Source organism: Natator depressus, chromosome 10, assembly GCF_965152275.1.
Source record: "Natator depressus isolate rNatDep1 chromosome 10, rNatDep2.hap1, whole genome shotgun sequence".
Taxonomy (NCBI): Eukaryota; Metazoa; Chordata; order Testudines; family Cheloniidae; genus Natator; species Natator depressus.
Window position 1 is genome coordinate 46813454 of NC_134243.1, and position 68419 is coordinate 46881872.

General features: G+C 50.2%; 5 protein-coding genes and 1 pseudogene across 5 annotated transcripts; all 6 read left to right on the plus strand.

Moving 5' to 3' along the window:
• Positions 1–16528: 16528 nt before the first annotated feature.
• Positions 16529–19809, plus strand: LOC141994494 (zona pellucida sperm-binding protein 3-like; annotated as a pseudogene).
• Positions 19810–27092: 7283 nt separating this feature from the next.
• Positions 27093–32985, plus strand: LOC141994495 (zona pellucida sperm-binding protein 3-like). The gene is made up of 9 exons (XM_074964728.1): positions 27093–27527; positions 28966–29084; positions 29175–29278; positions 29355–29532; positions 29610–29730; positions 29831–29922; positions 30011–30156; positions 30322–30447; positions 32852–32985. The coding sequence occupies exons 1-9, from the start codon at positions 27114–27116 to the stop codon at positions 32983–32985; spliced, it is 1434 nt and encodes a 477-aa protein (XP_074820829.1). The 5' UTR covers positions 27093–27113.
• A 4146-nt stretch (positions 32986–37131) lies between these two features.
• On the plus strand, positions 37132–40068 carry LOC141994496 (zona pellucida sperm-binding protein 3-like). Its single transcript, XM_074964729.1, has 9 exons — positions 37132–37332; positions 37981–38099; positions 38190–38293; positions 38370–38547; positions 38627–38747; positions 38848–38939; positions 39028–39173; positions 39318–39443; positions 39962–40068. The coding sequence occupies exons 1-9, from the start codon at positions 37147–37149 to the stop codon at positions 40066–40068; spliced, it is 1179 nt and encodes a 392-aa protein (XP_074820830.1). The 5' UTR covers positions 37132–37146.
• Positions 40069–45016: 4948 nt separating this feature from the next.
• Positions 45017–48281, plus strand: LOC141994497 (zona pellucida sperm-binding protein 3-like). The gene is made up of 9 exons (XM_074964730.1): positions 45017–45451; positions 46197–46315; positions 46406–46509; positions 46586–46763; positions 46841–46961; positions 47062–47153; positions 47242–47387; positions 47533–47658; positions 48175–48281. Exons 1-9 carry the CDS (start codon positions 45038–45040, stop codon positions 48279–48281), a joined length of 1407 nt encoding a protein of 468 aa, XP_074820831.1. The 5' UTR covers positions 45017–45037.
• Positions 48282–52354: 4073 nt separating this feature from the next.
• On the plus strand, positions 52355–55385 carry LOC141994499 (zona pellucida sperm-binding protein 3-like). Its single transcript, XM_074964731.1, has 9 exons — positions 52355–52555; positions 53301–53419; positions 53510–53613; positions 53690–53867; positions 53945–54065; positions 54166–54257; positions 54346–54491; positions 54637–54762; positions 55279–55385. Exons 1-9 carry the CDS (start codon positions 52370–52372, stop codon positions 55383–55385), a joined length of 1179 nt encoding a protein of 392 aa, XP_074820832.1. The 5' UTR covers positions 52355–52369.
• Positions 55386–62936: 7551 nt separating this feature from the next.
• On the plus strand, positions 62937–66201 carry LOC141994500 (zona pellucida sperm-binding protein 3-like). The gene is made up of 9 exons (XM_074964732.1): positions 62937–63371; positions 64117–64235; positions 64326–64429; positions 64506–64683; positions 64761–64881; positions 64982–65073; positions 65162–65307; positions 65453–65578; positions 66095–66201. The coding sequence occupies exons 1-9, from the start codon at positions 62958–62960 to the stop codon at positions 66199–66201; spliced, it is 1407 nt and encodes a 468-aa protein (XP_074820833.1). The 5' UTR covers positions 62937–62957.
• Positions 66202–68419: the final 2218 nt, after the last annotated feature.

Here is a 68419-nt window from a genome sequence, read left to right on the forward strand (position 1 = left end):
GTTTAACTTGTGCCCCTTTTTTATATGCATTTCTCAGCTGTGGCAGTCATTTCAGTGAATGTGTACTGTGTGTGATTCTGAATAAATGGTCTAAGAATATACCCTGTTGGCATGTGCTTATTGAGAGAGGCTGGGGAGGGGGTTAAAGGTAGCCCAGAGCTGACCATCTAACAGTCTTCCAGATTCAGCCCTTAGCTAAAGGAGGCTTTATTAGCAGTGCTGTCTCCTTCCACAGAATCCTCTGCTCCCCACCATGGCAATACACCCACCCCATACTACAGCAGAGGGGGCTGAAAGGAGCTTTGCAGCCAGTCAGTCTATATTCCTCCTTTAGCCAAGAATATCAAGCTCGGCAAAGCATTTGCTGTTTGGGCAAATCTTTAGCTGACCATGGCCCTTTGCAGGGAAAACTTGTGGCACTGGGAGTCTCCAGTATTCCTGCTGACAAGTAGTTTAAGATGTCAGCACTCGAACAGACAAGTTCCCTAAACCTTCTGGGGCACATCTAAGGCTTATTGTAGTTTCACAGAGGAAACCTCTAGCCAAGCAGCTCTAAAGATGTCACTTCAGCAGGAAGGGGATGGTGGACAATACACCCAACTTTCCTCAGAGCTAGAGGGAAATCTGGACCCTCCTAGACCTGGTTATGAATCACAACCATGGCTGGCTAGGTTCTGCCTGTTGCCCAGTAAAGCAGTGCTGCTCAGCTGGCCTTGTTTAAGGATGGCTGTCTAGTCTGAGCTGACACTTCCCTGGAACAGCTAGAGATCCAGGTGTGTTATACAGTGACTCCTCCTAAGATCAGCATGGAACTACATTCTTGCAGTATGTACAGGGAGCAAGATTGGAGGGCACCAGCTATAGCTGACCTCTGCAAGTGCAGTCAGCTGGGGCATTGAGGGGGGTGGAAAGAGTCAGTGCCACCAGTGGGGCTGGATGGGGAAATCTGGCACTGTTCAGGGCAGGCAGCAGGGGGCACCCAGTGCCACACAGGGAGGCAGCTGGGAGCTGACAGCAGCAAGGGGAGCCTGGTGCCATGAATGAAGCCTGCTGGGTGGCTGTGGCCTGCAAGGGAGTACTCTAGCCTGGGTCCCAGAGTCCATTCCTGCTGTCTCTGGAGCAGGTCCAGTTTGCAGAGGGGAAATATTGGGATGTTGCAGGGCTGGGGAAATGGAGAGCTCCCTGGAACAGAGAAATCTATCGCCCATCTTTGCTTAGATCATCATTCTCTCTGCCAGGCGCATGCTTTCTCAGGCTCTACTGGGCTTAGCATGGCTGTATAATGTTACTGGCATGTGCCTACCTATGTTGTCCTTACCAGAGCTTATGGCCAAGGGCACACAGTCTTGCTCTTGCTTCATCCTCCTGAGCAGTAGCAGTATCTTCAGAGCACGAGGCAAGCCTGGAGGGTATTCTGTCGCCAAACTGCTCTGGCGCCAAGGCCACAAACCTTCCCAAAGGGGAAGGTTGTCTCAATGCCAAGATGCCTCCTCCCTCCATCTCTCCCTTCCCTGTGCTGCATAGTAACCTGGGTGTTGCCTCCCACACCCTGTGAAAGTGCCCCGGCCCTTCCCACCCAGCCACAGGCAGGCCCCGCTGGATGTGCTTCTGACACGCAGGCAGGGCCGGATTTATACCTTATGCATCCCTAGGCACGGCATCTTCCGTGCCCCCAGCGTGGGCGGTGGGTATAACAGGCCAGAGAAGGCTAAGCCTTCCTTGGTGCAGCTGCTGCCAACCCACTGCCATGACACCTGGGCTGCGTTGCCCCTGCCCCTTCCCCAAGGCCTCCACTGCTACCTGCTCCTGCTGCTGCCTGCCGATAAGTCCACCACTCCCCTCCAGAAATCCCCACTGCTCACCGTGTCTCTCCCCCTCTTGGGATGGGGAGTGAGGAGGGACGTGGCAAGCCAGTGGTGGGCGGGAGGGGCTACCTGGCAGGGGAGTAGGGGGCTTGGCCAGGTGCTGGGGCCGGCCTGGTGCTGGGGAGGCGGGTGGCATCAAATAAGGGTTTTCTTAGTTTAATAAACTATGTGCTGAGATGGCTTATGAGCTCTTTGCATGCCCCCCTCCAGCTGCTGGTGTCCTGCAGGGAAGAGTGCCCAGTCAGAGAAGGCGAGACAGCTAATGGGATCAAAGGGGAGAGCAGCTGCTGACAGGAAGCGAGACTGCAGGGCACCAGCTATAGCTGGCTGCTGCACAGGGAGCCAGCCGGGGTGAGGGGAAGAGTCTGATGCTACCAGTGGGGCTGGCTGGGGGAATCGGGACCTGGTTGCAGGGGGAGCCCAATGCTACACATGGAGGCAGCTGGGGGATCCTGGTGCTGTGTGTGAAGCCTGCTGCGGGGCTTTGCTTAGGTTGTCATCCTCTCTCCCAGCCACACGCTTTCTCAGGCTCTCCTGCTTTAATGGTTCTGTCCAACAGGCCATGCTGGGCCAGATTGGCACCTCAACCAAAGCTCCCCAGCTGGCCTTGGCCTCACTATGCCTAGTAGAGAAATGGTGGATAGGGTGCTAGAAGCCCAAGGGAATCAATGTGTGATGTAAGCACAGATGCTCAGGGTAACCTTGGTAGGCCTAATACACCTTCAGAGAGAATTCCAGGTCAGCCTCTGGGTGTCCTTGGTTTTACCTGCCCTGAGCCCATGAGGCTGTGGGAGGTTCCAAGTGGGGCAGAGACCCCATGAATAGGCCTCGTACACTTCCTCCAGTGTAGCTAACTGGGGCATGCTTGGCTCCCAGGGCTTGTGCTGCTTCTGTGCACCTGTCTCTACACCTTCCCTTGGAGATTCGCAGAAAAACCTCTCTTTTTCTCTGCCTGTCTCCTCTTCACTACCCTGAGTAGTATCTGCTGGAGGAGAGGCAGGGCTGGCTGCTAGCTTGCTGGCCTGAGGTGCTCCAGCAGCCCAGGCCATAAAACCTTTCAAAACAGGGGAAAGCCATCTCAGTATGGAAATATCTTCCTGCATCAGCTCTCTCTCCTTCCTCTCTAGGCATGTGTCCAACGATCCCATTTTAGGAACGGCCTTCTTTTTAAGCCCCATCTCTGGGGCCTGATTTCTGCTCTTCCACCACAGTAAAGCAAAACACAACATGGTTGTGAAGCCATTTCTGTACCATTAATTCTCCAGTAAAGGCAGGGAAACCCCACCTGGCCTCTCTGCCCTGCCCCCAGCTCTGTTATGTACAGATCACTGGGATGCTCCATGCTATCCTCAAACCTTGTGCCAACAAGTTAGTTTTGAAACTCCCATAGGGACTTGCAGGTGTAACAGGAACAGAGGAGAAGCTGGATTTCCTTCTCCTCTCACTTCTCTGCAGTCACTGCATAAGGAAACCACCTGAGCATAACTTGTTCCCCAGCAGCTCCTGGAGCTGGGAGGCCCTGGGGTTTCCCCTGAGAACAGAAGAGAGAAAAACCCTGTCAGGCTCTGAGTCTGGACAACTCCTTTGCATTCACCTCTGAGCTCTAACTGTCCCTCGACAACAAGCTGTGTCCTTGCAGTGGGCAGGAAACGGAGCCGAGAGCTGATCCCCACCCCAACCTCGGGGCAGAAGCCTCTCACTACAGAAAGATTAAGAGCAGGTGGACAAAAGACTGGGACTCACCTCTGTTTACCCTTGCTGCACCTGCTGGCCAAGGGCAACCTGCCTTCCTCCGGAATCATACTCACTACTCCAACTAATGTCTGCAGGAGGAGAAGCAGGTCTGGCCCATGGGCTGCTGGGCTGAGGTTGTGCAGTAGCCAAGGCCATAAAACCTGCAGAGCAGAGGAAAGCCATCTAAGTATGGAAATATCCTCTTCCTGCACCAGCTTTCTGTTTCCTACACTAGACAGGACACCTGGCCTCGCCACCGCCAGCCAGAACGCTCAGTCCCACCAGCAAAGGGTCAGGGATTCTACTGTAGTTTCCATAGTCATTACTTTGTACCTTGGGGATTGGTAAGGATTTTTGCTGGGTTTTGAAGGAATTACATTGGACTACAGCTGTTCCAGCAGGGCGAGAGCCCTCCTCCCCCATCTGAGTCTGTGATCTGCTCCTGCAGCATGATAACCCTTTACCTTCTGCATGTCCTGCAAGTGCACCTTCCAGGATCCCCCTGAAAGGTCCCAGGCAGCCTCCCCCATCTGGTTTAGGAGATCTGCTGTACCCACATGGATGGAGGCACTCAGCACCTGGGGAAACAAACAGGCAGCCATGGCTGCTGTCCTCCCTTCCAGGGTTAATGGTGTAGCGAGAGAGGGGGTTTGGGGCCCAGCTAGATGAGCAGCCCTTGCTCGAGGTGGGTAAGGGACCCGGCTCAGTGCTCACTCACCAGAAGCCGAGGCAGTAGTTCCTCAGGGAAAGTCATTGCGTTCGTTTGATCTATTTACTGCCAGTCTCTCTGTTTGGAAGTGTCCTGGCATTGCCACCTATTACCTCAGTGACTGGCTGTCATTCCAGGGGGGAGACCCCAGAGCTGAGCCCACCCCTCCTCCCAGAGCCACAGTTCTCTCCAGCCAGAAGGGCTTAGCATGGCTGTGTAACGTTACTGGCACGTGCCTACCTCTGTTGTCCTTGCCAGAGCTTATGGCCAAGGGCACCCAGCCTCGCTCTTGCTGCATCCTCCTGAGCAGTAGCAGTATCTTCAGAGCACGAGGCAAACCTGAAGGGTATTCTGCTGCCAAACTGCTCTGGCGCGGGGCTACAAACTTTCCCAAAGGGGAAACTTGTCTCCGTGCTGAGACGCCTCCTCCCTTGGTCATCTCTCCCTTCCCTGTGCTGTATAGTAACCCAAGTGTCGCCTCCCGCACCCTGTGAGAATGCCCCGGCCCTTCCCACCCATCGACCCTGTCCCAGCTGCAGGCAGGCAGGGCTGGTTGAAGGATATTTTGTGCCCTAGGCGAAACTTCCACCTTGCACCCCCCCACCTCCCCTCCCCCCGGAGCATTGCTTATTATAAACGTTCAAAAATGAATACTGCATAATGTGGCATTGTTCATTAGAATTAATATACGTTCAGCTTGAAAATTTATTAATTTCATTATTTAGTCTTCATATTTAATGAAAATAAATGAATAACCTTACAGGGTTGACATTGTTATTGTTTTCACTTTGCACAACATAGCATGGATCTTAAAATAAATCACATATATTATACACAATACACTGTCACAGAGTAACACATTATAATTTAGAATTTATTTTTCCACGCTTTCAGTTTAGCAAATTTAGAAACAAGTTCCTCCAAGTCAATGCTGCGAGTAATATCACGTTCTATTGACAAGGTAGATAGCCCAACAAGTCTTTGTTGCAACATTGATGTTCGCATGTATGTTTTTATCAACTTGAGCTTCGAGAAGCTTTGCTCACCACTGGCCACAGAAACTGGGAGAGTCAAGAGGATGCGAAGAGCAAAAACTGTGTTGGGGACACTATCTGTCAGCTTATTTTTCCATATGAAGTTCAATACATCTTGCGGTGATGCACTCTTTTGGACTTGTCTTGCAATAGCTTGCAATTCACAAGTCAAAGGCATCAACATCTGGATTCACCATGTTGCAAAGCTTGCTCCAGATTCAAGGAATGTTCCATAATTTGCTTTGGTGTTGTATTTTGCAAACTGTAAACATCATATAGGAAGCCAAATACTGAACTAATTTGCTGCATCAATGTGAATCTTTCTTCAACTGAATGTATTGCTGTGTCGATGGCTGCAAAGTAAAAGTTCACTTTGCATTTTTCTTTCGGATTATAAATAGGTTTGTCATTTGCTTCATATGTGAACTGCTTCCTCTTTTTTCTAATACGGATTGGATCTGGTTCAAAAAGTGCCAGTACATCCAACTCCTCTGCAAGTTCACCTGCATCTACCAATGTTTTCTCAAAGTCTGCATCACTTCTGCGGCCCACAAGAAACTTCTTGGTTTCTCCAAGTTGATTAATGGCGTCACGTATGTCGAATTCTTTTGACTGAAGTTGTTTACTAGTCATGTTGATCTCAAACAATATGTCATACCACACAACAAGAGAAACAAGAAACTTGAAACTAGAAATGGCTTTTGCAAAATCCTTTGCATCAACTTGTGACACATTGCCAGATGATCCTGTTAGAGTAGTGTCATCATAGATCTCTATCAGAGCATCATAGATGTCACCAAGCTGATAGCGAAGAGGTTTCAAGGCATCGATTGGACTTTCCCATCTTGTTTCACTCCATGGCTTACCTGTGAGATTAGATACGTGGTGTGTTAGAACTTCCCAGCCACGTGTAGAAGCTGAAAAATACACATAAACACGCTGAACTAAATCAAAGAAGGCTGTTGTCTCCAAGCAACACTTTGCAGCATCATTAACAACCAAATTCAATGTGTCTGTATTCGCACTGTCAGTCTTGGCAGGACCATCCTGGGATGGATGGAGAGACTCAGCTAGGAAGTACTGCAGGTCCCTGCTTGCCCTACACTCCTCTCCCTCTCCAATACCGCATAGTTGGAGCCAATCAGTCGCTATTTGCATTTGAAGCATTAGTGCAGCTCTACATTTCCCATTAGCCCTGATCTCTCTTTGGGGTACAGTGTCTCTCTGGCTTTCTCCCTCTTCTCCCGCCTGGGTCCCGGTTTGCAGAAAGCCCCAGCCCAGGGCAGCTCCGACCATTCCCCCACTGACAGAGACTGGGGCAGGGAGAGGGGCACCAGGGCAGCTCAGCTCTGCGGGCTGCCGTCCTCTGCAGCCGCCCGCACATGTGGGAAGCACAGACCAGCAGGCACCCAAGCTGTGGGGAAACACTTACCTTGGCCAACACACCGGCGTCCTCTTCCTCTGTTGGGCTGCCGCGCGAGGCTCTTTTGTTCGGGGGGGGGGGGGGCAGGATTTTGAACGCGTTCTCCGTGCACCCCGCTGGGGCTGAGCGTGGAGGCTGAGCCGAGGCAGCCGCCTGTTTCCTCGCCAAGCCCCGCTGCCGCCGGGCTTGCTTTTTGGCGCCTCCAAAACTTGGCGCCCTAGGCGACCGCCTAGTCCGCCTAGTGGTTATTCTGGCCCTGCAGGCAGGCTCCACTGGACATGCTTCTGATACACAGGCAGGGCTGGATTGATACCTTATGCACCCCTAGGCACAGCATCTTCAGTCCCCCCCGCCCACACACCCCACACTGCCCCGCATCCCCCCACAGCCCAGCACCCCACACCCCCTCACTGCCCAGAGCCCCCTCCCAAACCTCCCAGAGCCCACTCTCCGACCACACGCACTTCACCTTCCCTGCTGGCAGGAGCCGATCCGCCAGCCCTGCCCCCTGCTGGACCAGAGCGGCAAATGGAATTTCTTTTAGCTCATTGTGCCAACTGGGCCGCGTGCAGCCCCGTGGGTTGAGACCTACCTGCGTATGTATTAACTTTTAACCCACTTTTAGGCTCCCCTAGAATGCCGGCACCCCTAGGCACGTGCCTAATTGGAAATCCTGCCCCACACACACAGGGGCTAATGGAAAGTACCCTGTCTGTGTGAGTGGCGCCCACTGTCCTCTTTTGGTTTACCCAGTAGCCCAGCTAATTGCTCCGGTGCTCATCCTACCCCCAGGGGCCAGCCTCTTCTGGCCTGTTGGGAATGTCCTTCCGGAGGCTTATTGCCCCAAAAGTGGTTGTATGGGGTGGGGAACAAACTCCTCCCTCATCCCATTCTCCCCACCATCCTGAGGCTCTGCACTCACCACATCCTGCCCCTCTTGCTTCTGTTCCCCCCCGCCAAGATCCACCCCTGCTGTGCCCCTCTCCACGGTCCCATCCCTGCCTGACCAGACTGCTTCAGGGCTGCACCTGGGGCCATGTGGGCTGGGGAGAGGGGCCCTGGGAGGAAGCTGCTCTGGATCCAGACAAGTCACTGCTACACCCTCTTGCCAGCCCAGTCGGGAACGGAGTGGCCCTTAGGGGCTGGCGGGCGCACTGAGCCAATCAGCTGTGGCTGGTGCAGGGAGGAGAGTTTGGCTGAGAGCTGCTAATCAAAGCAGGCGCATATACCCCCCTGTGCTCCCCATGATAACACCTCCTGGCCAAGTGTGGTGGACGGATGGGGAAAAAGTGGTGCTTAATTTGTGTAGGGCTGAGCCCCAGCATCTCTAAGCTTGGCAGTTCATAGTCCCAGCACCTCTGGGCCTGCTGTGTCAGAAATGAAAATCAAAATATTGCTTGCACCCCAGAACTTAACGGGTTGAGCCCCAGCACTTCTTGCACTACAAATTGAGCATTGGGAGAAAGGTCCTCACCATCCACCCCTATAATTACCCCTATTTATTCCTGAATACAGGGAATTAACCGGAGAGCCAGGCAGCCCCAGGAATATCTGCAAAGCCCCGTGCTACTACCTGGAGCATAGAATTATAGGGCTGGAAGGGACCTCGAGAGGTCATCTAGTCCAGTCCCCTGCACTTATGGCAGGACTAAGTATTATCTAAACTATCCCTGACAGGCGTTTGTCCAACCTGCTCTCAAAAATCTCCAATGGTAGAGATTCCACAACCTCCCTGGGTAATTTATTCCAGTGCTTAACCACCCTGACAGTTAGGAAATTTTTCCTAATGTCCAACCTAAACCTCCCTTGCTGCAGTTTAAGCCCATTGGATCTTGTCCTATCCTAAGAGGTTAAGAAGAACAATTTTTCTCCCTTCTCCTTGTAACAACTTTTTATGTACTTGAAAACTGTTATCATGTCCCCTCTCAGTCTTCTCTTCTCCAGACTAAACAAACCCATTTTTTTCAATCTTCCCTCATAGGTCATGTTTTCTAGGCCTTTAATCATTTTTTTTTTTGTTCTTCATTGGACTTTCTCCAATTTGTCCACATCTTTCCTGAAATGTGGCACCCAAAACTGGACACAATACTCCAGTTGAGGCCTAATCAGCATGGAGTAGAGCGGAAGAATTACTTCTCGTGTCTTGCTTACAACACTGCTGCTAATACAGCCCAGAATCATGTTCACGTTTTTTTGCAATAGTGTTACACTGTTGACTCATATTTAGCTTGTGATCCACTATGACCCCAGATCCCTTTCCGCAGTACTCCTTCCTAGGCAGTAATTTCCCATTTTGTACGTGTGCAACTGATTGTTCCTTCCTAAGTGGAGTACTTTGCATTTGTCCATATTGAATTTCATCCTATTTACTTCAGACCATTTCTCCAGTTTGTCCAGATCATTTTGAATTTTAATCCTATCCTCCAAAGCATTGGCAACCCCTCCCAGTTGGTATAGTCCGCAAACTTTATAAGTGTACTCTCTATGCCATTATCTAGATCATTGATGAAGACATTGAACAGAACCAGACCCAAAACTGATCCCTGTGGGACCTCACTTGTTATGCCCTTCCAGCATGACAGTGAACCACTGAAAACTACTCTCCGGGAACAGTTTTCCAACCAGTTTTGCACCCACCTTACAGTAGCTCCATCTAGGTTGCATTTCCCTAGTTTGTTTATGAGACGGTCATGCAAGACAGTATCAAAAGCTTTACTAAAGTCAAGATATACCATGCCTAGCGCTTCCCCCATATCCACAAGGCTTATCACCCGGTCAAAGAAAGCTATCAGATTGGTTTGACACAATTTGTTTTTGACAAATCCATGCTGGCTGTTACTTATCACCGTATTATCTTCTAGATGTTTGCAAACTGATTGCTTAATTATTTGCTCCATTATCTTTCCGGGTACAGAAGTTAAGCTGACTGGTCTGTAATTCCCCGGGTTGTCCTTATTTCTCTTTTTATAGATTGGCACTATATTTGCCCTTTTCCAGGCTTCTGGAATCTCTCCCATCTTCCATGACTTTTCAAGGATAATCACTAATGGCTCAGATATCTCCTCAGTCAGCTCCTTCTTTCTTATGTAGTTGGATAGTTGACGCTTGTGCCCTTAATAATGTCTTGTTGAAAAACTGCCAACTGTCTTCAGTTGCTTTTCTCCTTAGACTTGCTTCCCATGGGATCTTACCTACCAACTCCCTGAGTTTGCTAGTCTGCCTTCTTGAAATCCATTGTCTTTATTTTGCCATTCGCTTTCCTACCATTCCTTAAAATCATGAACTCTACCATTTCATGATCACTGTCACCCAAGCTGCCTTCTACTTTCAAATTCTCAACCAGTTCCTCCCTATTTGTGAAAATCAAATCTAGAACAGCCTCTCCCCTAGTAGCTTTCTCCACCTTCTGAAATAAAAAATTGTCTCCAATACATTCCAAGAGCTTGTTGGATAATCTGTGCCCTGCTGTGTTATTTCCCCAACAAATATCTGGGTAGCGGAAGTCCCATCACCACCAAGTCCTGTGCTTTGGATGATTTTGTTAGTTGTTTTTTCCCTTTTTATCCTTACCCAGAGACTTTCAGCAAATCTGTCTCCTGTTTCCATCTCAACCTCAGTCCAAGTGTATACATTTTTAATATATAAGGCAACACCTCCTCCCTTTTTTTCCTGCCTGTCCTTCCTAAGCAAGCTGTACCTTCTATACCATATTTTATTCTTCCTTGAGATGGGAGATCCAGACCCTATCCTGGCTGTGAAGGGGTTAATGAGAGCTCATGGGTTCAATCAGCCCTGCCCCTTTATACCTGACAGGTGTCAGGCCGGTGCGGTGGGGGGGAGACATTAAAAGAGGAAAAAGCCCAGCTGAGCGATGGCTCTTTTGTGCTTGTCTCTTAAAAGAAGGCCTGGCTAGGACCACAGGCTGCCTACGGGAAGGCCCAGCGGAGGCTATCCTGAGACTGCTAGATGCCAGAACTTCCCTGGCACCTGGGTCAGTCTCAATATGGCCCAAAAGAAACTGGGATGGGATGGTTTGGAGTTAAGAGATCCTTGACTGGGTTAGACTGGCTTTCCTTCTAAAAACTCTCTCCAGGGAAAGGGAACAAGGGATGTTGGACAAATGAAAGCATCACTTTACATTTCAGATGCTTTGACTGTTTTCTCTTCTTTTCTGTATCTTTAATGAAAGGTTAAAAGGATCTTTAATGGTGTGTTTGCCATGGGGTTAAGAGGTCTCTAGATACCAACCCCTAGACCTTGTTTAATGCTGTTTAAGATTGTACAGTGACTGGGTTGTGTTAACACCTTAGGCTCATGTTTTCCATCTAAATTAATACAACAGACGTCTTGGGAAGTTCACCCCTGTATCAGATCCCTCTCTAAGAGCCAGAGACGTCAATGGGTGTCTTTTAATTGGTTACAGTGGCAACTGGATCTGGGCCTTGTAACCTTTTTATTTTCGAACGGGTGTTACAGATGGGGTTTGACTTTTGTGACTCCGTTCAGTGCTCCTTGTTATCAGCACATCAATTCCAGTCTCTTCCTGTAAAGCTCTGCAGTGGATTTCCCGGCATGACAGCATGAGAACCCAAACAAACACTTCATAGATGGATTGAAAGGCAGTTTGAAAGGCCATCCCCACTCATCCAGAACAGGCGAGAGCAGTGGATCACAGACTGGAATGAGCCCCAACAGGACACAACTTGTTGGGGAGATTGAAAAGAGAGAGGAGAGCGAAGCCAGGTGACAGGCCGTGACAATGGACCAGACCCTGGGTTCGTGTCAATGCACATCGCTCTATTAAAGTGAGCAGCCCATTGACACCAGCTGAGGATCTGGCCCCCGCTCTCTGTAAGGCTTCAAAGCAGAAATTGTCTCTTGTTCTGAGTCTCACAGAGCCCCGTGTATATCCTGGTGCTATTTAAATAGTCATGAATAACAAGAATATGAATAAAACTAGGAAGCACTCTTCCCCCAGGTAAATTGATTGGCACCAATGCACTTCCACGAGGTACTGGAGTGTGCCCATTGGGTCAGATGTTGCTCTCAGCCTCGCCAACGCATTTCCCTTGGAGTCTAACCTCTAGTAGCCCTGTCCAAAGAATAATGACCTCTCTGAACATACATCAGAGCCCTCTTCAAAGCCAGTGCCATGAGCTGTGTGAGTGACACCACCCTGCAGCTGAAAGGCAGAGTCCAGGAGGCCAAACGGGGCCTCCGCAAAGCAAGGAGCTTCTCTCGGTGCCCCAGTCCATAACAAATACAGATACAGCTGAACAGCTATGAGAACCAACTGCTAGTCCTATGAAGTCACTGGCAATATACCCGTTGACTGCACTGGAAGCAGCATTACACCCGGAGGGATAAAAGCTGTTAGCACGTTCAGGGAGGGATGATGACCCAGAGTTTTCTGTGCTGATTGGAAACAGCTTCTGCCAATACCGAAGAGCTGTGCTAGGCGTGAACATGCATGAAACATGTATGTGCAGTCGCCTGCCTGCATTTACAGTGACTGGGAAGGGAGGCGACTGCTGGTATGGGGCTAGTTATGGGCCTCTGCATGGGCAATTACCCAATGTGCATATGAAATTGGAATCAATGAGGATGCAAATTAGGCCTGGATTCTGTGTGCACTTTTGCCTGCCAAACCTATTTCAAAATCAGACCCTGACATGGGGCACCAGCTGTTGAACTGAAGCAGGGGGGTGGGAGTGGGGCAGTTGGGGGAAATAAGGAGCGCAGAGAAGAGGAGGGGTAGAAGCTCTGGGGCCTCCAAGTCAAACCACTTCTGAACCTTGACTGTGAGGAGCATTATTTGGAGCATTTTAACATTCTAGAAGAGCCCACCAAGCCCTGGAGAGCTGCAAATGGACACTTTGTGTGTAAAATAATACATAATGTTACCCAAAATTGGGCCAGCTAGTAAGCTTAGGGAGGATTAATGACCCACTAGAGTTTGGCAGAAAGCAGCACGTTTATTACACTGATATCTAAGCTCCAAAGAAGAAAAGGGAGGTGGGGGTCGGGTCACACTCACATCCACATACTCCCGCTCCCAGGACAGGCACAGCACTGGAGATGTCAGGAACCTTCAGGGTAAGTGTCCCACAGCGCAGCGATGGACGGTGTGATGAAGGTAAGTCTTCCCGAGGCACGATGGAATACAACGCGGTGAACCACCTGCCAGGCGGTCCGGGTGAAGGGCCTTCATGGGAGGTACAAGCTTGTGAGTACACTGCCAAGCACATGGCCCCTTCCCCTTTTAAGGACCTGCTCCTCATGCCTGCGACTAGAGATGACTTGGCCGCATCTGGTTAGTCACACTCCACCTCAGGCAGTGTCCATGCAGTGTCCATGCATTGGGTGTGTGATTGCTGCCTAATCAGAGTCCCAGACACCTTGTCTACCTTGGAGCTCTTCTGATCTTCCAGCTGTTTAAACAGCCCATTCATCCCACAAGCATTCCAGGAGGGAGGGGGAGGTGGCAAGCCACTTCACAGGTATTCAAAGAGAGAGAGGAGACAAGGGGGGGGGGGGTGGAGGGGAGATGTAACAGACTTTTTGAACATACAGGTATACGTTGCATACAGATCACTGCTGTTCCTACAACACGACTCCTGGAAAATCCTTTCTGCATCAATTGGCAACCAGCAAATGGCAGTTCACTCTCCCCAGCCAGATCAACCCTGGGTCAGTGCAGTAGTACTAGAGATTTGCCTCAAATCCTGCTGATTGGTGGCCCTCATCTCCAGGTCTCAGATTGCTGCGCTGGAAGCTTTTACCTACCCATACATCTGTCACCCACCCCGTCTCTAGCAGCTCCTGAAGCCCAGATTCTCTTGCTGGTCAACAGGGTTATTAGTGAAAAGCAAATAATTTATTGAGAGCTATTAATTAAACTAACTGAGCTTTACACAGCCCCAGGAGGGACCTGGATTTCATTCCTAGCCCTGGCCCCTTGCTCCATGGCTCAGCAGGGGCAGGGAACGTGTGTTCTCCTGTATGCCACAAGACGCCTGCATTTGATGATCTCTGGCCAGCCAGAGCTGGGAGCACACCTTATTATCACACAGGAGACCTAGCCTCAGCTGCTGGGTCTGGCTCCTGACTCCTTGAGCTTGTAGGACAACTGTATGCTAGAGGTGGCTTGCAGAAGACCCATGCTGAAGTTCTGCCACTGAGGTGAAGCGAGGTCGGGGAATTCCCTGCCTCTGGTGGAGTCGTTCCCCCTCTGGATTCTCTTAAATCACCCTTGCCAGACAGGAACGTAATCCACAAGGTTAATCAAAATGCTTCTGCAGAGCAAGTGTTCTGCCGTTGGAATGCACCAGGTTCTAGCCACTCTCAGGCATACTTGGAACATTTCCTGGGAACTGGTGCAACCCGGTTTCCCACTCTGAGGCCTTCGCTTACCCGCATCACTCCGCTTCCAGTGGCACAGGTCTGAGCAGCGTGTTGTTCAATCAACCTGCTCAGGAGAGTTTTCAGGAGCAAATGTTTCCAGTGACAGTGGGCACTGGGTAGATGTTGTTTGCAATGTGGTTACGGTTCTGGCAAAGTGGCAAAACAACTTAATACATTCCACAATACCTCCCTTTATTCAGTGCCAATGCACCCCGCTACCCCAGCGCAGAGGGTTGGGGGAAGTCCAGGCTAATGGAGGAAAGGTTCATGGGTGCCCCTTGTCTGTACTTTGGCAATACATCACCACTGCAGGGGCAGCGGGCTCTTGTCATTACTACACAAGAGGCCAAGGGCCTGATTCGCAGCTCCACTTGGGCCAGAAACAGAGGGGAAGGCAAAGTTGGCTTTCAACCACAGCTGGCCTGCCGTATTTGGGGGCTGGCCAGGCGCTGGTGAAAGTCTGAGCAGCCTGTGCTAAATTACACTGTATTTCCTGGGACCCCAGCAAGCAGAAAAATAGCCACAGCAGGGTACAGTTCAGCCATACCCCCTCCCTACCCTTGGCTTACCCTTTCCTGCCACCAGGATGGCCCCTGTAGTTGGGACCGGGAGCAGGGCTAGTGTACAGCCATTACCCCAGCTCTGTAGCAGCCAAGGATGCCCCCTCCATGGCAGGTATTGTCAGGGGGTCATTGCCTTCCCCTTTAAAAACTCTTTATGCTGCACACAGGGGAATTTCAGGATTAGAATCAGGCAACAAGAATCAGGGCCTGACTGTCCCCTTGTGTAGTCGCTTATGCCCATGCCAAGTGGGTGCAAAATGCTACTGTTCTGACAAGGTGCCAGGCAGAGGAGAAGCAGGCCCAGATCCTGCTGTGTGCCCAGATTCTCAAAGGTATTTAGGCATCTAGCTGGGAGGTAGGTGTCCAGATACCTTCAAGAATCCGGGCCCTTGTCTTTACTGCTGAATGAGAGCCCTGAGTTTGATCTCCACACGTCAGGACCTCATGGGTGGGGCACAGCTGTGCCCCCAAGAAATGAGCACCAGGATAAAGCCTGAGCCCAGAGAGGATGGACCAAGTATGGGGTATGGCGGACTAGGGTCAGACCAACCAACAGTGATGTCAAACTGTCTCCCATCCAATGGAGAACATGGGGTATCTCACCACCCAACAGGAAGGGGTGACGGGTGGGGCACTTCTCCACACCCAGCTGCAACACTGGACCCGCTACAATGGCTGTTTTAGTTCCGTTATCTGCCTCATGCCCCAAGGCACATCCTATTTGCTCGGGAGGGTGTGAGAGAGACGGACACAAAGGAGAAATCCTGCTGTTAAAGGAAACTCCACGGTCTGGCAGGCAGGGAGCTGGGTGGAGTGCTGGGCCTGGGCTGCTCTGGCTTGCAAGCACTGAACTCCGGGTTCCATGCCTCACGCGTCTCACTTACTCTGGAAAATTTCAGGCCCAGATCCTCAAAGGGATTTAGGATTCCTCTGAGGATGTGTGGGCCAAGGAGCATTATGAGAGAGGCTTCTTCCAGGAACACAGCACTCTGCTAAACAGTCTGGGTTGGTTCGGTTTTTTTTGCTGATGTTCCTTGATCCATCTGCCCATCCAAGTCCTAATTTACGAATGCTCACATGAGCGCACAGTGCATTCAGAGGCATTTTGATTGCCAGTGCTTCCCAGACGACACACAACCGCTGTTCCCAGCAAGACGTCCTTGAGATCCTGGTCCTGGATTCCTCAGGGATCTGCCAAAACACTTCCTTCTTGAGCTGCTCTTGTTTCAGCTGTGGGGCTCCATCTCAGCTTCACCAGGGCTCCGCAGATCTGATATGCATCACTCCCTCGCTATTCCTGTCCTGGGCCATTTGTGGTGTCTATGCAGTAAGGAGCATTTCTCACCCTGAGGCAGCTTTCCAAACAGCACAGAGTCATATTTGTTCAGTTGCACTATCTTTTATGAGCACGAGGTGAAAACTAAAGCTAATAAATCTTTAAGACTGTGATTTAAGCTATTTCATCAGCAAATCAGTTGGACTAAATGCTTCCCACTCACAGCACAAGATTCATAACATACAAAAATTCCATCTGGAATCCATCATCAGTATCACACGCTACATAACTGATAGTTCCCATCAGCATCAAAGTCTGTTAGCCATTAATTGGCTGAAACCACGTAGGCGGTTTCCTAAAACACAAATGATAACAACTCCCATGTGGCATTAATTCCCATTCATTATTTCCCTGCCCCAGGGTCTGGGCTTTGGGTGAGTCTGGGGAATTAATTACCTGAGGCAGCTGTGAGCTGGCTTTAGGTCAGGGTATAAAGGGCCCAGAGCAGCAGTTTCTCTTCATGCTGGGTTTGCTGTAGGCAGGCAGGATGGGGCATAGAAGCAACCTGGGCTTTGTTCTCCTGTGCTGGGTGGTCAGTGGGGTGACCTGTTACAATCCCTGGGATTTCTCTAGGAGTGACTCAGCCATCTGGAGACCCACCCCCAGGGCTGAGCCCCCCCGCAGAGAAGCCCACGTGTCCTCTCTTGCCCAGCCCTACCCCTGGGCTCGGGTTGATGCTTCCCAGCTCAGGGCTGTCCCCCTGCTGCAGCCTGTCATGGTGCAGTGTGAGGAGGCTCAGATGGTGATCACTGTGCACAGGGATCTGTTTGGGACGGGGAGACTGATCAAAGCTGCTGACCTGAGTCTTGGCCTGGCCGCCTGCCAGTACACGTCCCTTAATGCTGTGGAGAACACCGTGACTTTTACAGCTGGGCTCCATGAATGTGGCAGCACCTTGCAGGTAAGGCAGCTTCATAGAAGCCTGGAGCTCCAATGGTTCAGATAAGTATCCTGATCCCCCTCATCATGCAGGCCCCAGCTAACTTTCTGTAGTGCACAGTGCTGTGGGTGATGGGTGACTCTATGCCAGCCTGATATTAACATCTAGGATGCTTAATGACCTGGGTCCATAGCTTCTGTTACTGGTTTCCCCTGCTTGCAGTGCTCAGAGGCAGCTGCTACTAGCTGTCAGAGCTTCCCCTTTGAGTAACATCCTCTCCACTGAGAGAACAGTGAGATGAGTCATGCCCTTGCAATAATCTCCTCCACTAAGAGTCCCTATTTTAAGAAGCCACAACAGCTGCACTACTCCCAGAGAGAGATGACAGACAGCAGAACTGGAGTGGCCAAAGGATGCTAGATGTTGACTGTCTTCCAGAATGCTTCCTTCCCGTAAGGGAAAACAGCATATCCTACATGATGATGGTTGAACACTGCTAGAAGCAGTAGCTGTGGTGACCACAGCTGTGCAGAATTAGGCCCGACAGTGCCCATCAGGAGTCCCCAGGCAGCCACTCTGGGGGAGTGAGCTCAAAAAGCTCTAATGGTTCTATTACCTTCCGGCAATGGTTATTCCATGAGTTGGGCATGTGCTGAAAGACATCCTGTTAATAGGAAAAAAATCTCTCTAGGTCTTGCTGAACCTAGTACTGTAGTTTTCTATGTCAATTGTGTGCTGTTAACCCTTCCATGTCTGCTCCTTCCCAGATGACCCCAGACGCCCTGGTTTACAGCACAAGCCTGAATTATAACCCCACCCCTGCCAGCAACCCAGTGATCCTGAGAACCAATCCAGCTGTGATTCCCATTGAGTGTCACTACCCCAGGTGAGAGTCTGAGATGCTCAGATCCCCTCCCTCCCCTTCAGTCCCTGGTCTGGGATCTGGCTCAGTGACTGAGGTTTGCTCCTCTCCCAGGAAGGACAATGTGAGCAGTAAAGCCATCAAGCCAACATGGGTTCCCTTCAGCTCCACCCTGTCTGCTGAGGAGAGGCTGGATTTCTCCCTGCACCTGATGAATGGTAGGTGGGAGGTCCCTCCAGGGGAGCTGAGGCCTGCCTGTCCTGCTCACTGTGAACTTGCCTTGCAGATGACTGGAGTGCTGAGAGACCCTCCAATGGATTCCAGCTGGGGGAGGTCATGCATATCCAAGCTGATGTCAGCACTGGGAACCATGTGGCTCTGAGGCTCTTTGTGGACAGCTGTGTGGCCACCCTGAGCCCAGACAGGGACTCCTCTCCCCGCTATGCTGTCATTGACTTCAATGGGTAAGAGCTGGCAGCCCTTTCTAGTCTAGAATCTACCTCAAGTCTGTGGGGATCTTACTAACCAGAGTTCTTGTGTGTAGATGCCTGGTGGATGGGAGATCAGATGACACCACCTCAGCTTTCATATCCCCCAGGCCCAGGCAGGACACGCTGCAGTTCATGGTGGATGTGTTCAGGTTTGCAGGAGATGCCAGGAACTTGGTGAGCTCCCACACTTCTGCTCCAAGTCGATTTCCCCAGGCTAAGCTGCTGTCAGTGTCCCCTGGGATGGTCCTAACCCCTCTTCCCACTTCCCTTCCAGATCTACATCACCTGTCATCTGAAAGTCACTGCAGCTGAGCAAGCCCCGGATCCCTTGAACAAGGCTTGTTCCTTCAACAAAGCAGGCAACATGTGAGTAGCTGGAGTAGAACCCCATGGAGTTGGTGGTTTGGGAGCTGGTGGGATCAGCAGCCTGGAGAAGACAAGCCTTACTGTAAGTGACCCTGCCCCTGCTCCTTCTGTTCCAGCTGGTCTCCAGTGGAAGGCACCAGAGACATCTGCAGGTGCTGTGAGACTGGGAACTGTGCATTGCTTGGACAGTCTGGGAGAGGCAGCCCTCTAGACAGATGGCCAGGGAGGCGCTTCCAGAGAGATGTGGCCTCCAGACATGGTAGGCTGTATATCCTACATAGCTAATAGGAGGCTGAGCCCAAATGTTTCTCTTAGCCAAACCCACTGTTTGGTTGTCCTCCTCTTTTTAGGAGGAAAAGAGCAGTAATGTTGAGGAATTCTCTAGTAATACCTCTTTGCAATACAGGTGACTCCTCAGTGAGGGTAGGGGAGGCTGATGTTGTGGTTGGACCCCTATTCATCCTTGATGCCTACCAAGAATCCAGGGATGTTGTAGAAGATCAAATGGAAACCGGGAAGGTGGCAGCACCAGGTATCGTCTAGGTTATAAACCAGCCATGCACCCTGGGAGCATATGTTATGAATCTTTTGGGGGATGCATTCCACCTCAAGAGAACCTTGAATAATGGACCTTTCAAGGACACATCTAGTGCTATCCAGCCTGTGGGCAGCAGCTGGAAAGCAAAAGAGCAAACTAAATCCAGGGGCGTACCCTCTTAGACACTGCAGAGAAATTGCTAGACTAGCAGCAATGCCCCCTGCAGCTCAGCTGATTAGTTGCACCAAAAGGTGTCCTAAAACCCACAACTCTGGAATCCAGATTCCTGTTGACTCCAGCTGGTCTTGACTAAAACACTAGTCAACAAAATCAATATGAAGGATCAGGTCCACAAAGCTGAGCAATAGCTGAACAGCACAAACAAGAACTTACCACTTCCTAATCTGTGGTGCAGACACCCCCACCAACAAGCTCCAATTCCAGTTCTAACCACTGACCTCTTCTTCCTGTAGATGCAGAGGAGAATCCTGGGCTGGAGCTGGGACTGACCTTGGTGGCAGCTGCCATAGCTTTGGCCTCCATGGTTCTTGCCATCTGCTTCATATACAAAAACCACAGCTGTACCACTGCTGGAACTGTATGACTGGCACCTTCTGTCTAACAAAAAATAAAACTACAAAATGTCTCATCTGCTCAGTGCTGATTTCCTAATGGGTGCAGGAGGGGTCTTCCCTTCTGTGGGAGAGGGGGAAAGGAGACAAGCTGCTCCATGCACTGGCCATCTCCTAAACCATGGGCTTAGACTGCAAGGGTCATCTAGCCTAACCTCCTACCAAGGTGCAGGAGTTTGAAAACTATGCTCCATGGACCCCTGGAGGTGTGGATCCCTTTGGGAATCTGTCTGCAGACCCCCCCTTAAAAATTTAAGGGTCTGCAAATGAGAAGGATGGTTTAGACCAGTGCTCTTCCAGCCAAGACAGATGGCTACAGAGGTGCTGGCTTTCTGAATTGCTGGTGGGTGCTTGACCCCCTGCTCCACTCCTCCATGTCCCACCCTCACTGCTCCCCAGCACCTCCTGCATGCTGCTGAACAGCTGACCACAGCAGGTGGGAGGCCCTGGAAGGGGAGGAGCTGATCAGCAGTGCCCATTGGTAGGCAGGAGGTGCTGGAGGGAGAGGCAGGAGTTGATCAGGGGCCTGCTGGTGGGTGCTCACTTTTTTTTTTTTTCTTTTCTCCCCTCTCTCCCTCCAATGGGTGCTCCAGGGCTGGATCACCCAGAGTTGGAGCCTGTGGATAACTATCCAGCTTTTTTGTTGTTGTTGGTTTTTGTTTTTTTTTTTGGAAAACCTCTGGAAGTTTCCATGACTTCCCTAGTCTGTTCCATTGTCATTCTGTTCTTAGTTAAGAATTTTTTTGAGATTTAATTGAAATCTACTTTGCTGTAATTTGAACCCATTGCCTCTTCTCCTGGCCTCTGGCACAAGAGAACAATTTTTATCCAGCCTTTTTTATGGCAGCCTTTCAAGTATTTAGAGACTACTGTCATATTTCCCCCCCCCCTCCCTTAATCTCCTCTTTTCCAAACAAAACATACCCAGTTCCTTTGCTCAATGGCTTATATTCTATCCCTTGACTTTTTTTTTCTTGCCTCTAGATCCTTTTCAGTTTCTCCACATCCTTTCTATGCAGCTCTGTCCAAAATTGGACATAGTATTCCGGCTTAGGCCTAGCCAGCTGTAAGTAGAGTGGTACTTGCATATTATCTGTTTATGCAACCTAAAATTGCATGGGGTTTTTTTGGAGGGGAGAGGTGACAGTATTGCCTGGTTGACTCCTGATGTGGTTGTGATCCACCACAACTCCCCAGTTCTTCTCAGCAGTGCTGCTGACAAGCCAGTTATCCCCCACTCTGTAGTTGTGCATTTGGTTTGTCTTACCTAAGTATAGCATCTTAAACTTTAGTGAATTTTGTTTTGTCTCTTGCGTATATCTCCAATTTATCAAGATCCCTCTAAATTTTAGTTCTATCCTCCAAAGTGTTTACAACCAGTGCTTAATTTGTGGGAGGGCTGAGCCCTGGCACCTATAGGCTTGGCAGTTCAGAGCCCCAGTCTCTCTGGGATTGCTGCATTTGGTTATGGAAGTTCAAAAAAAAAAAAAAAAAAAAGCTTGAGCCTTTCATTACAAGGCATCTTTCATTACAGATTCAGCACCGTTGACAACCCCAGCTTTGTCTCATCTGCAAATGTGAGCTATACCTCTACTCCTAGGTTCAGCTCCCTAATGTTAAATAACACTAGCCCCAGAACAGAGTCCTAAGGAACCCCCCGCAAGACCTGACACTCCAATGTCATTCCATAAATAGTCACGGTTTTGCAGTTGTTTGACCATTATGTATCTACTTAATGGTAGTTCTACTGAGCCTGCGTTTCTCCAGCTTGCTTAAGTGAATGTCAGGTGGGACTGTGGCTAAAGTCCAGGTATATTTTATCCACCACATTTCCCCCCTCCGTCCAACCAGTTACCTTGTCAAAGAAGGAAATCCAGTTGGCTTGATGTGATTTTGTTCTTGGTAAATCCATGCTGGCTGCTAGTCTTACCCCTTCATCCTTTAGCTACATGCAAATGGAATGTTTTATACATTGGCCTAGTAGCATCCCAGGTATCCAGGTCAGGCTGACTGGTCTGTATGGTTCCCCAGCTCCTCCTTTTTAAAGAGGAACACTATTAACCCTTCAGGTGGCCAGGACCTCTCCTGTCCTTCCTGAGTGGACAAATATCACCTGTGGCTCTGGGCTGAGTGACCTCAGACCCTGCTTGACTAATCTGAATGAATTCAATCTCCCGTGTGTTCTTTACTTACCCTAGACAATAAAGCGGAACTTCGCTAGTTATCTGGTCATGTTATTTTTGGGTGTGAAGACTGAAGAAAGGCAGCACTGAGCAGTTCTGCCTTCTTATCTTCTATTACCAGCTCACCACCTCTGATGAGCAGCGGGCCCTGGTCTTCCTTTTGTCTGATAGAGTTGTAGAACCCCTTCTTGTCACTAATATTTCTTGCCATTTTTAACTTAGGGCTTGCCTGACTTTGTCCCTCTGGGGTATTTCAATGAGATTTTTTTCCCCCCCAGGGGGCACAGAGGCTGTATGTGGCATTATCCTCCTCTATATAAAGAGCTGAACTGCTGGTCATGCCATGTAATGGACAAATATTAAAGGAGACTCCCTCCTCTCTCTCTGAGCTGCTCCCTGCCAACTGCAAGATCCTAGAGCCCTTTCCCCAGACTAGTGGGGAAAACCCTCTCCCTCCTAGCCACTACTCCCCTTTCAAACAGGGCCCAGGGCTGAGTACTGACAACACTCTGTATCTATTCACAGCACTCTGAGTTGTGGCAGCAACGCCATCAGGTTAATAATGGCCCAGGCCCATCCCTAGTACGACTGCAGTAGGCAGGCATTTGTGATGAACGTGGCCCTGTGCTCGCTGAAATGCCTTGGCTTGTCTGCGTGTTGGTCTAGCGTAACCTGCTTAAACCACCTTCGGCGCTGAAGCCTGATTAGGTTAAAATGCCATTGGTGAAAGAGGTCTGTCTCCAGGTCAGCAAGCTGCTTAACTAGGCCCTGCTCACACATCCAGAGAAGAACTCTGTGCTGACTAAAACTTGCCCTCTACAGGGGCTGATCTTCGCTTCTTTAGAAAACTCTTCTGTTACAGTGCCAACCCGTTTCCATTAACACGTTCTTTGGCGACCTGAGCCGGCACTGGCAGAGCTAGCGCATGGGGGAGGAGAGAGAAATGTCACTAGCTGTGATGTACAGCTCTGAAACTAGGAACAGTGGGCCTGGGCCATTTTTGGCCTGGTCTTTGCAAAAAGAAAGGAAAATGAGGTGTGCTGCTCTAGCACCAATTGTGTGTGTGTTCTCCAGGGCCCAGAGTTCTTCCAGAGAGTGGGGAGAGTAAGAGAGATCAGCAGTGAGTGAGTTGGCTCAGCAGCTCCTACATGGGGAGGAGACTGCAGACACAGGGGCCTTCTTAACAGATGAAGACATAAGAGATCTGGGAGCTGAAGTAACCAAATTGAAACTGAACAGAAGATGCCAATAATTACAAGAGGGGATGATGAACCCTCGGTACCGCTTAGCAGGAGTACTGGAGGATTTGCTAGCACTCGGAGTCCTTAAATTCAAACGCACACCTCTACCCTTTGACTGCTTAGGCCTGGACCTGAGGGTAGCTACCAAGGTGTTTGCTATTTAAGACAGGTTTCAGAGTGGTAGCCATGTTAGTCTGTAACCGCAAAAACAAAGAGGAATCCTTATGGCACCTTAGAGACTAGCAAATTTATTTGGGTATAAGCTTTTGTGGGCTATAACCCACTTGCATCTGATGAAGTGGGTTCTAGCCCACGAAAGCTTAGGCCCAGATAAATTCGTTAGTCTCTAAGGTGCCATAAAGATTCCTCGTTGTTTCTGTTTAAGACTGGTGCCCCTTACCTAGCCTCTCAAGGGGTAGAAGGGTTGTCCGGACTCTCCATGAGTCTAACACTGGAGGTGGGGCCCGAGGGCAGCCACTGATGCCTCCAGCAAGGTGCTTACACAGCCCCATCACCATACTATATGACCACTTTGCTAATATTAGTGAAGATACCCTGACAGTGTTGCGGGAGTGAGGAACTATTCTCTCTATTTCACATGTGTGGAAACTGAGACAGAATGACTTGGGCACGGTCACAGAAGAAGACAGTGGCAGAACCAGAGCTGTACCCTGCTCTGGTGAATGTGAAGCCAGTGCCTGATCTGTACAAGTGTCTGACCCTCCTTCATCCCTGGGGTCCCCTGGCCACATTCCCAACAGCCCCTTGGTCCCTCTGTTCTCCCAGCCCTCCTCCACCTGACACAGCAGATGGGGTTCCCCTGTTAACAGCACTACTGCCACAACTCAACCCTTTAACACAGACTAATGTTCCCCACATGACTGTCCTGACCGAGAAAGCTCTGAGCCCCTGACATCTCTCCACTCTTCTTTGCAAACACCCCTGAATTTATCTACCCAAAACTGCAGTGGCTGAAGGGAATACAATCATCCCCATTCCACACAGGGAAACTAAAGAGCCAAAATGAATGGCCACCTAACAAAATTCTAGTGTGACTGATTTTGAAGAAAGTACAACATTTGGTTTTAAAGAGGAATTTTGCTGCAACCTTCACCAAGACCCCCAAAGAGAAATTCCGTCATTTGGAACCACAGAACTCACAATGTAGCTCAGCAGAAGGATTTGACCCTTCAGAACCACCGCGTGGTCCCTTACCCTGGAGGTTACTTGCTCTGTAACTAGTGCTGTTAGACAGCAGCAGATGCAGGCTTCCTGGATTCTGCTCCTGTATCTGGAGCCAGTGTGCTCTAGAGGTTAGAGCCATGGCTGCAGACAGGAGAACCGACCAGAGGCATTTGGTATGAGCATTTCAAATGCCAGTATGGATCAATGGATGACCCTGAGGTCTGTCATATTAATGGCCTGGATTTTATTCTGAGCTTTCCCAGAAGGAGCCTTGTGCAGCCTCAAAGTTACCTGATCTGTAAAATGGGGTAGAATGAGAGATGTGTCCCTCACAATGTAGGACAGGAAGCTCTGGTCAATTATCAGAGCTGAGTGATACACATCAATATTAACAGGCAGCAGCAGAAGAGGACTCTTGAATTTATGTCCTTCTGGGTCCCAGCCAAGTGCAACTTCCCCAAACTACAGGTCTTTCTGTCTATCTTCATCTGTGGACGCTGGCCTGGCACACAGAGCTCCCAGCAAGCCCTGGACTGCTCCCCAGGGCCAGCAATAAAGTTGAATGGATGGGACAAGTTTAGGGACTTGCACTTTGGGAATGGACACTAGCCCTTAGCAGGGGTATCCCAATGATCTTGGCTTCAGGTGGACCCCCCCCCTGAGCAGTACCTATCTCTATGCACATAAGAGCGCTGGCTGGGGAGTTCGCTGTACCGTTAATTTTGATTTTCAGTAAGTGTTGGAGTACTGGGAGGTTCAGAAGACTAGAAGTAAACTAATGTGCCAATTTTTATGAAGGGTAAATGGGATGACCTGGCTAATTATAGGCCTGTCAGCGATTCTGGGAAAGCTAATGGAGCAGCTGATATGGGACTCAATTAATAAAGAACTAAAGGAGAGTAATGTAAATCATGCCAATCAACATGGCCTTATGGAAACTAGATCCTGTCAAACTAACTTGATATTTTTTTTTATGAGATTGCGAGTTTGGTTGAGAAAGGTAACAGTACTGACATAGTAGACTTGGATTTCTGTGAGGCGTTTGACTTGGTCCCACATGACATATTGATTAAAAAACTAGAACGATCTAAAATGAGCATGTCACACGTTCATTGTATTAAAAACTGGCTAATTGAGGGGGTCTCAAAATAAAACTGTAAACGGGGAATTGTCATTGAGCAGACATGTTTCCAGTGGGATCCCGGATGCTATTTAACATTTTCATCAATGAGCTGGAGGAAAATATCAAATAATCACTGATAACTTTTGCAGATAATACAGAAATTGGGGAAGTGGTAAATAATGAAGAGGACAGGCCACTGATACAGAGCAATATGGATCTCTTGGTAAACTGGGCACAAGCAAACAATATGCATTTTAATATGTCTAAATGTAAATATATACATCTAGAAACAAAGAGGGTAAGCCATACTTACAGAATGGGGGACTCTATTCTGGGCAGCAGTGACTCTGAAAAAGATTTGGGGGTGAGCTCCCAGTGTGACGCTGCAGCCAAATATGACCCTGAGATGTATAAACAGGGAAATCTCAAATTGGAGCAGAGATGTTACTTTGCCTCTATATTTGGCATTAGTATGACTGCTGCTGGAATCCTGCATCCAGTTCAAGGAGGATATTGATAAATTGGAGCAGGTTCAGAGAAGAGCCACGAGAAGGAGTAACAGATTAGAAAATATGTCTTATAGGGATGGTCTGAAAGAGCTCAATTTATTGTCTTAACAAAGAGAAGGTTAAGGGATGACTTGATTACAGTGTATAAATATCTACCTGGGGAACAAATATTTAATAATTGGCTCTTCAATCTAGCAGATAAAGGTCTAACACCATCCAATGGCTGGAGGTTGAAGCTAGACAAATTCAGACTGGAAATAAGATGTAAATCTTTCACAGTGAGAGTAATTAACAATTGGATCAACTTACTAAGGTGGGAGGGGGGTGGATTCTCCATCACTGGCAATTTTAAAATCCAGGTTGGATGTTTTTTCTGAGAGATCGGCTCTAGGAATTGTTTGGGGGAAGTTCTCTGGCCTGTGCCGGTCAGAATGTCAGATGAGATTATCTCTTCTGGCCTTGGAATCTATGACTCTCATGATAAGAATGTTCACATTTAAAAACAGGCCCTTTGGCAGAGCTGTATCTGGAGAAGATGCCTTTGGTCAAATGAACTCAACTTTGCATCACAATCTCCACCCCAGCCATTGACCCAGAAACTGATCTGCCTGTGTATGTGGATTTCAGAGAGGATGCAAACTTCAGCTTTAACAAGTCCATGTTGCAAGTTTAACTCCGGTGCAACTACCACTGCCCCATGATGGAAAGCCCCCTGGAATCCATCATTCCCAAAGCAGACTGTACAACTGGCACTTCCATCATATCAAAATCTTTTAAACTTTAATTGAATAAAACATGGTAGGAATCTCCCAAAATACAACTGATGAACTGACCAACAGGTGGGACTGATTCCCATTGTTCCTCCCATTTCCCTGCTCCAGGGTGTGAGCAGTGGGTGTGATTGGGCTCCAGCTGCCTGCAGTCTAGGGGAGGGTGTTAATTATCTGGGGCAGCTGTGAGCTGGCTTTAGGTGCAGGGTATAAAGCCCCAGAGCAGAAGTTTCTTTCTATACTGGGTTTGCTGCAGGCAGGAAGGATGGGGTATAGTGGTGGTCTAGGCATTGCTCTTCTGTGCTGGGTAGTTAGTGGAGTGACCTGTTATAATCCCTGGGATTTCTCTAGGAGTGACTCAGCCATCTGGAGACCCAACCTCAGGGCTGAGCCCCTTCAGAGACAGCCCCATGTGCCTTCTCTTGCCCAGCCCTATCCCTGGGCTCGGGTTGATTCTTCTGAGCTCAGGGCTGTGTCCCCACTGCAGCCTGTCATGGTGCAGTGTGAAGAGGCTCAGATGGTGATCACCGTGCACAGGGATCTGTTTGGGATGGGGAGACTGATCAAAGCTGCTGACCTGAGTCTTGGCCCGGCTGCCTGCCAGTACATGTCCCTTAATGCTGTGGAGAACATAGTGACTTTTGAAGCTGGGCTCCATGAATGTGGCAGCATCTTGCAGGTAAGGCAACTTCATACAAGCTAGACCACCTGTGAGTAAGATGAGCCTCATACACTTTGTCCCATTTGTGCTTTATTGGGGGGGCTAAATGGGGTGTAAAGGCAATGTTGGGTTAAAGGCACCAAAGGGTGGGATTAACTCTGGTCCTCCCTTGTGGATGCTGCATCATAATCCCTAATGTCACTTGTCCCACAAAACAATCCTGAGCTGGGCTTTTAAAGCAGTGCCCAAAGATAGGGTGGGGAGGGGTGCTTGGTAGCACTATGTGAATGTCCCCTGGACACAGGCTGTAAATCTTGCTTAGGCCTGGTCCTGTAAGACACAAAAAAATCCAAGTAAATGCACTGATGGGTTGTGACCTCTCCCTCCTGGGAGTCCCATAAGGAATGGGGGTAAGTGAGTGAATGATCCCTCAATATCATATCTGAGTTGGAGAGCAGGAACCTGGCACATGTCACTTGATTAGCTTGAGGTTTCCTTGTCTAACACTTGCCTCACAACAGTGACCTTGTAGAGGGATTGATCTAGTGTGTATCTAAACTCAAAGAAGCTGTTCTTACTTGGCATTGGCTATCTTGGGGGTCAAACAGCAGTGAAGTTACAGCACCTTGGCTTTTTAACTTGTGTTAGCAACTTGCTAATTCTTCTAGAGGAGCCTGGGGTTGCATCTGAGCTGCAACCTGGGTTAAAACAAGATGTGCCAGGTCTTCTCTGCTATTTGAACCCCAGTTAGCTCACCTGAGTTAAGAACACAGCTTTTATTTGTAGTTTTAGCCCTAACTTTAGAGAAGTACATGGTGTGGACAAGAGCACATGGGTCCCACTTAACTTTCTGCTGCGCCTTTGATGCCCAGTTCTGCGGGAGGCTGTAGGCCAGTGTATTATCAGCAAGGAAACCGAGCTCTTTGGGTCATATCTTGAGATACCACCATGCTGATCCGCTTCCCTGCTTGCAATGCTAAGAGATAGTCGCAACCAGCTGTTGGACTTCCCCCGTCTCACTTTCACAATGACTCTTGCTATGGGAGAGTCCCTATAACAATAGGCCAGGGCAGCTGGATTAATTCATCCTGCCCAGGGAAGGATGGCCAACAGCATAAAGGAGTACCCAATGGGAGCTAGATTCTCACTGACTTCCAGAGTGACTTCATCTGCACTGTAGGGGATAAGATGACTACCTGTAGGAAAGTGCTAGAAACAGATGCTGCAATGACTAGAGCTATATAGCACTAGAGCCTACAGTACACACCAGTATTTACGTGGCTGGCCTTCTATGGAAGGAGCTCTAAAACCAGTGTTCCTATTACCTTACAACTAGGCTTGTGCATGTGTTGAAAGACTTTCTGTTAATAGGAAACATTTCTCTAGTAGTTTTGTACCTAGTAGTTTTGTATGTCACTTGTGTGCTGTTAACCCTTCCATGTCTGCTCCTTCCCAGATGACCCCAGACTCCCTGGTTTACAGCACAAGCCTGAACTATAACCCCACCCCTGCCAGCAACCCAGTGATCCTCAGAACCAATCCAGCTGTGATTCCCATTGAGTGTCACTACCCCAGGTGAGAGTCTGAGATGCTCAGATCCCCTCCCTCCCCTTCAGTCCCTGGTCTGGGATCTGGCTCAGTGACTGAGGTTTGCTCCTCTCCCAGGAAGGACAATGTGAGCAGTAAAGCCATCAAGCCAACATGGGTTCCCTTCAGCTCCACCCTGTCTGCTGAGGAGAGGCTGGATTTCTCCCTGCACCTGATGAATGGTAGGTGGGAGGTCCCTCCAGGGGAGCTGAGGCCTGCCTGCCTGTCTGTCCTGCTCACTGTGAACTTGCCTTGCAGATGACTGGAGTGCTGAGAGACCCTCCAATGGATTCCAGCTGGGGGAGGTCATGCATATCCAAGCTGATGTCAGCACTGGGAACCATGTGGCTCTGAGGCTCTTTGTGGACAGCTGTGTGGCCACCCTGAGCCCAGACAGGGACTCCTCTCCCCGCTATGCTGTCATTGACTTCAATGGGTAAGAGCTGGGAGCCCTTTCTAGACTAAAACAAGACTGATCAGGGACTCTTACTGACCCTTGCTGCTTGTGTGTAGGTGCCTGGTGGATGGGAGATCAGATGACACCACCTCGGCCTTCATATCCCCCAGGCCCAGGCAGGACACGCTGCAGTTCATGGTGGATGTGTTCAGGTTTGCAGGAGATGCCAGGAACTTGGTGAGTGCCCACATTTCTGCTCCAAGTCGATTTCCCCAAGCTAAGCAGCTGTCAGTGTCCCCTGGGATGGTCCTAACCCCTCTTCCCACTTCCCTTCCAGATCTACATCACCTGTCATCTGAAAGTCACTGCAGCTGAGCAAGCCCCGGATCCCTTGAACAAGGCTTGTTCCTTCAACAAAGCAGGCAACATGTGAGTAGCCTAGAACCCCAACAGGGGAGTGACGGGCAGCCTAGAACAGAACTCTTCACTGTAGATGACTGTTCCTGTTCTGTTCCAGCTGGTCTCCAGTGGAAGGCACCCAAGACATCTGCAGGTGCTGTGAGACTGGGAACTGTGCATTCCTTGGAGGACAGTCTGGGAGAGGCAGCCCTCTGGACAGATGGTCAGGGAGGCGCTTCCAGAGAGATGTGGCCTCCAGGCATGGTAGGATCTATATAATCAGAGTTAATAGGTGGCTGTGTGGTGTTTAGGTCTCAATAAAAAAGGGGGTTCTGCTAGACAACCCATGGACCTTCAGCTTGGCTTTATCACAATGTGGATAATGAAAGAAGCAACACTGGTGTAGTAACATCTCTTACCTCAATACAGGTGACTCCTCACTGAGGGAGGCTGAGGCTGATGTTGTGGTAGGACCCCTATTCATCACTGATGCCTATTGGGGATCCAGGAATCTTGTGGAAGAACAAATGGAAGTAGGGAAGGCAGCATCACCAGGTACCTAACTTGTATAGTAGTAATCCATGCACCTTCAGGGCATTGGGCCTCTTATGAAAAGTGAAAACTCCCTCCAACCACCAGGCTCAGCCCTGCCACCCAAGGGAACACTGAGTAAATGGCTTTGCCAGGACAAACCTATGGGCTGTCAGACCAGTGGGGAGGACCCAAAAGAAGCAAACTGGAATCCAGGGAAGTTCTCCATCCTCCACTCCTGACTCCACCCCCACTGGGCTGAAGCACTAAAGTGGCTGAGACTAATTTATAATCTGAGTGGCTTGTTTAACAGGAAGTGCCTGACTCCTGCTCCAGGAAGTTGACAAAACACATACCACAACCAATAGAGTGACCTTAACAGAGGGCTAGATTTAGGAGGGAACATGGAAAATTACAATAGGGTCATAGGATAACAAGGTGGGAATCTGATCCATGTCTTGGATGTTGATCCATAAATCCAAGGAGTATGGGGAATAAACTGGTGGTAGAAGTACATAAGCTAAACCTATGTCACAGCTTGGTGGGAGAAATCTCATGACTGGAACATGGCTATATCCATCTATAGCCCCTTCAGGAAGGACAGGGATTTAAAAAAAGGAAACCTTGTCTATTCTTGATGTACATGTGTTCTGTGTCCTCTCCTGGATCTTAGATCAGCTTAATGTCTCTGCCTAAAGAATATACCCGGGGGGGGGGGGGGGGGGAAGGGAAGGCAGGTCCATTGTAGAGGTGGATGAGGCATTTCTAGGACATAATAGAAATGTCAAAACAGGAGACCTGGTGGTAATGGGGGACTTTCTTGTCTAAGACATCTGGGTTGTCCAATACAGCAAAAACTAATTCTTCCAACAAGTTCTTAGAATGTAGTGTGGACAACTCTTCTGTTTTGGAGAGTAGAGGCAGTAACTGGGGAGAGCCATCTGAGACTTAATCCTGACCAACAGGGAGGCATTGGTAACAAATTCAGAAGGTGGAAGGCAATTGGTGGAAGAGATCCTGCAATGATCTCTTCCAAGCCTAAGGCAAGAGCAGTAGAATCAAGATAATGGAATTCAAAAAAAGCCAACTTTAACAGACAGGTAGGGAAAGGTCCCAAGGGAAGAAAACTTAAGGGGAAAAGGAATTCAGAAGAGCTAGCAATTTCTCAAGGAGAAATATTACAAGCACACCTGCAAACTATCCCAATTTAAAGGAAAGGTAGAGTAAGCTCAATATGGCTCCATCAAGAGCTCTTTTTAATGTCCTAAAAATGCTAAGGAGTACAAAAGACTAGCACAAGCATGTAGGGACAAAATCGGACTAACTCACAAAATGAGTTACACCTACCAAGGGACATAAAAGGCAAAAAGCCATTCTGAAAATACACTAGGAGCAAGAGACTAAGGAAAGGGCAGCCCCTTTCCTTAGTGGGGAGGAGATCTAATAATGGATGACATCAAAAAGGCTGAGGTGTCTAGTGCCTATTTTGCTTCAGTCACCATTAAAAATGTTAACAGTGACCAGATACTCAACACCACTATTAAAAAGGTGGGAGGAACACAAGCCAAAGTAAGTAAAGAACAGATAGAAAGTATTTAGCTGTATTCTAGTTGGCAGGGCCTGATATCTATCCTAAGGAACTAGCTGAAACCATCTCTGAACTGTTAGTGATCACTCATCCTCCATGCACTCTGAGATGAGGTCCCAGAGGACTAGATAGGCATTATGTTTGCACCAAGCTTTAAAAAGGGGAACCGAAGGCCTGGGAAACCAGACTAGTCAGCCTAACTTTATTACAAACTGATTGTGCCACACCTTTACAGGTAGGCACCTAGAAGACAATAGGGTTATAGGGAGTAGGCAGCATGAATTGATCAAGAACAAATGTCAAACCAATAACTGTCAAAGGAAATTACTGGCCTAGTGGTGCAGGAGGTGGGGAAAGCAGATGTCAGGTGTGTGTATAGACCTTTTTTAAGTCAGCCTTGGATCAGTCAATGAGTCTCATAAGCAAACTAAGGAAATGCATGTAGATGCAACTGGCTGAAAGATGTTACTGAGTAATTATCAGTGGTCTGCTGTGACTGAGAGGGTGTATGTAAGCAGACAGTCCCTGGGTCTGGTACTAGTCAATATTTTTGTTAACATCTTAGATAAGAGAGGTGAGTGTACTTAAAGTGTGGCTGACACCTTGCAACCCCTCTCAGCTTGCACTCTGGAGTACAGGATAAGAATTCAAAACTGACTGGAGAATTCAAGATGAAAGTCCATGAAGTGCTAAGCGCTACACTTAAGAAGGGAAAAATCAAATGCCTGGCTACAAAAGAGGGAATAACTGGCTTGCTGGGTGTTTGCATCCTACATAAGCAATTTCAATAAAGCTGGAAAAGTGCCTGGTTCCCATTTTAACCACAGACCTTTCCTACAGGTGCAGAAGAGACTCCTGGGCTGGTGCTTGCGCTGAGCTTGGTGGCTGCTGCTATTGGTTTGGCCTCCATGACTCTGACCATCTGCTTCATATACAAAAACCGCAGCCATGCAATGGCTGGTGCTGTCATGTGACTTGGACCTTCTGTGTCATGTAAAATAAACCCATAAATGGACTTGAGTCTGGTCAGTGCTGACTTCTTAATGGGTGGGAGTGATGCTTTCTGTGCTGTGGGGGTAACTCAACCAGCTGGTCCTCTCATGAACTGACACTGCCGTGATTGACTATTCACACAATGGGGGGGAGGGGGGGAGTGCAGAGTTAGCCTCTCCTGGCAACAGAGTTGAGCTGTTAATGTGAAATGTTGGCAGTGCTGTCCTGAGCTTCTTGGGATCTAACACCTGCTACCTGTAGTCCTTCTCCAAACAAAAGCAGTCTTCCAGCCATGACTCCCCCTGCAAATGAAGGCAGTCACTGGTGACAACAGCTAGAGGCAGCCAGCGTGAGAACCAATCTAACAGCATGCCTATCCTAGATAGAAAGGTAGAAATTCTCCCTTGAGGGGAGACACCCACGCTATAAATAGTGTGGCTGTGGAGTGGGAGGGGCTCCCTGCCTCACTATGTACCAGGGTATCACTGTCAGGGCAACTAGCCCCTCACAATACCCCACTCAACAACTTTATTTTAAAGTTGGCAAGCTCAACAGACAAGTGCGGATAAGCTTCCTCCAGCTGGAATTTACACCTTGTCAAGTGTAGCATAGAGCATTATTGCTAATGAAAACAAGCTACCAGTGGACCAAACTCATCCCTGGTATAACTTCAGTGGCCAGGCATTAGTCATAGTCCTGGCCCTGCGGTGGTTCAGTAGGGCTTGGCTTATTTATACAGTGGCCCAGACAACATCACTTAAACAACCTCCTGCATGATCTTGGTCAGAAAACTCTGCTGCATGACACCCCTTACAGTGTGGGGAAGGGACGCTGCAGCTGTGCTCTGATGACCTCTGCAGCCGGCATCCTCCATCCAACCTGCCTTGCTCTAGAACAGTCCTGGTACAGTAAAAAGAAAAGACGTACTAGTGGCACCTTAGACTAACCAATTTATTTGAGCATCAAATGCATCCGATGAAGTGAGCTGTAGCTCATGAAAGCTTATGCTCAAATAAATTAGTTAGTCTCTAAGGTGCCACAAGTACTCCTTTTCTTTTTGCAAATACAGACTAATGCAGCTGCTACTCTGAAACCTGGTACAGTAAGAACTCCCTTGGAAGGAAAACTGCAAATGCAGGGGACAGAGCAGGCCCGTGGGGGGCGGGGGGGTGCATAGAGAGCAGGAGCACCGAGGGCACCAGTAGTGCTAGGGTGGAGGATGCCAGCAGCTAAGATGCATGTTCCTATCTGACAAGATGTGGAATAGGAAATAATCCCATGTGCCTCCTAAACATCTTCATAGGGCTGTGCTGCTGTGGGGAAAACTATGGCCTTGTCTACAGTGAACACTTTTGCTGAAATGTTCCTCCCACCAATGTAACTCCCCTGCAATGGCAACATCATAAAACCATCGCAGTGAGTGGTGTAGCGCTTCTGTCCGTGTAGTTAGGATGATGGAGTGTCTGGGTAGATACTGTTCTATACATCCGCTGTTCTTGTCAATTTCATGGCTCCACTGGAGCCATGTAATTAACAAGAAAGCCAGTTCCCCAGCCTGGCTGCCATTCTGGCTTGGGCTGCTACCTGGGCTCCCCACTGGGAGCCCTACTGCCCCCCAGAGTCCCTGCCAGGAGTACAGCAGCCAGCTAGACTCCAGCTGTGGATCTCTCTGCTGGAAGCAAGAAGCCCCAGGTACCTGCCCTCCTGGCTGGGAGTACAGAGGCAAGAACTGTTCATGGTGGGTGGGAGGCACAGGGAGCGGGAGGTGCTGATGGGCAGGGCCTGCTGGCGGGCAGGAGGCACTGGGTTGCCAGTGGGTGCTCAGCACCCACCATTTTTTTCCCCATGGGTGCTCCAGCCCCAGAGCACCCATGGAGTCGGCACCTGTGATGACACAAGATGCAGGGAGGAATTTTATCCTTATTTTACACCTGTGGAAACTGAGGCATAGAGAGGCTGTGACATGGTCATGGTCACCCAGAATATGGCAGCAGAACTAGAATTTGAACCCTGAGCTGGTGAGTCCAAAGCCAGTGCTTCAACCACAAGAACACACATCAAGGTCATCAGCAGGGTTCTGCGCACACACTGCCCTCAAAAGAGCAGAGCTGGCTCTAGCCCCTGACCATCCCTCTGTTCTCCCCACCTTCCCACGCCTGGTGCTGCAGAGATACTGACTGCTCAGCTGCCTCTAGGACAACTTCAACCTTCCCACCATTCCTTAAGCTTTCAACCCAGCCCTTTGTTCCATTCTAGACAGCTCTCTGCCCCAAACATCCCTCCACTCTGCCTCCTAAACATGACTGCATTTATCTATCCAAACCTGCAGTTAGGGAGGGGTCGTGTAATCATCCCCATCTCACACAGGGGAACTGAGGCACGGTGACAAAGGGCCAGAATTAGTGGCCACCTATCTAAATTCCCATGTAAGTGATTTTGAAAAAAAAAATGCAAAATTTGGTTTTAAAGAGAAATTTAGCTGTGGCCTTCACTAAACTGGCTACAGAGAATTTCTATCAGGTGGAACCATAAAATGCCCAACCGTGATCGGCATCCAATTTAACGCAGGCCCTTTAGAACCAGCCCATGGCCCTCTGCCCATTCATCTAATCCACTGTATAAGTGGACTGTTCAACGGTTGGTTAGACAGCAGCAGATTCAGGCTGCTTGTGTCGGGAATGGAAGTGTCCTCTAGTGGTTAGAACCGTGGCTACAGACAGGACAACCAACCACATGCTTCGGATGTTCGCTTCAATAGACAGCCCGGCTCAGTGGATGACACTCAGGTCTGCCATATTAATGACCTAGATATAAATGTGACCTTTCCCAAGAGGACCATTGTGCAGCCTCTTGGTGACCTTACCTATAAAACAGGGGAGAATGAGACCTGTCTCCCCTAGTGCATGCGGAGGAAGCTAGTCAAGTATAAATACACATAAATATGAACAGCCATCGCTGGAAGCAACAAATCTTGAACTTACAGTCTCCTGGGCCCAGTTCTTCCAAGGTATTTAGGCTCCTAACTTCCATTGAGCCTAACTACCTATGAGGAGCTGGGTCATGGTTCCTAGCCCAGTGCCCTGTCCCCTGGTTGAAAGAGGAATCCTGTGTTTATCTGTGCATACAGGCACAGCATGCATGGCTCACAGAAAACCCCTGGGCCCTTCCCCAGGACCAGAAATAAAACAGAATGATTTTGGATAGGCTAAGTTTTGGGACTTGTTCTTTGGACTGGACATTAGCCTTCAGCAGGGGTAGCCCAACGATCTCCGTTTCACGTGGATCCCTCCCTGATCATTTCTTAGCTGTGCAAAAATATCATGATCAGATTGTTCAAACAGCATACTCAAAATTTAAAAGCAGTCCACTTGGGAGAGCTGTGGCTGGCAAACCCTTTGGTCAAATGAACTCAAGTTTGCATCCCAAAATGCACCTCAGCTGCTGAACTAGAATGCCAGTTTGGGAGCTGATCTGACTATCTACGCCAAGTTCAGATAAGAGGCAAAATTCAGAGACCAGGAATTTAAACAGAGAGTGGGTTTCAAACGTAACCATTATGCAGCGATCACTGCTCCATAATAAAAATCCCCTTTGGAATTGAGTATCAGCATTGCAGACTCTGCACAGCTGATGTTTCACATCCACGACAAAATGTGTCAGATTTAATTGAATGAAACCTCACACGAATCTCCCAGAATACAACTGATGAACTGACCAACAGGTGGAGCTGATTCCCATTGGTCCTCCCATTTCCCTGCTCCAGGGATGGGTAGTGGATGTGATTAGGCCCCAGCTGCTTGCAGTCTAGGGGAGGGTGTTCACTACCTGGAGCAGCTGTGAACTGGCTTTAGGTGCAGGGTATAAAAGGCCCACAGCAGCAGATTCTCTCTATACTGGGTTTGCTAGTAGGCAGGATGGGGTACAGAGGTAGCCTGGGCTTTGCTCTTCTGTGCTGGGTGGTCAGTGGGGTGACCTGTTACAATCCCTGGGATTTCTCTAGGAGTGACTCAGCCATCTGGAGACCCACCCCTAGGGCTGAGCCCCCTCAACGACAAGCCCATGTGCCTTCTCTTGCCCAGCCCTACCCCTGGGCTCGGGTTGATGCTTCCCAGCTCAGGGCTGTGTCCCTGCTGCAGCCTGTCATGGTGCAGTGTGAGGAGGCTCAGATGGTGATCACTGTGCACAGGGATCTGTTTGGGACAGGGCGACTGATCAAAGCTGCTGACCTGAGCCTTGGCCTGGCCACCTGCAGGTACATGTCCCTTAATGCTGCAGAGAACACCGTGACCTTTGCAGCTGGGCTCCATGAATGTGGCAGCACCTTGCAGGTAAGGCAGCTTCATAGAAACTAGGAGCTTCCTATTTGTGTGGATTAAAAAGGGTAAGTGCTGCACGGGGTCTTGGCTCAGTTACTGAGCCACTAGCTATTTCTTGGAGGGGAGGGTGTCTTTTTTTTTAGTCTTCAGTCTCCTTACAGTTGAAAACTATTTCATGTCTTTATGTTCCAAAAGCAGCTTTAAGAGCATGCATGGGGAGTGAGCCATGGTGGCTCTGTTGGATTTCACCAGTGGACCCTTGTGCTCAGTCCAAGCCAGGGAATTTTTCTGCCAGTAAAGCCCAGTTTGGCACACTGAATTCTGTGAGCTCTCCAAACCCTGTAGATGGGAAGGAGGCAGCTGATTGTGTTTCTGTACTCTGGTAGCTCAGTAATTTGAGAAGTGGAGTGAGTGTGTTTTACATGGAGGGGGGGCAGTTACTGTATGGCACTTGCCTCAGAATAGGCACAGAGGAAACTTGTGAATAGTCATGCGAAAGAGGGCACTACCGTAGCTCCGGTATTTTGATGGCTGCTCCAGCAGAATGAGCGCAGGAACTACTGGTTGGAAGACATGCCCACTTCCTGGGGGCTGGAGAACTGTCTTAAGTTCTCAGCTGAACTACTTCCCCTTAATCTGTCCAATGTCCCCTCCTTCCAGATGACCCCAGACTCCCTGGTTTACAGCACAAGCCTGAACTATAACCCCACCCCTGCCAGCAACCCAGTGATCCTGAGAACCAATCCAGCTGTGATTCCCATTGAGTGTCACTACCCCAGGTGAGAGTCTGAGATGCTCAGATCCCCTCCCTCCCCTTTAGTCCCTGGTCTGGGATCTGGCTCAGTGACTGAGGTTTGCTCCTCTCCCAGGAAGGACAATGTGAGCAGTAAAGCCATCAAGCCAACATGGGTTCCCTTCAGCTCCACCCTGTCTGCTGAGGAGAGGCTGGATTTCTCCCTGCACCTGATGAATGGTAGGTAGGAGGCCCCTTCAGGGGCGCTGAGGCCGACCTGCCTGTCTGTCCTGCTCACTGTGAACTTGCCTTGCAGATGACTGGAGTGCTGAGAGACCCTCCAATGGATTCCAGCTGGGGGAGGTCATGCATATCCAAGCTGATGTCAGCACTGGGAACCATGTGGCTCTGAGGCTCTTTGTGGACAGCTGTGTGGCCACCCTGAGCCCAGACAGGGACTCCTCTCCCCGCTATGCTGTCATTGACTTCAATGGGTAAGAGCTGGGAGCCTTTCTAGTCTAGAATCTACCTCAAGTCTGTGGGGATCTTACTAACCAGAGTTCTTGTGTGTAGGTGCCTGGTGGATGGGAGATCAGATGACACCACCTCAGCCTTCATATCCCCCAGGCCCAGGCAGGACACGCTGCAGTTCATGGTGGATGTGTTCAGGTTTGCAGGAGATGCCAGGAACTTGGTGAGTGCCCACATTTCTGCTCCAAGTCGATTTCCCCAAGCTAAGCAGCTGTCAGTGTCCCCTGGGATGGTCCTAACCCCTCTTCCCACTTCCCTTCCAGATCTACATCACCTGTCATCTGAAAGTCACTGCAGCTGAGCAAGCCCCGGATCCCTTGAACAAGGCTTGTTCCTTCAACAAAGCAGGCAACATGTGAGTAGCCTAGAACCCCAACAGGGGAGTGACAGGCAGCCTAGAACAGAACTCTTCACTGTAGATGACTGTTCCTGTTCTGTTCCAGCTGGTCTCCAGTGGAAGGCACCCGAGACATCTGCAGGTGCTGTGAGACTAGGAACTGTGCATTCCTTGGAGGACAGTCTGGGAGAGGCAGCCCTCTGGACAGATGGTCAGGGAGGCGCTTCCAGAGAGATGTGGCCTCCAGGCATGGTAGGTTCTGTGCCCACTTCACCTGGGAAGATGTCTGGCTTACTCCAACAGACTGTTCCTGGGGGATCTTCCACCCAAAATGGGATGGATGAGACTAACCTGACAAGTATTGGTTCTCTAGTAGTGCTTCTCTCCTCAATACAGGTGAGCCCTTTGTGAGAGAAGCTGAGGCTGATGTTGTGGTAGGAACCCTAATCATCTTGGATGCTGATCAAGGATCAAGGGATCTCTCAGTTGCTCAAATGGAAGCAGAGAAGGCAGCATCAGAGGGTAACTAGTTCTAATGAAGAACAAGTCTCATGGTGCCTCTATTGTCACTACTAATCTACATTAGGTTTGCTGGGAAAAGATGCCCTAAAAGATGGAAGGAATGAGTTTTACAAAGTCAGTTGTAAATCCCTTACCCCAAGGATAGGAGTATTAGCAATGAGTAAACAAGACTCAAGAAGGGCTCCTTGTTGAGAGGGGCCAGTCAAACATAAGACTGTCAGCCACTGTAGCCTGGGCTTATCTGCTGGGACACCAGTTGTGTGGCCTGAGACCTGCAACCTATTGTCTAGTGGGATTTATAAAGAGGTGCTGATCTCCTGCTCTGGCCACTTCTAGTAGACAAACACCAACTGGTATCGCTAAAAAACATGGCCCTACCACAGAGCTCAAATAAAAAATCCCTCATTTTATTAACTGGGCCTTCACTCATGTACCCAGCAAGTCCCTGGTAGATTTTTGGAGAGGTTGCTGGAGAAGCAACTAGTTGCAGTTTCAACCATGTGTTCTTCCTCTCGTAGGATTCTCTTCTACAGCTGGGCTGATCTCAGTGGCAGCTGCCATTGCACTGGCCTTCATTACTCTGGGGATACTTGTATACAGAAGATGCAGCTGTTCCAGTGCCTGAGTAGTCACATGCCTTTTACCTTCTGTCTAATGTAAATAAATCCCAATGACTCGAGTCTGGTCTGTGATGTATTAATGGGCAAGGGAGATGCCTTCCTTCTGTGGGGAAGGAAATGGTGGGGTTGATGCACCAACCACATTATGGACACACCACAGGGCTGCATGGGGAGAGATCATGTGAGGGTGAAGAAAGCTGAGATTGCTGCCTTCAGGTTCCCAGAGTCAAATGGCAGGGGGATTTCCCTCCATCTGAACTGTCTGTCTGGCACCTGTAACCATTACAGGGCTCTAGCAGTAGAGAGAACACAAATCCTCCAGCCACTCTGCCCTCTGAGTGAAACAGATGCCATGAGGGAGTTCCTGCTGCCTCCATGACTGGAGCTTTAGATGATGCTCTAGGGCAGGGGTTCTTAAACTCCCTTGCACTGCAATCCCCTTTGGACAACTACTGCCCTGCCCCATGGGGTCAAACCCCCAGGGCTTACCCTGGGGAGCAGGGGCTGTAACCTGAGCCCCACTGCCTAGAGCAAAAGACTGAGACCTGCCAAACAGGGCTGAAGCCCTTGTGCTTTGGCCCTGGGCACTGGGGCTCAGTCGGCAACCTTGGTTTGAGCCAGTCCAACACAGCCTTGGCAATCCTATTAAAATGGGGTGGTGACCCACTTTAGGGTCCCAACCTGCCATTTAAAAACTGCTGCTCTGGGTAACTACTCCCCTTAGAGAGAAGGATCAGGGCAGTTGAGACAAATTGTTCTCACCATGGACTGAAATCATGGCTGGGGTGAACTCTTTAGGCTCAGGCTAGCTAGTTCTGCAGGCTAGCCCTGTTCTCTTGCTACCAGGCCTAGGCAGAAAGTGTCTTTAAAAAAAACTTTCCAGTTTCTGTGCCCTTACCTGCAGTATAGTGAGGCCTGTACAACAATGATCATGCAGCCTCTACTCAAACCCAAGTGTAAAGGGCTCTATCCTGGTCTCTACAGTGGTAGAGACAACACAGCCATCCCTGCTATAGGACAGGATGTCATTTCTTCAACATCTGCCCTTTATCTGTGTGGGGAGCAGATCCCAGACCAGGGTTGCACAAACAAACATCCTCAGCAGGCCAAAGGGAGCAGCATCGTGTATGTTCCCAGAACAAGCTCTCTGTGGGAGTGGTTATTCACCCTCTCCCATGTGATGCTGCAGTGGGGCAGGAGCAGCCTCTCTTTCCTCCAACACATGCAGCTCTCTGAGCAGTGGCCCTTGGAGGCTTGCTGTGCACCTGCAAGTGGAAGGGACTCTGAGCAAGTAAGGTTCTGACAGGGACTGTCCAAGGTCAGAGCACCTCATCTACAGCGTCCAATGACTCCCTCAATGCCCTGGGAGGTAGGGGAATGCTGACCACCTTTCATACAAGGGGGGAAAAGACAGGGTTATTAAGTGAGGTTGCCCAGGAAGGCTTTGGCACAATGTGGAATTTAACCTTGGTCTCTTGCATGCCAAGGTGGTGTCTCAACCATCAGACCATTTCTCTCAATGCTTTTCAGCCCATATTCCCAAAGTCCCTCTGTTCTTGTCCCCTCTGATTGGCCGAGATCCAGCCCCCAAGCCATAGGTACGTTTCCCCCTGCCTCTGGCACAACTCCAGCCCTTCCTCCAAAATATGGGTCCTCTAGTTGGGAAGCTTCAAGACCCTGACATCCCTCGAATCCCCCTCCTTTCTCTGCACTCAGCTTGTTTCTCTCCCTCCCAAATATTGTTGGCTGTATCTAGACAAACAGCAGGAATCATTCCTGTCCTCATTTCGTAGAGGAGATTCTGAGGTTCAGTGCCGCTAAGCCAAAATTAGTGGCCAGTTCCCAAACTAAGAGTTGTTGATGCTGCATGAGGGGCGTGGATTCAATGCCTGGAGGTACTGCAGCTGGTAGAGCTGTCAGCCCCCTGACCTGCCAATTTTCTGACTCTCTCAGGTGCCTTGAAGAGGGGATGCAAAATTTGGTTTTTAAATAGAAATTTAGCTGCAACCTTCACTAAACTGGGAAGAGAGCAATTCCATCATGTGGAGCCAAAATTACACCCCTGGGACTCACCTGGTTTGGACACAGTCCTCTGCCCCTTGACCTAACCTTTCTGTCAGTGGGCTTCACAGCTGCTTGGCAGAGAATCAGGATTCCTGGGTTCTCGACCCAGCTGTGGGAGGAGACTGTGGTCTCGTGCTTAGCACAGGGAAGGTAACTGACCACATTCACTCCATGCATTCATTTCAGACAGCAGCACGGCTGTGACTGGGGGTCATCTGGAGAGACCTGGGTTTTATTTCTAGCTTACCCAGGGGGAACATGATGTAACCTCTCAGTTAGCTTAGCTCTAAGATGCCGGAGCATGAGAGCTGCCTTGCCCTAGAATAGGGCAATGAAGCCTTAATCAGTTATTAGCGCTGCAGGAACAAATACATATTAAGAACTGTCAGTGGAATGGACCAGTTGCATGCCATCCCATGGGCTCCCCACAGGTATGGTGTTGAGAACAAGTGTCTGTCTCTCTCTGGGCACACTGTCATTCCATGCAGGGCTCGAAGCAGTGCCATTCATTGCTCCATCAAACCAGAGATAAAGTTGAATAACTTCCTTTGGACTAGCTTTTGGAGCTTGCCCCTGGTGCAGGCCACTAGATTCCCACAGGGGTACCTCTGCCCCAAGAACCTCATGATGCCAACTGACAGAGGGTACTGGGAGACACCGGGGCACAGGGACCCCCTGGGTTCACCAAAAGAATGTCATGTAAGGTCTCTAATGAAACCCCGGGTCACACAGGTCATCATAACCCTTGTGAGATGTAGGTATGGGAAGTATGCAAGGAGCACTGAAAATGAGGTTCTGTAGGCCTTGTAGATGAAGCAGGCCTCTCAAAGGTAGTGGCTCTTGAGACAAAGTCCTCCAGCCAGCTAATGAGTAGCTGGCAGAGACTTCAGAAAGAAACTAACAGGAAGAAGTCAACGTTGGAGGGGGAACCCTAGCTAGAGGTAAACATCAAAGGTGCATTCTGGTGTATTTGAGGAGCAAAAAGACACCCCGACATCAGGTGCCTAGGAAGTAAACTGACAGCGAGTTGGCGTCATGAAAAAGGAGTCTCAGCCAGGCTTAGCTGAAAATGCTGGCGAGAACTTCGGTGAGAGACACTTTTCGAGACTGGAGGATAACTTGTTAGTTAAGTGTAGGCTCCAGAACGCAAGTTATGATTTTGTTTCAAAGCTCGCCATTTGTTTCCAGCTCTCACACCATTTTTATGTGACTCTCTATTCTGTCTTAAATAAATCTCCTTATGCTTTAGAATTCGGCTGAAGCGTTGTGTGTGATACTAGAGCGGTGAGCTAACGCCAAACTGGTAAAGGGGGACGCCCTGTCCTTTAGCAACAGAAGGTCTGGTATTTCTGTGGATCTCCAGTGATCAGGGCTGGATCCCACTTTGAAGGGACTTGAAGCCTGGGGTGCATTGATTGTCAACCTGCCAGGCAAAACACAGGGCTGGGCTATCCCAGAGAAGAATGCTTGAGGCACTGATGGGCTGGTTGCATTGGGGAGCTAACACCCAGCTGGCACCAGGCAAGGCTCCTTCATACAGGAGGCTGGTGGCAACTAGGGTGCCGCACAGCCCTGGCTGCCCTGAGAAGTGTCACAGTCCCTATCCCAGGAATCTCAGTTTCACATGGATCCTCCCCACCTCCAGGACAGGCGCTCTCTTGGCTTTGAAAAACAAACCATTCTGGGGGAGGGGAGATAGGGGGGCGGATGTAGGAAAGACGTTGGGGAAAACAATTCAACCCCGCAAACTCCACCCCAACCCTGGAATGAGAACACCAGTTTTGGAACTCATCTGACGAGTTATTCGGATATTAGAGAGGACACAAATTTCCCCTTGAACAGATTTTAGTTTCACACTTATCCATAGTGGAACGGTTGTTGGGCCAGACTGAGAGAGCAAGTGACCAGGAATGCGGCTGTAGCCCGGTGGGAGGTGGAAGCACTGGGGTCTGGTCTCTCTTTCATCTTTTATCCACAGCAGAATAGCTTGAATGGGAAAGTAGGAGGAAGCCCAACCTCAGAATGTCCCCTAGCTCAGTGGTTCAAGCATTCTTCTGAGAGATGGGAGACCCCTGTTCACGTCCTTTCTCTCCCCTCAGCAGAGAGGGGGAATGAAACCTGGGTCTCCCACATTCCACTCTAACCACTGGGCTAAAAGATCTGAGGAGGACACCGCGTCCTGATCCAGTGCAATTGTGAATGGGGTCAACATGGGCAAGCAGCACAGCTAGTGAATTGAGCTCCGCATATGAGGTAGGCAACTAAATGCCTAACTTCCCCTGGCTCATGGACGGCTCTGGGCTTAGGTGGGAGACAGGTGCCCAGACTCCCAGAGGGAGGCAGCTGGGCACGTGCCCAGAGGCTGAGACACAGGCACCTAGGGAACTTTATACTGTAAAAACTTCGGAGCTGGTGAATGAATTTGGGCACCTACAGAGTTCGCTGTATGGTTTGTATCAGAGGGTAGCATCCGACGAAGTGGGTATTCACCCACGAAAGCTTATGCTCCAATACCTCTATTAGTCTATAAGGTGCCACAGGACTCCTTGCCGCTGTGCGGTTTGTGTGTCACAGTGGAGCCAAACCCAGGATTTACAGGCCTAAACTGGGGATTGAGGGGCCTGGGTCCCTTTGTGGTGGAGCCCACCCTTAGCCTTCCATTGAACGAAACAGGGCAGGAATTTCCCAAACTGCAGCTGATGAACTGACCAACAGGTGGAGCTGATTCCCATTGGCCCTCCTATTTCCCTGGTTCAGGGCGTGGGCACTGGTTATGATTGGGCCCCGGTTACCTGCAGATTAGGGGAGGGTGTTAATTACCCGGGACAGCTGTCACCTGGCTCTGGGTCATGGTATAAAGCCCCAGAGCACCAATTTCCCTCCATACTGGGGTTGCTGCAAGCAGGCAGGATGGGTCACAGAAACAACCTAGGCTTTGCTCTTCTGTGCTGGGTGGTCAGTGGGGTGACCTGTTACAATCCCTGGGATTTCTCTAGGATTGACTCAGCCATCTGGAGACCCACCCCCAGGGCTGAGCCCCCTCAACGACAAGCCCATGTGTCCTCTCTTGCCCAGCACTCCCCCTGGGCTCGGGTTGATGCTTCCCGGCTCAGGGCTGTGTCTGTGCTGCAGCCTGTCATGGTGCAGTGTGAGGAGGCTCAGATGGTGATCACTGTGCACAGGGATCTGTTTGGGATGGGGAGACTGATCAAAGCCGCTGACCTGAGCCTTGGCCCAGCTGCCTGCCGGTACACATCCCTTAATGCTGCAGAGAACACAGTGATCTTTGTAGCCGGGCTCCATGAATGTGGCAGCACCTTGCAGGTAAGGATTTATGCAAGTCAGGAGCCCCTACTGATCCCTAGCATCACTGCCCCTGTCTTGTCTGAGGGGGTAAAAATGGGGCAGCAGGAGAGAACAGTGAGTGGGATTTTGTCCCTCTTGTTGACCAGCTCCCTGTTTTTCCTGGGTGCTTCTTCCTAGCTTCCAATCTCATGCACCAGGCAAAGAATTCTGCCCTGCTCAGCTCCTGGAGCAGGCTCACAACTGGAGCCTGAAGAGGGTGCTCTGGTGGCTCAGACAGACTTTACTTCTAGACACCCCTGTCCAAAGTCTGTCTGCAGACTCCACAGACAGGAGCTCTCAACTGAATAAACTGATTGGTGTTAGCCTGAGCTCTGCATAGCCTGTAGGAGGGAAAGGGACACACTATTGGCTTCCTTAATCCCTGGTCAAAATTCACCTGAAAGCAGCTAATAAGTTAACCCTGGGGGTTTTACTGTCTGAGATTCCTTCACAACCTGCACAGAGGAAACCAGTGAGCAGAGTTGTGTAAAATGGCACTACTGTGATGCTCGTCTTCCGATGGCTGCTCTAGCAGACTGAGCTCTGAAATCCCCTGCTTCTAGTGTCCAGTCCTTCCAAAGGCAGTTGCCAGTTGACTAGGCACTGGTGGGAAAACTTGAGCTCTTGTTTCTATCTGGCTGAGGCTTGTTCTTAGGCTGATCTGAATGACTTTACAAATGCTCTGTGTACTTGTGTTAACCCGTCCATGTCTGCTCCTTCCCAGATGACCCCAGACTCCCTGGTTTACAGCACAAGCCTGAACTATAACCCCACCCCTGCCAGCAACCCAGTGATCCTCAGAACCAATCCAGCTGTGATTCCCATTGAGTGTCACTACCCCAGGTGAGAGTCTGAGATGCTCAGATCCCCTCCCTCCCCTTCAGTCCCTGGTCTGGGATCTGGCTCAGTGACTGAGGTTTGCTCCTCTCCCAGGAAGGACAATGTGAGCAGTAAAGCCATCAAGCCAACATGGGTTCCCTTCAGCTCCACCCTGTCTGCTGAGGAGAGGCTGGATTTCTCCCTGCACCTGATGAATGGTAGGTGGGAGGTCCCTCCAGGGGAGCTGAGGCCTGCCTGCCTGTCTGTCCTGCTCACTGTGAACTTGCCTTGCAGATGACTGGAGTGCTGAGAGACCCTCCAATGGATTCCAGCTGGGGGAGGTCATGCATATCCAAGCTGATGTCAGCACTGGGAACCATGTGGCTCTGAGGCTCTTTGTGGACAGCTGTGTGGCCACCCTGAGCCCAGACAGGGACTCCTCTCCCCGCTATGCTGTCATTGACTTCAATGGGTAAGAGCTGGGAGCCCTTTCTAGACTAAAACAAGACTGATCAGGGACTCTTACTGACCCTTGCTGCTTGTGTGTAGGTGCCTGGTGGATGGGAGATCAGATGACACCACCTCGGCCTTCATATCCCCCAGGCCCAGGCAGGACACGCTGCAGTTCATGGTGGATGTGTTCAGGTTTGCAGGAGATGCCAGGAACTTGGTGAGTGCCCACATTTCTGCTCCAAGTCGATTTCCCCAAGCTAAGCAGCTGTCAGTGTCCCCTGGGATGGTCCTAACCCCTCTTCCCACTTCCCTTCCAGATCTACATCACCTGTCATCTGAAAGTCACTGCAGCTGAGCAAGCCCCGGATCCCTTGAACAAGGCTTGTTCCTTCAACAAAGCAGGCAACATGTGAGTAGCCTAGAACCCCAACAGGGGAGTGACAGGCAGCCTAGAACAGAACTCTTCACTGTAGATGACTGTTCCTGTTCTGTTCCAGCTGGTCTCCAGTGGAAGGCACCCGAGACATCTGCAGGTGCTGTGAGACTGGGAACTGTGCATTCCTTGGAGGACAGTCTGGGAGAGGCAGCCCTCTGGACAGATGGTCAGGGAGGCGCTTCCAGAGAGATGTGGCCTCCAGGCATGGTAAGTTCTGTGCCCACTTCACCTGGGAAGATGTCTGGTTTACTCCAACAGACTGTGTTCCTGGGGGATCTTCCACCCAAAATGGGATGGATGAGACTAACCTGACAAGTATTAGTTCTCTAGTAGTGCTTCTCTCCCAATACAGGTGACCCCTTTGTGAGAGAAGCTGAGGCTGATGTTGTGGTAGGACCCCTAATCATCTTGGATGCTGATCAAGGATCAAGGGATCTCTCAGTTGCTCAAATGGAAGCAGAGAAGGCAGCATCAGAGGGTAACTAGTTCTAATGAAGAACAAGTCTCATGGTGCCTCTACTGTCACTTATTAATCTACATTAGGGTGGCTTGGAAAAGTTGATGAAAGGATGGCAGAAATGGGTCTTACAAGATCAGCTGTAAGAATCCCTTAGCCCCGGAGGGGTTGTTGGTAATGAGTAACCTTGGCTCAAGGAGGGCTCCTCACTGAGATGGTCCAACCAGAGCCAGTCAATGTTGGACCATCAACCACTGTAGCCTGGGCTTATCTGCTGGGACACCAGTTGTGTGGCCTGAGACCTGCAACCTATTATCTAGTGGGATTTATAAAGAGGTGCTGATCTCCTGCTCTGGCCACTTGTAGTAGACAAACACCAACTGGTATCGCTAAAAAACATGGCCCTACCACAGAGCTCAAATAAAATCCCTCATTTTATTAACTGTGGCCTTCACTCATGTACCCAGCAAGTCCATGGTGGATTTTTGGAGAGGTTGCTAGAAAAGCAACTAGCTGCATGTGTTCTTCCTCTTCCAGGATTCTCTTCTACAGCTGGGCTGATCTCAGTGGCAGCTGCCATTGCACTGGCCTTCATTACTCTGGGGATACTCGTATACAGAAGATGCAGCCGTTCCAGTGCCTGAGCAGTCACGTGCCTTGTACCTTCTGTCTAATGTAAATAAATCCCAATGACTCGAGTCTGCTCTAAGACTTATTCTTAATGGGCAAGGGAGACGCCTTCCCTTCTGTGGGGAAGGAAATGGTGGGGTTGATGCACCAACCACATTATGAACACACCACGGGGCTGCATGGAAAGAAATCAGGTGAAGATGAAGAAAGCTGAGATTGCTGCCTTCAGGTTCCCAGAGTCAAATGGCAGGTATCTCTCATGGGCAAATGGCAGGGGGATTTCCCTCCTTCTGAGCTGTCCATCGGGGAGCTGTAACCATTAGAGGGCTCTAGCAGTAGAGCGAGCACAAATCCCTCAGCCACTCTGCCCTCTGAGTGAAACAGATGCCAAGGGGAGTTCCTGCTGACACTGAGCGTGGCTTCAGGTGATGCTCTAGGGCACGGGTTCTTAAACTTCATTGCACTGCAATCCCCGTTGGACAACTACTGCCCTGCCCCAGGGGGTCAAACCCCCAGGGCTTACCCTGGGGACTAGGGGCTATAACCTGAGCCTCACAGCCTTGGGCAAAAGCCTGAGCCCTACCATGCTGGGCTGAAGCCCTTGTGCTTTGGCACTGGGGCTCAGTTGGCAACTTTGGCTTGAGCCAGTCCAACACAGTCTTGGCAATCCTATTAAAATGGGGTGGTGACCCACTTTAGGGTCCCAACCTGCAGTTTAAGAACAGCTACTCTAAGGTAACTGCTCCAGTCCTCCTCTCTAAGGTGAGTGGACTAGCCAAATTGTTCTCATCATGGCTGGGGGGAATTCTTTGGGCTCAGGCTAGGTTTAGTTGTACAGGCCAGCCCTGTTCTCGTGACACCAGGCCTAGGCAGAAAGGGTCTTAAAAAAAAAAAAAGTTCTCGTTTCTCCTCATGCTCTGGGCCCTGACCTGCAGTGCACTGAAGCCTGTACAACAATGATCATGCACCTTGGGCAGCCTCCACTCAAACCCAAGTCAAAAGGGCTCTGCTACCTTGTTCTCTTCAGTGGTAGAGAGAACACAGCCCACCCTGCTATGTGACAGGATGTCATTTCTTCAACATCTGCCCTTTAGCTGTGTGCGGCATGGATCCAAGCCGAGGGTTGCACGAGCAAAGGGAGCAGCATAGTGTATGTTCCCAGACCAAGCTCTCTGCAGGAGTCGTTATTCACCCTCTCCCAGGTGATGCTGCAGTGGGGCATTGAAGCTGGCGGGCAAGATAGAGGGGCTGCTCCTGCCCCACTTTCCTCCAACACATGCAGCTCTCCGAGCAGTGGCCCTTGGAGGCTTGCTGTGCATCTGCAAGGGGAAGGGACTCTGAGCTAGTAAGGCCTTGACAGGGGCTGTCCAAGGTCAGAGCACCTCATCTACAGTGTCCAATGACTCTCTCAGTGCCCTGGGAGGTAGGGGAGTGCTGACCCCCTTTCATACAAGGGGGGGAAAGAGACAGGGTTATTAAGTGAGGTTGCCCAGGAAGGCTTTGGCACAATGTGGAATTTAACCTTGGTCTCTTGCATGCCAAGGTGGTGTCTCAACCATCAGACCATTTCTCTGAATGCTTTTCAGCCCATATTCCCAAAGTCCCTCTGTTCTTCTCCCCACTGTACAGCTGAGATGTAGTCCTTCTCTAGGTATGTTTCCCCTACCTCTGGCATAATTCCAGCCCTGCCACCATTACCCCAGGAAATGTTGGGTCCCCTAGTTGGGAAGTTCTAAGGCCCTGACATCTCTCAAATCCCCCTCCTTTCTCTCTACTCAGCTTGTTTCTCTCCCTCCCAAATGTTATTGGCTGGATCTAGACAAACAGCAGGAATCATTCCTGTCCTCATTTCATAGAGGAGACTCTAAGGTTCAGTGCTGCTAAGCCAAAATTAGTGGCCAGTTCCTAAACTAAGAGGAGTTGGTGCTGCATGAGGGGTGTGGATTCAATGCCTGGAGGTACTGCAGCTAGTAGAGCTGTCAGCCCCCGACCTGCCAGTTTTCTAGCTTTCTCGGGTGCCTTGAAGAGGGGATGCAAAATTTAGTTTTTAAATAGAAATTTTGCTACAACCTTCTCTAAACTGGGAAAAGAGCAATTCCATCATGTGGAGCCAAAATTACACCCCTGGGACTCATATGGTTTGGACACAGTCCTCTGCCCCTTGACCTAACCTTTCTGTCAGTGGGCTTCACAGCTGCTTGGCAGAGAATCAGGATTCCTGGGTTCTCGACCCAGCTGTGGGAGGAGAATGTGGTCTCGTGCTTAGCACAGGGAGGGTAACAGACCACATTCACTTCGTGCATTCATTTCAGACAGCAGCACGGATCAGGGCTGGATCCCTCTTTGAAGGGACTTGAAGCCTGGGGTGCATTGATTGTCAACCTGCCAGGCAAAACACAGGGCTGGGCTATCCCAGAGAAGAATGCTTGAGGCACTGATGGGCTGGTTGCATTGGGGAGCTAACACCTAGCTGGCACAGGCAAGGCTGCTTCATACAGGAGACTGGTGGCAACTAGGGTGCCGCACAGCCCTGGCTGCCCTGAGAAGTGTCACAGTCCCTATCCCAGGAATCTCAGTTTCACATGGATCCTCCCCCCCCAGGACAGGCCCTCTCTTGGCTTTGAGAAACAAACCATTCCGGGGGAGGGGAGATAGAGGGGCAGATGCGGGATACATGTTGGGGAAAACAATTCAACCCCACAAACTCCACCCCAACCCTGGAAGGAGAACACCAATTTTGGAACTCACCTGACGAGTTATTCGGATATTAGAGAGGACACAAATTTCCCCTTGAACAGATTTTAGTTTCACACTTATCCACAGTGGAACACTTGGTGGGCCAGACTGAGAGAGCAAGTGACCAGGAATGCGGCTGTAGCCCAGTGGGAGGTGGAAGCACTGGAGACTGGTCCCTCTTTCATCTTTTATCCACAACAGAACAGCTTGAATGGAAGAGTAGGAGGAAGCCCAACATCAGAATGTCCCCTAGCTCAGTGGTTCAAGCATTCTTCTGAGAGATGGGAGACCCCTGTTCACATCCTTTCTCTCCCCTCAGCGGAGAAGGGGAATGAAACCTGGGTCTCCCACATTTCAGGTGAACGCTCTAACCACTGGGCTAAAAGATCTGAGGAGGGCACCGCGTCCTGCTCCAGTGCAATTGTGAATGGGGTCAACATGGCCAGCAGCACAGCTAGTGAATTGGGGTCCGCATACAACGTAGGCAACTAAATGCCTAACTTCTCCTGGCTCGTGGACGGCTCTGGGCTTAGGTGGGAGACAGGTGCCCAGACTCCCAGAGGGAGGCAGCTGGGCATGTGCCCAGAGGCTGAGACACGGGCACCTACGGAACTTTATACTGTAAAAACTTCGGAGCTGGTGAATGAATTTGGGCACCTACAGAGTTTGCTGTATAGTTTGTATCAGAGGGGTAGCATCCGACGAAGTGGGTATTCACCCACGAAAGCTTATGCTCCAATACCTCTGTTAGTCTATAAGGTGCCTCAGGACTCTTTGCCGCTGTGCCGTTTGTGTGTCACAGTGGAGCCAAACCCAGGATTTACAGGCCTAAACTGGGGATTGAGGGGCCTGGGTCCCTTTGTGGTGGAGCCCACCCTTAGCCTTCCATTGAATGAAACAGGGCAGGAATTTCCCAAACTGCAGCTGATGAACTGACCAACAGGTGGAGCTGATTCCCATTGGCCCTCCTATTTCCCTGGTTCAGGGCGTGGGCACTGGGTATGATTGGGCCCCGATTACCTGCAGATTAGGGGAGGGTGTTAATTACCTGGGACAGCTGTCACCTGGCTCTGGGTCACAGTATAAAGCCCCAGAGCAGCATTTTACCTCCATACTGGATTTGCTGCAAGGAGGCAGGATGAATCACAGAAACAACCTGGGCTTTGCTCTTTTGTGCTGGGTGGTCAGTGGGGTGACCTGTTACAATCCCTGGGATTTCTCTAGGATTGACTCAGCCATCTGGAGACCCAACCTCAGGGCTGAGCCCCTTCAGAGACAGCCCCATGTGCCTTCTCTTGCCCAGCCCTATCCCTGGGCTCGGGTTGATTCTTCTGAGCTCAGGGCTGTGTCTGTGCTGCAGCCTGTCATGGTGCAGTGTGAGGAGGCTCAGATGGTGATCACTGTGCACAGGGATCTGTTTGGGATGGGGAGACTGATCAAAGCCGCTGACCTGAGCCTTGGCCCAGCTGCCTGCCGGTACACATCCCTTAATGCTGCAGAGAACACAGTGATCTTTGTAGCCGGGCTCCATGAATGTGGCAGCACCTTGCAGGTAAGGATTTATGCAAGTCAGGAGCCCCTACTGATCCCTAGCATCACTGCCCCTGTCTTGTCTGAGGGGGTAAAAATGGGGCAGCAGGAGAGAACAGTGGGTGGGATTTTGTCCCTCTTGTTGACCAGCTCCCTGTTTTTCCTGGGTGCTTCTTCCTAGCTTCCAATCTCATGCACCAGGCAAAGAATTCTGCCCTGCTCAGCTCCTGGAGCAGGCTCACAACTGGAGCCTGAAGAGGGTGCTCTGGTGGCTCAGACAGACTTTACTTCTAGACACCCCTGTCCAAAGTCTGTCTGCAGACTCCACAGACAGGAGCTCTCAACTGAATAAACTGATTGGTGTTAGCCTGAGCTCTGCATAGCCTGTAGGAGGGAAAGGGACACACTATTGGCTTCCTTAATCCCTGGTCAAAATTCACCTGAAAGCAGCTAATAAGTTAACCCTGGGGGTTTTACTGTCTGAGATTCCTTCACAACCTGCACAGAGGAAACCAGTGAGCAGAGTTGTGTAAAATGGCACTACTGTGATGCTCGTCTTCCGATGGCTGCTCTAGCAGACTGAGCTCTGAAATCCCCTGCTTCTAGTGTCCAGTCCTTCCAAAGGCAGTTGCCAGTTGACTAGGCACTGGTGGGAAAACTTGAGCTCTTGTTTCTATCTGGCTGAGGCTTGTTCTTAGGCTGATCTGAATGACTTTACAAATGCTCTGTGTACTTGTGTTAACCCGTCCATGTCTGCTCCTTCCCAGATGACCCCAGACTCCCTGGTTTACAGCACAAGCCTGAACTATAACCCCACCCCTGCCAGCAACCCAGTGATCCTCAGAACCAATCCAGCTGTGATTCCCATTGAGTGTCACTACCCCAGGTGAGAGTCTGAGATGCTCAGATCCCCTCCCTCCCCTTCAGTCCCTGGTCTGGGATCTGGCTCAGTGACTGAGGTTTGCTCCTCTCCCAGGAAGGACAATGTGAGCAGTAAAGCCATCAAGCCAACATGGGTTCCCTTCAGCTCCACCCTGTCTGCTGAGGAGAGGCTGGATTTCTCCCTGCACCTGATGAATGGTAGGTGGGAGGTCCCTCCAGGGGAGCTGAGGCCTGCCTGCCTGTCTGTCCTGCTCACTGTGAACTTGCCTTGCAGATGACTGGAGTGCTGAGAGACCCTCCAATGGATTCCAGCTGGGGGAGGTCATGCATATCCAAGCTGATGTCAGCACTGGGAACCATGTGGCTCTGAGGCTCTTTGTGGACAGCTGTGTGGCCACCCTGAGCCCAGACAGGGACTCCTCTCCCCGCTATGCTGTCATTGACTTCAATGGGTAAGAGCTGGGAGCCCTTTCTAGACTAAAACAAGACTGATCAGGGACTCTTACTGACCCTTGCTGCTTGTGTGTAGGTGCCTGGTGGATGGGAGATCAGATGACACCACCTCGGCCTTCATATCCCCCAGGCCCAGGCAGGACACGCTGCAGTTCATGGTGGATGTGTTCAGGTTTGCAGGAGATGCCAGGAACTTGGTGAGTGCCCACATTTCTGCTCCAAGTCGATTTCCCCAAGCTAAGCAGCTGTCAGTGTCCCCTGGGATGGTCCTAACCCCTCTTCCCACTTCCCTTCCAGATCTACATCACCTGTCATCTGAAAGTCACTGCAGCTGAGCAAGCCCCGGATCCCTTGAACAAGGCTTGTTCCTTCAACAAAGCAGGCAACATGTGAGTAGCCTAGAACCCCAACAGGGGCGTGACAGGCAGCCTAGAACAGAACTCTTCACTGTAGATGACTGTTCCTGTTCTGTTCCAGCTGGTCTCCAGTGGAAGGCACCCGAGACATCTGCAGGTGCTGTGAGACTGGGAACTGTGCATTCCTTGGAGGACAGTCTGGGAGAGGCAGCCCTCTGGACAGATGGTCAGGGAGGCGCTTCCAGAGAGATGTGGCCTCCAGGCATGGTAAGTTCTGTGCCCACTTCACCTGGGAAGATGTCTGGTTTACTCCAACAGACTGTGTTCCTGGGGGATCTTCCACCCAAAATGGGATGGATGAGACTAACCTGACAAGTATTAGTTCTCTAGTAGTGCTTCTCTCCCAATACAGGTGACCCCTTTGTGAGAGAAGCTGAGGCTGATGTTGTGGTAGGACCCCTAATCATCTTGGATGCTGATCAAGGATCAAGGGATCTCTCAGTTGCTCAAATGGAAGCAGAGAAGGCAGCATCAGAGGGTAACTAGTTCTAATGAAGAACAAGTCTCATGGTGCCTCTACTGTCACTTATTAATCTACATTAGGGTGGCTTGGAAAAGTTGATGAAAGGATGGCAGAAATGGGTCTTACAAGATCAGCTGTAAGAATCCCTTAGCCCCGGAGGGGTTGTTGGTAATGAGTAACCTTGGCTCAAGGAGGGCTCCTCACTGAGATGGTCCAACCAGAGCCAGTCAATGTTGGACCATCAACCACTGTAGCCTGGGCTTATCTGCTGGGACACCAGTTGTGTGGCCTGAGACCTGCAACCTATTATCTAGTGGGATTTATAAAGAGGTGCTGATCTCCTGCTCTGGCCACTTGTAGTAGACAAACACCAACTGGTATCGCTAAAAAACATGGCCCTACCACAGAGCTCAAATAAAATCCCTCATTTTATTAACTGTGGCCTTCACTCATGTACCCAGCAAGTCCATGGTGGATTTTTGGAGAGGTTGCTAGAAAAGCAACTAGCTGCATGTGTTCTTCCTCTTCCAGGATTCTCTTCTACAGCTGGGCTGATCTCAGTGGCAGCTGCCATTGCACTGGCCTTCATTACTCTGGGGATACTCGTATACAGAAGATGCAGCCGTTCCAGTGCCTGAGCAGTCACGTGCCTTGTACCTTCTGTCTAATGTAAATAAATCCAATGACTCGAGTCTGGTCTAGGACTTATTCTTAATGGGCAAGGGAGATGCCTTTCCTACTGTGGGGTTGGAAATGATGGGGTTTGTGGACAAACCACATCATGGACTCACGAATGGGCTTCAAAGGAGAGATTGCTGCCTTCAGGTTCCCGGAGTCAAATGCTTAGTATGTCTCATAGGCAAATGGCAGGGGAATTTCCCTCCTGTAACCATTACAGGGATCTAGCAGTAGAGAACATAAATCCCTCAGCCACTGTGCCCTCTGAGTGAAACAGATGCCATGAGGGAGTTCCTGCTGATTCTGACTGGCTTCAGGTGATGCTCTAGGACAGGGGCTCTCAAACTTCATTTCACCGCACTCCCCTTCGGTCAACAATTACTGTCCTGGCCTAGAGCATCAACCCCCAAGGGCTTCAGCCCTGAGGATGTGGGGGCGGAAGCCTGAAGCCCTTGGGCTTTGACCCTGGGCAGTCGGGCTCAGTCTGTGGCTTTAGCCCCAGTCAGTCTAAGACACCCCTAGGAACCCTATTAAAATGGGGTCATGACCCACAGTTTGAGAACTGCTGTTCTAGGATAACTTCCCCCTGATCCTTATGTCTAAGGTGAGCAGGCTTGCCAAGTTCTTCTCACTATGGACTGAAATCACCTCTGGTGTGAGATGTTGGGGTTAGGGCTAGATGTGAGTGTTCAGACCAGCCCCGTTCATTGCCTTCTGCCACCAGGCAAAAGTGATCCAAGATGGGTGGGCAAACTTTTTGGTCTGAGGGCCACAGCTGAGTATGGAAATTGTATGGTGGGCTATGAATGCTCACAAAATTAAGAATTCATAGCAGGGCTCTATAAGGCTTGTTACTGAGCTGGGGGGAGGGGACTCTACAGGTCAGTAACAGCAACTCCTAGGGGCCCTGCTGGCAGTCACATCAAGGTGACCATACCAGGCCCCTTAGCTGGGATGGTTGTGGCCCTTGGATGGTTGAGTCTGGAGGGTCACATGCTGCTGGCCTTAATCATTGGCTAGTTTGGGTGGAGGCTGGGGCCAGGAGGCTGGCCCTGTGGGGATAGGGGGTGGCTGTGTAGGGGCAGGTTCTGATCCTGGAAACAGCCCAGTGAAGGCTGGGTAAGCGATGCCAGTTGCACCTGTGCAGTGTGACTCTGCTTGCAGGAAAATGGTGCTCATCCACGAGTTGTGAGGCAGAAGCTGGGCGGAGCAGGACAAGCCCCTGACCCTGCTCCCCAGCAGCAGCTCAAGGCCAGGATTAAAAGGTCTGATGGGCCGGATGCGGCCCGCAGGCCTTTGTTTGCCCACCCCAGTCTAAGAAAATCTTCCAATTTCTGCTCATGCTCTGGGCCATGACCTGCAGATCAGTGATCATGCACCCAGGGCAGGCTCGACTCAGTCTGATGGGCAGGATCCCCTGGGAGAATAACATGAGGGGGAAAGGAGTCCAGGAGAGCTGGCTGTATTTTAAAGAATCCTTATTGGGGTTATAGGGACAAACCATCCCAATGTGTAGAAAGAATAGTGAATATGGCAGGTGACCAGCTTGGTTTAACAGTGAAATCCTTGCTGATCTTAAACACAAAAAAGAGGCTTACAAGAAGTGCAAGACTGGACAAATGATCAGGGATGAGTATAAAAGTATCGCTCGGGCATGTAGGAGTGAAATCAGGAAGGCTAAATCACACCTGGAGTTGCAGCTAGCGAGAGACGTTAAGAGTAACAAGAAGGGTTTCTTCAGGTATGTTGGCAACAAGAAGAAAGCCAAGGAAAGTGTGGGCCCCTTACTGAATGTGGGAGGCAACCTAGTGACAGAGGATGTGGAAAAAGCTAATGTACTCAATGCTTTTTTTGCCTCTGTCTTCACGAACAAGGTCAGCTCCCAGACTACTGCACTGGGCAGCACAGCATGGGGAGGAGATGGCCAGCCCTCTGTGAAGAAAGAAGTGGTTCGGGACTATGTAGAAAAGCTGGACGTGCACAAGTCCATGGGGCCGGATGTGTTGCATCCGAGAGTGCTAAAGGAATTGGCGGATGTGATTGCAGAGCCATTGGCCATTATCTTTGAAAACTCATGGCGATCAGGGGAAGTCCCGGAAGACTGGAAAAAGGCTAATGTAGTGCCCATCTTTAAAAAAGGGAAGGAGGAGGATCCTGGGAACTACAGGCCAGTCAGCCTCACCTCAGTCCCTGGAAAAATCATGGAGCAGATCCTCAAGGACTCGATTCTGAAGCACTTAGACGAGAGGAAAGTGATCAGGAACAGTCAGCATGGATTCACCAAGGGAAAGTCATGCCTGATTAATCTAATTGCCTTCTATGATGAGATAACTGGTTCTGTGGATGAAGGGAAAGCAGTGGACGTGTTGTTCCTTGACTTTAGCAAAGCTTTTGACACGGTCTCCCACAGTATTCTTGTCAGCAAGTTAAAGAAGTATGGGCTGAATGGATACACTACAAGGTGGGTAGGAAGTTGGCTAGATTGTCGGGCTCAACAGGTAGTGATCAATGGCTCCATGTCTAGTTGGCAGCCAGTATCTAGCGGAGTGCCCCAAGGGTCGGTCCTGGGGCCGGTTTTGTTCAGTATCTTCATTAATGATCTGGAGGATGGTGTGGATTGCACCCTCAGCAAGTTTGTGGATGACACTAAACTGGGAGGAGTGGTAGATACGCTGGAGGGTAGGGATAGGATACAGAGGGACCTAGACAAATTGGAGGATTGAGCCAAAAGAAATCTGATGAGGTTCAACAAGGACAAGTGCAGAGTCCTGCACTTAGGACAGAAGAATCCAATGCACCTCTACAGACTAGGGACCGAATGGCTAGGCAGCAGTTCTGCAGAGAAGGACCTAGGGGTGACAGTGGATGAGAAGCTGGATATGAGTCAACAGTGTGCCCTTGTTGTCAAGAAGGCCAATTGAATTTTGGGATGTATAAGTAGAGGCACTGCCAGCAGATCGAGGGATGTGATCATTCCCCTCTATTAGACATTGGTGAGGCCTCATCTGGAGTACTGTGTCCAGTTTTGGGCCCCACACTACAAGAAGGATGTGGAAAAATTGGAGAGAGTCCAGCGAAGGGCAACAAAAATGATTAGGGGTCTGGAACACATGACTTATGAGGAGAGGCTGAGGGAACTGGGATTGTTTAGTCTACGGAAGAGAAGAATGAGGGGGGATTCGATAGCTGCTTTCAACTACCTGAAAGGTGGATCCAAAGAGGATGGATCTAGACTATTCTCAGTGATAGCAGATGACAGGACAAGGAGTAATGGTCTCAAGTTGCAGTGGGGGAGATTTAGGTTGGATATTAGAAAAAACTTTTTCACTAGGAGGGTGAAACACTGGAATATGTTACCTAGGGAGGTGGTGGAATCCCCTTCCTTAGAAGTTGTTAAGGTCAGGCTTGACAAAGCCCTGGCTGGGATGATTTAGTTGGGGATTGGTCCTGCTCTGGGCAGGGGGTTGGACTAGATGACCTTCAGAGGTCCCTTCCAACTCTGATATTCTATGAAGGGCTCTGCTATCTTCATCTCTCTACCACTGTAGAGAACACAGCCCACCCTGCTATGTGACAGGGCATCATTTCTTCAAACAACCTCTCTCCTATAGCTGCATGGGGAGCAGATTTCGCCCAGGGCTTCACAAACAAGACGTGCTGTCAGCAAATCCAGGGAGGGTATAGGGACCAGCATGGTGTATGTTCCCAGAACAAGCTCTCTGCAGGAGTGGTTATTCAGCCTCGTGACGCTGTAGTGGGGCACGGAAGCTGGTAGGCAAGATAGTGGGGAAGGAGTGGCCCCTTTTTCCTCAAACAAATGTAGCACTTTCAGAGCAATGGCCTTTGTAGGCTTCCTGTGCACCTAGACTTGGAAGGGACTCTAACCTATAAAGGTAGTGATGGGGGCTGTCTAATGTCAGCACCTAGCACACAGTATAAAAATTCCCCTAACAGCACCCCTGGGGGGTAGGGGAGTGCTGACCACCTTTCATACAAGGCGGGAAAAGACTAAGACACAGGAAGATTAAGAGAGAGTGCCCAGAAAGGCTTTGACACAGTGTGGAACGTATCCTTGGTCTATTGCATGCTAAGGTGGTGTCTCAACCATCAGACCATTTCTCTCAATGCTTTTCAGCCCATATTCCCAAAGTCCCTCTGTTCTTGTCCCCTCTGACTAGCCGAGATCCAGCCCCCATGCCATAGGTACATTTCCCCCGTCTCTGGCACAATTCCAGTCCTTCCTCCAAAATATGGGTCCTCTAGTTGGGAAGCTCCAAGGCCCTGACATTCCTCGAATCCACCTTCTTTCTCTGCCCTCAGATTGTCTAGATCCAGCCAACAACATTTGGAAGGGAGAGAAACAAACAGCAGGAATCATTCCTGTCCTCATTTCATAGAGGAGATTCTGAGGTTCAGTGCCGCTAAGCCAAAATTAGTGACCAGTTCCCAAACTAAGAGTTGTTGGTGCTGCATGAGGGGCATGGATTCAAAGCCTGGAGGTACTGCAGCTGGTGGAGCTGTCAGCCCCCTGACCTGCCAGTTTTCTGGCTTTCTCGGGTGCCTTGAAGAGGGGATGCAAAATTTGGTTTTTAAATAGAAATTTTGCTACAACCTTCACTAAACTGGGAAAAGAGCAATTCCATCATGTGGAGCCAAAATTACACCCCTGGGACTCACCTGGTTTGGACACAGTCCTCTGCCCCTTGACCTAACCTTTCTGTCAGTGGGCTTCACAGCTGCTTGGCAGAGAATCAGGATTCCTGGGTTCTCGACCCAGCTGTGAGAGGAGACTGTGCTCTCGTGCTTAGCACAAAGAAGGTAACCGACCACATTCACTCCATGCATTCATTTCAGACATCAGCACGGCTGTGACTGGGGTCATCTGGAGAGACCTGGGTTTTATTTCTAGCTTACCCAGGGGGAACATGATGTAACTTCTCAGTTAGCTTGGCTCTAAGATGCCGGAGCAAGAGAGCTGCCTTGCCCTGGAGTAGGGCTATAAAGCCTTAATCTGTTATTAGCACTGCAGGAACAAATACGTATTAAGAGCTGTGGAATGAACCAGTTGCATGCCATCCCATGGGCTCCCCACAGGTATGGTGTTGAGAACAAGTGTCTGTCTCTCTCTGGGCACGCTGTCATTCCATGCAGGGCTCACAGCAGTCCCATTGGTTGCTCCATCAAACCAGAGATAAATATGAATAACTTCATATGGACTAGCTTTTGGAGCTTGCCTTGGTGCAGGCCACTAGATTCCCACAGGGGCACCTGTCACCCAAGAACCTCATGATGCCAACTGGCAGAGGGTACTGGGAGGCACAGGGATTCTCTGGGTTCACCAGAAGAATGTCATGTAAGGTCTCTAATGCAACCCCGGGTCACACAGGTCATCATAACCATTGTGAGATGTAGGTAGGGGAAGTATGCAAGGAGCACTGAAAATGAGGTTCTGTAGGCCTTGTAGATGAACCAGGCCTCTCAAAGGTAGTGGGTCTTGAGACAAAATCCTGCAGACAGGAGGGGTGGGCGATGCTTTTCTCCATGGTGGACCATTGTGTGTTGTATGTCATGCAATGTCTAAGACAAATGCCAATGAGGAGCTGGCAGAGACTTCAGACAGAAACTAACAGGAAGAAGTCAACATTGGAGGGGGAACCCTATCTACTGATAAACATCAAAGGTGCCTGCTGGAATATTTGAGGGACAAAAACACATCCCAACCTCAGGTGCCTAGGAAGTAAACTAACAGCGAGTTGGCGTCATGAATAAGGGGTTTCAGCCAGGCTTGGCTGCAAATGCTGGAGGGAACTTGGGTGAGACGCTTTACAGATTGGAGGATAAATCTCCTTTTACTTTAGAATTGAGCTGAAGTGCTGTGTGTGATATAAGAGCAGTGAGCTAATGCCAAACTGGTGAATGGGGATGCGCTGTTCCTTTGGAAACAGAGCATCTGGGATTTCTCTGGGTATCCAGCGATTGGGGTTGAACCACACAGGGGCCCACTTTGAAGGGACCTGAAGCCTGGGGTGCATTGATTGTTATCCTGCCAGGCAAAATATAGGGCTAGGCTATCCCAGAGAAGAATGCTTGAGGCACTGATGGGCTGGATGCATTGGGGAGCTAACACCCAGCTGGCACAGGCAAGGCTGCTTCATACAGGAGGCTGGTGGCAACTAGGGTGCTGCACAACCCTGGCTGCCCTGAGAAGTGTCACAGTCCCTATCCCAGGAATCTCAGTTTCACATGGATCCTCCCTCCAGGACAGGCCCTCTCTTGGCTTTGAGAAACAAACCATTCCGGGGGAGGAGAGATAGGGGGCGGATGCGGGGTACATGTTGGGGAAAACAATTCAACCCCACAAACTCCACCCCAACCCTGGAAGGAGAACACCAGTTTTGGAACTCATCTGACGAGTTACGCAGATATTAGCGAGGACACAAATTTCCCCTTGAACAGATTTTAGTTTCACACTTATCCACAGTGGAACACTTGGTGGGCCAGACTGAGAGAGCAAGTGACCAGGAATGCGGCTGTAGCCCAGTGGGAGGTGGAAGCACTGGAGACTGGTCCCTCTTTCATCATTTATCCACAACAGAACAGCTTGAAGGGGAGAGTAGGAGGAAGCCCAGCATCAGAATGTCCCCTAGCTCAGTGGTTCAAGCATTCTTCTGAGAGATGGGAGACCCCTGTTCACATCCTTTCTCTCCCCTCAGCAGAGAGGGGGAATGAAACCTGGGTCTCCCACATTCCAGGTGAACGCTCTGACCACTGGGCTAAAAGATCTGAGGAGGACACCACGTCCTGCTCCAGTGCAATTGTGAATGGGGTCAACATGGGCCAGCAGCACAGCTAGTGAATTGGGATCCGCATACGACTTAGGCAACTAAATGCCTAAGTTCCCCTGGCTCATGGACGGCTCTGGGCTAGGTGGGAGACAGGTGCCCAGACTCCCAGAGGGAGGCAGCTGGGCACGTGCCCAGAGGCTGAGACACAGGCACCTAGGGAACTTTATACTGTAAAAACTTCGGAGCTGGTGAATGAATTTGGGCATCTACAGAGCTCGCTGTATGGTTTGCATCAGAGGGGTAGCATCCGACGAAGTGGGTATTCACCCACGAAAGCTTATGCTCCAATACCTCTGTTAGTCTATAAGGTGCCTCAGGACTCTTTGCCGCTGTGCCGTTTGTGTGTCACAGTGGAGCCAAACCCAGGATTTACAGGCCTAAACTGGGGATTGAGGGGCCTGGGTCCCTTTGTGGTGGAGCCCACCCTTAGCCTTCCATTGAACGAAACAGGGCAGGAATTTCCCAAACTGCAGCTGATGAACTGACCAACAGGTGGAGCTGATTCCCATTGGCCCTCCTATTTCCCTGGTTCAGGGCGTGGGCACTGGGTATGATTGGGCCCCGGTTACCTGCAGATTAGGGGAGGGTGTTAATTACCCGGGACAGCTGTCACCTGGCTCTGGGTCATGGTATAAAGCCCCAGAGCACCAATTTCCCTCCATACTGGGGTTGCTGCAAGCAGGCAGGATGGGTCACAGAAACAACCTAGGCTTTGCTCTTCTGTGCTGGGTGGTCAGTGGGGTGACCTGTTACAATCCCTGGGATTTCTCTAGGATTGACTCAGCCATCTGGAGACCCACCCCCAGGGCTGAGCCCCCTCAACGACAAGCCCATGTGTCCTCTCTTGCCCAGCACTCCCCCTGGGCTCGGGTTGATGCTTCCCGGCTCAGGGCTGTGTCTGTGCTGCAGCCTGTCATGGTGCAGTGTGAGGAGGCTCAGATGGTGATCACTGTGCACAGGGATCTGTTTGGGATGGGGAGACTGATCAAAGCCGCTGACCTGAGCCTTGGCCCAGCTGCCTGCTGGTACACATCCCTTAATGCTGCAGAGAACACAGTGATCTTTGTAGCCGGGCTCCATGAATGTGGCAGCACCTTGCAGGTAAGGATTTATGCAAGTCAGGAGCCCCTACTGATCCCTAGCATCACTGCCCCTGTCTTGTCTGAGGGGGTAAAAATGGGGCAGCAGGAGAGAACAGTGAGTGGGATTTTGTCCCTCTTGTTGACCAGCTCCCTGTTTTTCCTGGGTGCTTCTTCCTAGCTTCCAATCTCATGCACCAGGCAAAGAATTCTGCCCTGCTCAGCTCCTGGAGCAGGCTCACAACTGGAGCCTGAAGAGGGTGCTCTGGTGGCTCAGACAGACTTTACTTCTAGACACCCCTGTCCAAAGTCTGTCTGCAGACTCCACAGACAGGAGCTCTCAACTGAATAAACTGATTGGTGTTAGCCTGAGCTCTGCATAGCCTGTAGGAGGGAAAGGGACACACTATTGGCTTCCTTAATCCCTGGTCAAAATTCACCTGAAAGCAGCTAATAAGTTAACCCTGGGGGTTTTACTGTCTGAGATTCCTTCACAACCTGCACAGAGGAAACCAGTGAGCAGAGTTGTGTAAAATGGCACTACTGTGATGCTCGTCTTCCGATGGCTGCTCTAGCAGACTGAGCTCTGAAATCCCCTGCTTCTAGTGTCCAGTCCTTCCAAAGGCAGTTGCCAGTTGACTAGGCACTGGTGGGAAAACTTGAGCTCTTGTTTCTATCTGGCTGAGGCTTGTTCTTAGGCTGATCTGAATGACTTTACAAATGCTCTGTGTACTTGTGTTAACCCGTCCATGTCTGCTCCTTCCCAGATGACCCCAGACTCCCTGGTTTACAGCACAAGCCTGAACTATAACCCCACCCCTGCCAGCAACCCAGTGATCCTCAGAACCAATCCAGCTGTGATTCCCATTGAGTGTCACTACCCCAGGTGAGAGTCTGAGATGCTCAGATCCCCTCCCTCCCCTTCAGTCCCTGGTCTGGGATCTGGCTCAGTGACTGAGGTTTGCTCCTCTCCCAGGAAGGACAATGTGAGCAGTAAAGCCATCAAGCCAACATGGGTTCCCTTCAGCTCCACCCTGTCTGCTGAGGAGAGGCTGGATTTCTCCCTGCACCTGATGAATGGTAGGTGGGAGGTCCCTCCAGGGGAGCTGAGGCCTGCCTGCCTGTCTGTCCTGCTCACTGTGAACTTGCCTTGCAGATGACTGGAGTGCTGAGAGACCCTCCAATGGATTCCAGCTGGGGGAGGTCATGCATATCCAAGCTGATGTCAGCACTGGGAACCATGTGGCTCTGAGGCTCTTTGTGGACAGCTGTGTGGCCACCCTGAGCCCAGACAGGGACTCCTCTCCCCGCTATGCTGTCATTGACTTCAATGGGTAAGAGCTGGGAGCCCTTTCTAGACTAAAACAAGACTGATCAGGGACTCTTACTGACCCTTGCTGCTTGTGTGTAGGTGCCTGGTGGATGGGAGATCAGATGACACCACCTCGGCCTTCATATCCCCCAGGCCCAGGCAGGACACGCTGCAGTTCATGGTGGATGTGTTCAGGTTTGCAGGAGATGCCAGGAACTTGGTGAGTGCCCACATTTCTGCTCCAAGTCGATTTCCCCAAGCTAAGCAGCTGTCAGTGTCCCCTGGGATGGTCCTAACCCCTCTTCCCACTTCCCTTCCAGATCTACATCACCTGTCATCTGAAAGTCACTGCAGCTGAGCAAGCCCCGGATCCCTTGAACAAGGCTTGTTCCTTCAACAAAGCAGGCAACATGTGAGTAGCCTAGAACCCCAACAGGGGCGTGACAGGCAGCCTAGAACAGAACTCTTCACTGTAGATGACTGTTCCTGTTCTGTTCCAGCTGGTCTCCAGTGGAAGGCACCCGAGACATCTGCAGGTGCTGTGAGACTGGGAACTGTGCATTCCTTGGAGGACAGTCTGGGAGAGGCAGCCCTCTGGACAGATGGTCAGGGAGGCGCTTCCAGAGAGATGTGGCCTCCAGGCATGGTAAGTTCTGTGCCCACTTCACCTGGGAAGATGTCTGGTTTACTCCAACAGACTGTGTTCCTGGGGGATCTTCCACCCAAAATGGGATGGATGAGACTAACCTGACAAGTATTAGTTCTCTAGTAGTGCTTCTCTCCCAATACAGGTGACCCCTTTGTGAGAGAAGCTGAGGCTGATGTTGTGGTAGGACCCCTAATCATCTTGGATGCTGATCAAGGATCAAGGGATCTCTCAGTTGCTCAAATGGAAGCAGAGAAGGCAGCATCAGAGGGTAACTAGTTCTAATGAAGAACAAGTCTCATGGTGCCTCTACTGTCACTTATTAATCTACATTAGGGTGGCTTGGAAAAGTTGATGAAAGGATGGCAGAAATGGGTCTTACAAGATCAGCTGTAAGAATCCCTTAGCCCCGGAGGGGTTGTTGGTAATGAGTAACCTTGGCTCAAGGAGGGCTCCTCACTGAGATGGTCCAACCAGAGCCAGTCAATGTTGGACCATCAACCACTGTAGCCTGGGCTTATCTGCTGGGACACCAGTTGTGTGGCCTGAGACCTGCAACCTATTATCTAGTGGGATTTATAAAGAGGTGCTGATCTCCTGCTCTGGCCACTTGTAGTAGACAAACACCAACTGGTATCGCTAAAAAACATGGCCCTACCACAGAGCTCAAATAAAATCCCTCATTTTATTAACTGTGGCCTTCACTCATGTACCCAGCAAGTCCATGGTGGATTTTTGGAGAGGTTGCTAGAAAAGCAACTAGCTGCATGTGTTCTTCCTCTTCCAGGATTCTCTTCTACAGCTGGGCTGATCTCAGTGGCAGCTGCCATTGCACTGGCCTTCATTACTCTGGGGATACTCGTATACAGAAGATGCAGCCGTTCCAGTGCCTGAGCAGTCACGTGCCTTGTACCTTCTGTCTAATGTAAATAAATCCAATGACTCGAGTCTGGTCTAGGACTTATTCTTAATGGGCAAGGGAGATGCCTTTCCTACTGTGGGGTTGGAAATGATGGGGTTTGTGGACAAACCACATCATGGACTCACGAATGGGCTTCAAAGGAGAGATTGCTGCCTTCAGGTTCCCGGAGTCAAATGCTTAGTATGTCTCATAGGCAAATGGCAGGGGAATTTCCCTCCTGTAACCATTACAGGGATCTAGCAGTAGAGAACATAAATCCCTCAGCCACTGTGCCCTCTGAGTGAAACAGATGCCATGAGGGAGTTCCTGCTGATTCTGACTGGCTTCAGGTGATGCTCTAGGACAGGGGCTCTCAAACTTCATTTCACCGCACTCCCCTTCGGTCAACAATTACTGTCCTGGCCTAGAGCATCAACCCCCAAGGGCTTCAGCCCTGAGGATGTGGGGGCGGAAGCCTGAAGCCCTTGGGCTTTGACCCTGGGCAGTCGGGCTCAGTCTGTGGCTTTAGCCCCAGTCAGTCTAAGACACCCCTAGGAACCCTATTAAAATGGGGTCATGACCCACAGTTTGAGAACTGCTGTTCTAGGATAACTTCCCCCTGATCCTTATGTCTAAGGTGAGCAGGCTTGCCAAGTTCTTCTCACTATGGACTGAAATCACCTCTGGTGTGAGATGTTGGGGTTAGGGCTAGATGTGAGTGTTCAGACCAGCCCCGTTCATTGCCTTCTGCCACCAGGCAAAAGTGATCCAAGATGGGTGGGCAAACTTTTTGGTCTGAGGGCCACAGCTGAGTATGGAAATTGTATGGTGGGCTATGAATGCTCACAAAATTAAGAATTCATAGCAGGGCTCTATAAGGCTTGTTACTGAGCTGGGGGGAGGGGACTCTACAGGTCAGTAACAGCAACTCCTAGGGGCCCTGCTGGCAGTCACATCAAGGTGACCATACCAGGCCCCTTAGCTGGGATGGTTGTGGCCCTTGGATGGTTGAGTCTGGAGGGTCACATGCTGCTGGCCTTAATCATTGGCTAGTTTGGGTGGAGGCTGGGGCCAGGAGGCTGGCCCTGTGGGGATAGGGGGTGGCTGTGTAGGGGCAGGTTCTGATCCTGGAAACAGCCCAGTGAAGGCTGGGTAAGCGATGCCAGTTGCACCTGTGCAGTGTGACTCTGCTTGCAGGAAAATGGTGCTCATCCACGAGTTGTGAGGCAGAAGCTGGGCGGAGCAGGACAAGCCCCTGACCCTGCTCCCCAGCAGCAGCTCAAGGCCAGGATTAAAAGGTCTGATGGGCCGGATGCGGCCCGCAGGCCTTTGTTTGCCCACCCCAGTCTAAGAAAATCTTCCAATTTCTGCTCATGCTCTGGGCCATGACCTGCAGATCAGTGATCATGCACCCAGGGCAGGCTCGACTCAGTCTGATGGGCAGGATCCCCTGGGAGAATAACATGAGGGGGAAAGGAGTCCAGGAGAGCTGGCTGTATTTTAAAGAATCCTTATTGGGGTTATAGGGACAAACCATCCCAATGTGTAGAAAGAATAGTGAATATGGCAGGTGACCAGCTTGGTTTAACAGTGAAATCCTTGCTGATCTTAAACACAAAAAAGAGGCTTACAAGAAGTGCAAGACTGGACAAATGATCAGGGATGAGTATAAAAGTATCGCTCGGGCATGTAGGAGTGAAATCAGGAAGGCTAAATCACACCTGGAGTTGCAGCTAGCGAGAGACGTTAAGAGTAACAAGAAGGGTTTCTTCAGGTATGTTGGCAACAAGAAGAAAGCCAAGGAAAGTGTGGGCCCCTTACTGAATGTGGGAGGCAACCTAGTGACAGAGGATGTGGAAAAAGCTAATGTACTCAATGCTTTTTTTGCCTCTGCCTTCACGAACAAGGTCAGCTCCCAGACTACTGCACTGGGCAGCACAGCATGGGGAGGAGATGGCCAGCCCTCTGTGAAGAAAGAAGTGGTTCGGGACTATGTAGAAAAGCTGGACGTGCACAAGTCCATGGGGCCGGATGTGTTGCATCCGAGAGTGCTAAAGGAATTGGCGGATGTGATTGCAGAGCCATTGGCCATTATCTTTGAAAACTCATGGCGATCAGGGGAAGTCCCGGAAGACTGGAAAAAGGCTAATGTAGTGCCCATCTTTAAAAAAGGGAAGGAGGAGGATCCTGGGAACTACAGGCCAGTCAGCC

Excerpts from the sequence above, each read along its gene's own strand:
- LOC141994500 (XM_074964732.1), top strand. The coding sequence starts at position 62,958 with ATGGGTCACAGAAACAACCTAGGCTTTGCTCTTCTGTGCTGGGTGGTC. Across the intron at positions 63,372-64,116 it reads AATGTGGCAGCACCTTGCAG|ATGACCCCAGACTCCCTGGT; the intron begins GTAAGGATTTAT and ends GCTCCTTCCCAG. Across the intron at positions 64,882-64,981 it reads CAGGAGATGCCAGGAACTTG|ATCTACATCACCTGTCATCT; the intron begins GTGAGTGCCCAC and ends CTTCCCTTCCAG.
- LOC141994496 (XM_074964729.1), top strand. The coding sequence starts at position 37,147 with ATGGTGCAGTGTGAGGAGGCTCAGATGGTGATCACTGTGCACAGGGAT. Across the intron at positions 38,548-38,626 it reads GCTGTCATTGACTTCAATGG|GTGCCTGGTGGATGGGAGAT; the intron begins GTAAGAGCTGGG and ends TCTTGTGTGTAG. Across the intron at positions 39,444-39,961 it reads AGAGAAGGCAGCATCAGAGG|GATTCTCTTCTACAGCTGGG; the intron begins GTAACTAGTTCT and ends TTCCTCTCGTAG.
- LOC141994499 (XM_074964731.1), top strand. The coding sequence starts at position 52,370 with ATGGTGCAGTGTGAGGAGGCTCAGATGGTGATCACTGTGCACAGGGAT. Across the intron at positions 52,556-53,300 it reads AATGTGGCAGCACCTTGCAG|ATGACCCCAGACTCCCTGGT; the intron begins GTAAGGATTTAT and ends GCTCCTTCCCAG. Across the intron at positions 53,868-53,944 it reads GCTGTCATTGACTTCAATGG|GTGCCTGGTGGATGGGAGAT; the intron begins GTAAGAGCTGGG and ends GCTTGTGTGTAG.
- LOC141994495 (XM_074964728.1), top strand. The coding sequence starts at position 27,114 with ATGGGGTATAGTGGTGGTCTAGGCATTGCTCTTCTGTGCTGGGTAGTT. Across the intron at positions 29,923-30,010 it reads TTCAACAAAGCAGGCAACAT|CTGGTCTCCAGTGGAAGGCA; the intron begins GTGAGTAGCCTA and ends GTTCTGTTCCAG. Across the intron at positions 30,157-30,321 it reads AGATGTGGCCTCCAGGCATG|GTGACTCCTCACTGAGGGAG; the intron begins GTAGGATCTATA and ends ACCTCAATACAG.
- LOC141994497 (XM_074964730.1), top strand. The coding sequence starts at position 45,038 with ATGGGTCACAGAAACAACCTAGGCTTTGCTCTTCTGTGCTGGGTGGTC. Across the intron at positions 45,452-46,196 it reads AATGTGGCAGCACCTTGCAG|ATGACCCCAGACTCCCTGGT; the intron begins GTAAGGATTTAT and ends GCTCCTTCCCAG. Across the intron at positions 46,764-46,840 it reads GCTGTCATTGACTTCAATGG|GTGCCTGGTGGATGGGAGAT; the intron begins GTAAGAGCTGGG and ends GCTTGTGTGTAG.